Genomic DNA, 72,089 nt, shown 5'->3' on the forward strand with positions numbered 1-72,089 from the left:
TGGCGTGTTTTCGATTTTTAGAAGTTCTCAATCGTTCGAGGATAGATTCTTTTCTTCCTGGGCCCAGGGATCCTGGAGCCATACTGTGTTTAGGTGGGCTCCCCACCGCCAAGGACTAGTGTCCGTTGTGACCACCTTGGAGGCAGTGTGTGTGCCGGGTACTCCCCTCGGAGAGGACGATCTGTAACCACCACCTGAGTGACTGGAGTACAGAGTCCGGAAGGGTGAGTTTTTGCTCTAACCTTCCCTGCAGTTCCCTGTTGTTCTGCAACACACACCTATACAGTTACTTTTTGTGGAACTGGGCCCATTTCACTTTTGGTATGCAGGAGGTGAGGCACCCCAACACTAACATGGTCCTCCACAGAGCTATCTCTGGCTTTTTATCTCCCTTGTCTTCCTCTGGGAGGTGATGCTCATGCTCCACTGAGTTCATTGTTAACCTCAAAAATTTCTAGATCATTGCTGGTTCCAGCTTGGATATTTTTCTTTTTTTTTTTTTTGAGGTCCAGCTGCCATCCTAACATCTATAGTGTTTTGACAGTAAGGGAGATTTCTTCCCTATTATCAAAAAGTTGTCCCGATAGGGTATCATCAGAGCATCCTCCCTTCCAAAAGGAGCACCAAAAAAGGCCTAACATGGCCATTTTGTGGGAAAATTTTCTTTTTTGTTGTCGGATTTTCCTCATACGTTATCTAATGTCTGACCAAAATAGGAAATATTTCTCACACGGTAAAGAGCAGAGTTACATCTTTGCCTGTGTGTCCCCCATCCAGCATTTAAGCCATCCTGCACGGCGTCCTATATTAGCAAAAGTTGCTAATTTTGCTGTATAGCCTTGCTGAATCCTGCTGAAGTCTCAGCTCGGAATACTGCCACTGATCTTATGGCCGGTATTGCCTCTAGGATAGTCTCCCCGGGGACTTTTTACTCTAGCTCTAGGTTATTGATCCATATCTTAAGGGATCTAACCACACCAGTGGCGCGATGGCCGGTCTAAGTGTTTCAGCTGAGGCCTCCCAGGTTGCTTTAAGACAATTATCTGTCTTTCTGTCAGAGGTTCTTTCAGGGAATCTACATCATTTAAGGAGCAGAGAGGACTTTCTGGCGACCTTTGAGATCGCTACGTCAATTTTTGAAGCCTCATCCCAGGATGAGGATGTCTCTTCCTCAAGCGGATATTTCTTTTTCAGGTAATGGATTCTCTGGGACTACCTCTCTGGTTTTTCCCATTCCCTTTTAATGAGTCCTTGCCACTGTTAGTAAATGGGGAAGGCTCTACGTTTTCCTTATAACAAGCTGTCGAACATGACTTCTATGGCTTTCCTATCTACCAGCCCCATGGTCAGCCGGACTGCTTCAATAAGCTTGTCCGTACTGTATCCTCTACTAGGAATGCTACTTTCTCAGTAACAAGATTTAGCTGAGTCCTCCTCTGATCCCTACGGAGTCCTCCCGTAAGACCAAATGAGGGCTGGCCTTTATTTTGCTATCCGTTAGACTGCAAAAGCCCTTTGACTGGACCAGGGATCTCCAGTTCTCAGCAAAGAGGGTGTCTCCTCCGCTACTGTTTTATCAATACAGGCGTGACACCACCTCTTATTCCTAAGGGACTTTTTGTATAAGGAATATTCCTAGCTTTAGATCTACCCCTTTTTTAGGGACCTCCAACGCTCTACCCCACCAATGTCTGTAAAGAGAGGGGAGAGAGGAGACGGGAGAGAGGAGACAAAGAGAGAGAACAGACATTATCGTACTGGACTTTCTCGAAGCTCACTCACCACTCGGATGCTTCACAGGACGGGTACCAGATCTGGAGGCTGTCTGGTCTGTACACGTCTCCCATTGGAACTGTGGACCCCTCCTTTTAAACACCATGACGATCCTCCTGTATGCTGTCCGAGCGGCTTCCACTGTAGTTATGGCGTGTCTGGCTCCTCTCATCTGAGCGAGACCGCCACTCCTGCACCTCCTGGTGTGGCTGTAAGTGCTCTGGCGAAAAAAGCTCTCAATCTTAACACGTTAGCTGCTGCTGCTTCCAGATGAGAACAGTCACATTCAACCTAGAATGGTTGGTGACCCCTGTCAGCACTTCTGCCCCCATGCATGCGCACTGCCATGCTGGTCTATGCGTGCACCCGGCACCATGTCCGGTGCGTGCTGTATTATCTAGTGCTAGTAGTGCCATGCCTCATTCCGCTACGCCACATTAGACACCCCAGAATATTACCCGGCCTGGGGATATTTGCGCGCACCTCCAGCACTGCCAACATACTGTCCTGAGGCTGCTGCGCTTCTCCTCCTGGAGCACCTTCAGTGTGTGCTCCTTATGCCAGCTTGAACATTGTGTCTGTGTGCACCCGGACTGTATCCGGTGCGCGCCCACTGTCATGTGGCTGTACCGCGCTTGTTCCTGCGCGCGCTCTCTGCTCTGCTGCCTCCCAGGTGTCGCACTCTACTTCTGGTGCGCGCTCCCGGCCTCTCCGTTGGTTCCCCGGGAGAACGCGCCACTGCGCCCGGATTTTACTGCTGGATCGCACGCTGCCTGCTGCCGCCTCCGCTGCCCCCATTCAGGTGTCCCCATTAGCTGCGCGTGCCCGGCCTTTCCCCTTCCGGTACGCTCTCAGGTCACCGCAGCGTTCCCATGGACCTGGTCATCTGCGGAAGCCTCCGCCCTGTGCAGGTACTCTTCTTCTGGGCAGCCCTGGTGTCAGAACTGCGCTCGACAGGGAGGGATCCCCAAAGGGTCCACCGAGACTTTCATCTGCCCGGGCACCGATGTGCCTCACGGGCTGCATGGCCACTGGTTGTCAACAGGAAGGGAGCACAAAGTGGCCCCGTGGACATCTATGGGGCATGTCAGTCATCAGGGATGGTACACGTATCGTGGTCTCCGAGGTCCAGACTTCACCCGGGCATCTGCCTCACAGGCTGTGGCCATGCACTCGTTCAGGGGGGACACAGGAATATATGGCCCCCGAGGCAACTACCGGTACCTAGTGACGGGTGTAGACCAGTGCCTGCCAGTAATCACCCGACCCAGGCATCCTCTTCTTTCTTCAAGAGGTCTTCATCTTGAGGGTTCCCCATCGAGAACAGGAAACCAACTGATGCAGAGAGAGGAGCCGCCCCTTTTATCTTGAAGGTTTCCTGTCCTGATTGGGCAGATCCCCTCTCTCGTGGTGCCATCATGTAGAATGGAAAAAAGATATACCACGTGCATAATTAACCCTGGGCAGTTGAACTACTATAAGACCAAAAGGGCAATGAATAAATGAATGTATCATTGTAAACAAGGAGCAGAATGACAGCTTCCAAAAAGTAGTATGATGCATCTCTAGGCCAAATAAGAAAAAGTCATGTGTATTACAACCCAGGGATACAGACAGCTATCCCCATGTCCAAGTCAAAAAACACTGGCAAAGGTTGTGCATGAAACAATGTTACACAAAAGTAAATACAGATAGAAAAAGTCAACAATGACTGGAGGATAGAAGAATGGGCGTTAGCGGTATATGGGCACTGTACCTTTAAGTGGCATTGGCACCCCGACGCGAGTTTCACATTCAACTTTTAGCACTTCCCCCCCCCCCCCCCCCCGGAAAAAGCTTAACGAGCTTCGGGTGCTATCGACACTTAAAGGTATAGTACCCATATACCGCTAACACCCATTCTTCTTTCCGCCAGTCCTGACTTGCTGACTTTCTAGCCATTTACTTTTGTGTAACATTGTTTCATGCACAACCTTTGCCAGCGTTTTTTTACTTGGACATGGAGATAGCCGTCTTGATCCCTGGGATGTAAAACACATGACTTTCTTATTTGGCCTAAAGATGAATCACACTTCTTTTTGGAAGCTGTCATTCTGCTCCTTGTATACAATGATACATTCATTTATTCATTGCTCTTTGTTCTTATAGTAGTTGAACTGCCCAGGGTTTATTATGCATGTGGTACACCTTTTTGGCACTGTGTCCTTTATTGTGGCTATTTTGTGCCTTGTCGTCCCTATTTGACCATAATTATTTTAATTTGCATCAATAAAACTGAATTTTATGGCATATAGCTTCCCAGTTATTCCTTTTTTGATACATGATTAAAAATTGCTTGTCAGTACTGTAGCTGCCTAGTGCACTGCTTTGGGGTAACCAGCCATGTCCCTCCATTTAGATACATCCTGATGGGAACCATTTTCTGATACTGGACATTTATATGCATCCTTATTGTCAGTTAAAGTTGTTTTCTGGGGTATGTTTTCTGTATGTACTGCAGATTAGCAGATCCTTACAGTGTGCAAAACGCACAGTGAAAGTACTACTCAATTGAACAGGCGGTAATGTGATCGCCAGAGTGCGCTCTGCATGCTAGTGGTCACACGACTTAAGATTTTCATCTGCTTCTTTCAAAGTTTTATTGAGTGAATCAGATGAAAATATAGTCTGCACATGACCGCCAGTATGCAAATCGCAAGCCAGCTGTCACATGACCCTTCCACTAAATTGACTGTGTAATGCATGCAGTCAGGATTTACCAATCTATAAAACACTGACTGCAGAAATTTCTCAAGCCTGAAATATCTCTGAGTCAAACGGACACTGAAATATTTTTATACGTTTAACCTTTAAAAGTTGCAAAATAAAACAGATTTTTTTAAAATTAAACTTTATTAAAAAAATAAAACATTAGTAAACAAATATCTTGTACATGTCTGGTGTCAGCATTATAATCCACACAGTAAAAGTAACATTTAAAGGGGTTTAAATAAGAAAAAAAACAAGCAGACCCATGTCTCCACGAGTTATATCTTAAAGTGAATTCGACCTTGTTTTTGGAAGGAAGCACAAGTTTTTCCATCTTGGAAAACCCACTTAAACTTCAACTCGCCCAACCAAAAAACAAGACTTCTTATGAGAAGAAAAATAGCCATCGCGAGACAAGACAACATCATGGAGAGCTGCGGGCATAAGCAGCCACTTTTCTGCCAGGATGTGGTGGTCTAGTGGGATGAGGTCAGGGAAGCCCTTGTCTAAGGAAATGTAGGTCCGAGTTGAGGGTCTTACCAGACATTTACAGCAGTCTGAGGCAGGAATAAACCTTTAAAGTATAAAAGCATACAATTGTATTCCATTTTATAGAAAATTATGTGTTGTCACGTCACTTCATGTTGATTTTTCTAAACGTTGCTTTGCTTTAAGTGTCTTGCATAGACAAGGTGGAAACTATGCATACAGGATCACCCCCCCCCCCCCAGTTAATATATATGCATGCATTAGGACCCAAGGGGTAACGCTGCTCCTTGCAAAGTGACATGCTAAGACTAGCATGCCAAGGTGAGCAGACTTTAATGGATTGTGATGCATATCTATGCAGGAAATTTAAAGCTCAGCATCTGCCAATTGAAGCTATGATTAATATAATCCTAAAATGTCATATTGACGCTATTCCAATAACATACTGATATTGCAGTCACAATAAAAATAGTCACTAGGCATTGATAAAATTGAAAGGGCCCAGATCATGGGCTATGAAAATGGTGAAGAGGTTCTAAAATTGTTTTCTGTGGGAAAACAAAATTCTTACCAGTATCTGGGTACCCGATGCACACTCTTGCTTTTCTTCTGGACGTCCTGAAAAAGGACAGGTCCGTATTTTGCCAGTGGTGATAAAAACTACATTTCCAGAGTCTGCTCTAAACAGTGTAGGTACACCCCATACGCTGCAAAAGATCAATCAAGTGCTCTAGGCAGGGAACAAAATGAGTTTACCGAGATTACATGAGTTACACTTTAGGAAATAACTTTTCCAACTTTAATAGTTTTTACAATAAAACTTTACAAGGCTTATCAAAAATGCAAATAAATTGAAGATTGCCCTAACTTCATGTAGAAACTGTAAATTAAAGAACTATTGAAAAGTTATAACCAGAGAAAAAAGGCAAGTCATTTAATGGTGACATTTGAGGTTTTTATTGGCAAAAGGTGCAGGTGTCAAGAACCCTACCATTGGCTAAAATAAGGTAAAAAGCACTCTGCTAAATGCAGAGAACCATCGTCCTGATCATCTCTCCTTGGAGAGCAGAGAAAGCAGTGTTACAAAAGGGTTAGCGTTAGGATCACCCATGCTTCCTTACTGCTCCCAGTACTCTGACTCCGGTAGCTCCATCAGTCCTACGTACATGAATGGAGTGGTAACCAAGTTCTAGTGGTCACGAGGTCGCATTGGTAGGATACACAGGGATCAGACATTTAGTCCACAAGTTTTGGTTTCAATATTTTTTGCACTGTGGTGTACTTGTCAAATGTCATCCCAAGAGTGATCGCTTCCAACTTGGTGGACTTGGCATACATCACTCGCTAATAAAAAGGTGAAGACTAAAAGTGTCATCTGGAATTTACCAGGAGAGTTTCCCTCTGACCGCTCTGCACTCACTGTATTAATATATTAGGATATTAAGCTGTCATATCAGGACAATCATGCTTAAGACCAAAGAAAAAACACCTTTCCTGAAATTACTAGGAATAAAGCAAGCGCCACTATTTACCCTATAATAAACACAAGACTTAAAAGATCTTGGGAACTCCATTCCATGAGCCAGAGGCACAAAGAATCAGCGGCTATCCTTGTTGGCACCCTGTCTTCCCACAAATCGCATGGACATCCAATACGGCATGCTGTATATCAGTTTTTGGGCAAAATCCTGACTAATTAGACAAGAATTTGTTGGCATCAGTGCTTGAAGTTTATCACAATTCCATATTTGTAAGTCCACCCACTTAATGTGTTGGTTAACTTTTCATCCAGTGCTACGTTCCCACCATGAGCTTTTCTGCACCTATTAAAAATAGGTTCTTTCATTTTTTTTCTGTAATATGCAGCGTCAAAAACTCATTGTGGGGGAGTGCGCTAATTCACAGTTGTCTAAAAACAGTCATGAATAAGAGGAAAAAAAAAAAATCATGAGATCTAAGAATCTTCAAAGAGCAATTTCTCACAAAGATCCAGGATTTTTTTTTTCCTAGGATGATAGGCCACAATGTCAGAAAGCAAAATTGATAAATTGCTTGGTGAACAAAACATTGACAATTTGGGTCCATGGACAAGAAATTATCCATATCTCCATCCCATTGAAAACCTGTGGTCACTTGTGATAAACTCCAAGCACTGGTTATGTAAAAATGGGTTGCCATCACTCAGGATTTGGCACAGAAGCGGATATCCAGCCTGCCAGGGCACAATGAAGAATCCTTGAAAAATAAGTGTTAGACGAACACTGTAAATATTAAGTTTTTGCATAAACTGGTTTCGTTTGTCAGTTATGTGAAAACGTCAAAAATACTTTAAACTTTTGGTCACGACGGTACATGCAGGAGACACTTGACAGCAATATCAGATGGTCATCAGCAGTTTAATAAGTTGGACTAGTGGCAATTTCCTTTTAAGCCTTTTAGAGGACCTGTCAATTCCCATAAATGAGATTTTTTTTTTTTTTTTTTACATGTCCCGAGTGCTTCGGTTCTCTTGAATCTGGTGTAGCTTATCTCTATTCCTGCACCTCTCCATTCCTTATATATAGCACCTTCGTTACATGCTATATGTCTTGGTCATGGCGCTCAAGAAGAATTCCATAGGGTTAGAGACCACTCCCCACTTGCCAACAAGACAAGATCCACATACAGGGTAGAGGGGGTCAACGTTAAGGAACAGAGCAGCACAGCGACAATAGAAGAGCGACGCCAGATTTAGATCAGTAGAATTTACACCAAGGAAAAAAAAAAAAAAAAGCTATATATACCTTGCTATAGCAAGTGACATCTTCCCTTTAAAATGGAATCCGCCAGCAGGTTTTCACTACATAGTCTGACAGCAGCATAATATGGAAACAGGCTCAAATTCCAGCAGTTTATCACTTATTTGGCTGCTTGCTGTAGTTTTGAAAATGAAAGCAGTTTTAAGAGACCACCACTAATAAACCTTTTGCCATGCAGAATTCCATATTCATGACCTCGGTATAACTCCACCCACAGCACTGATTGGCAGCTTTCTGTGAACACTGTGCATAGGCACAAGTGGCTGGGGCGGAGTTATACAGAGCTCAGCATTGAGAACTGGTAGATCTGCAGATAGTTTTTAATCAAAACTGTAGCAACATAAGTGATGCATTCCTGGAATCAGAATCAGGGTCTCAGCCCATAATACTGCTGATGTAGGTTAGCAAGAACCTGATGACCGATTCTATTTTAAAGGATTACAAATTTAGTCCCTTTTAACAGAAAAGCAAGACTTCCCTCTATAGACATCATAAATTGGCAGCATACATGTGGCAATACATGGCAGTTTCACACAATGTTATATTATCCTTCATTCACAGTAACGGTTTAAAATGCAAGTCAATGGCACAGACATGATTCCCTCTGTACATCGTTTATTATTTACATAATACAATATAGCATAAATGCTGAATAGCATGATTATGTGCAATACATAAATATGAACTATCTGTACACATTTGCATATCTAGTAACTCGGAACAAAAATACAAGTTTTAAAAGCAAAAAAGAAAAAAGAAAAAAAAAAATAATATAGAACAAAAAATGATGCCTGGGAGGAGTAAGAAGAGTTGAGGGCAGAACACAATAAAATCAGAAAGTGGGGCATAGTGAACATACATTAACTATTTACAGATGAGAACAGGCTATTAATACTACAATACTATGCTAAAAAATTACTTTCATCTAAAGATCAAAAAACAAAACAGACAAAAAAAAAAGTGGGGGGATAAATCTCATACAAACCTTCCATTATAACACAGAAGTGAAATTACCAGACAAGCATCAGTGAAGTTTACTGTCTTTTCTAAAGTAGTTTTTATACAAAGCTGTAGATAATGCAGCCCATGCAATAAAACCAAGAAAATTACAGTCCTACACCCAAATACAATTGAAAACTATACGGTGAGCAGCCCCCCCTTCATTGTGGTTCCTGACAGCACTCGTGGAAGAACTGAATCATTGACACACACCTCAACCTTATGCGAGAAAAAGAAAAAGACGAAAAAAAAAAAAAAAAAAAATGATCTACAGCAGCCAAGTAAGGTATGGTTTTCATGCAAATCTGTGCAGGTGAGTCACATTGGAAAACCTCCATGAATGGCTAAAAGCCATTAGATTACCTTACCAAATCCAAAAGAAAAAGTGTGCACGGCAAGCTAAAGTTGAAGCAATCTTTAGGATTGACACTACAGGCTTAAATATCTGGAACTGAAGTGGGGATTCTGTGCCGCTCTCTAATAGGACATGCTATTCATAGGAGACGAGAAGCTGGGCAGAGAATAGTCGCTTCTACAACTACCCTGCCCAGGTCGAAAAAAAACAAACGACAACTTCTTTAACCTTTCAATTCAGAATTTCACCTGTCTCAATAATAACCACAAACAGAAAAGGCACTGTAAGGATCAAAATAAATACATTAAAACCCTGCAGGATTACATGAGTGCACCAAGATAGCCGGGACAGAAGGATTAGAGTTTAACCTATAAAAATTTGACAATCTGCAAATTCAAAATACAGGTAAAATTAAAAAAAGAGAAATCGTCAACAATGCCAAGTTGCTGGAAAGTACTAAAGCATAAAATCTAGCACCACACACAAAACACTAAGTAGGGGCTGATCCTTAACTGAATAGTGTCACGTCTAAACAGAGTATTGCTCATCTTAAATGTTAGGCGGTTAAGAAAAATAGTGGAAACAAATCTGTTAAACGGTATTTCAGCATCGTAAGAAAAAGAAGTGCAGCTCCGATGCACACACATTCGAGTCCGCCCGCCTGCCCACCAGGTTTAGTCCACACCTGTATCTTTGATAAAACGTATCCGATGCAGGCATGCAGATTTTAGGCCTACATTTTGGCACAAACATTTCCTCAACCAGATATGCATTCAACTAAAAACAGTAAAGCCAGCACTGATCCATCCAAGTTCTGAGAGCATAGGAACACAAAAAAAAGGGTAAAAAGGGCTGTATCATCTATTCAATTTTGCCTGTAACACTCAAAACATCCCAACTAGAGGAAAAAAAAAAAAAAAAATAAGACACCACAAAAAAAAAGTTAAACATTTCAAAGAAACATGCATCTGCTCTTTAATGTTTCCTTAGGATATATTAAAATCAAAAGAAAAAAGTCAGTCTTCACAAATGTAGATTTATATTCTCTGTATTTTTTCTGCCACAACAACTGGGTTTTCTTTCCTTATTTTTGCTGCAGCCTCTGCCTTATAGTCATAGGGGCAGTTGTGCTTGTCAGAGTAACGATGAAGTCCACAAAACAGATTCCCACAACGGCAGTCAAAACCTAAGGAAGTAAACGGAAGGAAAGTTAAGTACATGATCATAACAGCAAAATTTCACCCATTTTGATTTCTTTAAATTCATCCCATAACATCCAAAGTAAATATAAAACCCAGTCAATTCTTAGCATATTATGTGACATGGAAGAAAGGAGTCAGTGTTCAGTAGTCCGTTTAGGTCAACTGTCTCATGGCCGAAAGTGTTGGCACCCTTGAAATGGTTCTAGTAAATGAAGTATTTCCCCAAAAAATTATTGTAATTACACATGTTTTGTTATATAAATTTCCGTTGTGTGTATTAGACCACCACAAGAAGGGTGGACAACAGAAAAAGGCAAAGTTGACATAATGTCACTGAAAACCTCAAAACTGTTGCCACCTTTGAAACAATTGTTTACCCACAATTTTTTAAGCATGTTATGCTCTTTCAAACTCACTAGTTGCAAGTAACGTGTGGGCAACATAAAAATTGACTCGGGTGTGTGTGTCACACTAAGCATGGCGAATAGAAGGAGAACCGTCTGAGGACTTGAGAACCAAAATTGTTGAACAATATCAACAATCTCAAGGTTACAATTCCATCTACAGAGATCTTGATGTTCATTTGTCCATGGTGCACAATATAAATCAAGAAGTTTACAACCCATGGCACTGTACCTAATCTCCCTGTACGTGGCCAGCAGAGAAAAACCTGAACAAAAGGTTGCAAAGCAGTCTAGTCCAGATGTGGATAAGCAGCCCCAATCAAGTTCCAAAGAAATTCAAGCAGTCCTGCAGGCTCAGGGTGCATCAGTGTCAGTGCAAACTATCCGTCAACATTTGAATGAAACGCTATGGCAGGAGATCAAGGAGAACCCCCACTGCTGACACAAACATAAAAAGCTAGACTGCAGTTTGCCAAAATGTACATGAGTAAAGCCCCCGTCACACATAGCGATCTCGCTAGCGAGATCGCTGCAGAGTCACAATTTTTGTGACGCAACAGCGAGATCGCTATGTGTGCCACTGACCAGCGACCGGCACCCCTGCCGGTTATCGCTGATCGTCCTGCAATAGCCAGGACATTTTTTTTGATCGCTGGCCAGCACGCATCGCTGCGTGTGACAGGCAGGAGACCAGCGATCAGCACGCTGGTAACTAGGGTAAATGTAGGGTTTCTAAGCACCATGCGGTGCTTAGAAATCCGATGTGTACCTTAGTTACCAGCTCCCTACATCAGCGCGCTGATAACTAAAGTACACAGCGACACCAGGCGCTTGGCGTCGCTGATCGCTGGTGAAGCTGTCTGTTTGACATCTCACCAGCGATCCTGACAAGTTGATATCGTTGTCGGGATCGCTGGTGAGTCGCTATGTGTGACGGGGCCCCAAGCCAAAATCCTTCTGGGAAAGTCTTGTTGACAGATAGAGACCAAGATAAAGCTTTTTGATAAAGCACATCATTTTACTGTTTACTGAAAATGGAGTGAGGCCTACGAAGAAAAGAACAGTACCTATAGTCAAACAGGAGGTTCAGAGATGTTTTGGGGAGGTTTTGCTGCCTGTGTGCAAGGCATCATGAAATCTGAAGATTAACAAAAAATTTGGGGTTGAAAAGTAGTGCCCAGTGTCAAAGCTGGGTTTGCTTCCTAGGTCATGAGTCATCAAACTGGATAATTACTCCAAACATACTTCAAGAATCATCCAGAAATGAATGGAAACAAAGCGCTGGAGAGTTCTGAAGTGGCCAGCAATGAGTGTTGGGAAGAAGGCACCCTTTAAATGAGAGACCTGGAGCAGTTTGTAAAAGAAGTTCCAGTTTAGAGGTGTAAGAAACTTGATTGCAGTTATTTATTCCAAAGTGTGTGCAACTAAATATTAAGTTGAGGGAGTGAATAATTTTGCCTGGCCCATTTTTGGGATAGTGTGTGAAATCATGTCCAATTTGCAGTTTTCTTTTTTTGTGTTGTTCCAGGATACACAAAAGGAAACAAACTTTTATATAACTAAACATGTATAATTGCAATAGATTTCTGGGAGAAATTTCAAGGGTGTTAAAACTTTCGTCCATGGCTGTATATCTATTCAGTATTTTTTTTTCCACTTTTTTGTGTGTTTAAACAGCAACAGCTTTTCATCGTTCAAGATCATTTACAATTTCCTACGTTACAGAATTTCAATGTACCCGTAAAAATTGTATGCTATACTATGACTTAATATGGCACCAGAATATTTTAACACTCAAGACTTTAATGAGTGAGTCTCATCCGATTTACGGAAGAAACTGGTGCCGCTGCTAATTTTTTTTCATACAGATTTGGTCAGTTTAAAAAGATGGCCCACTGAATAACATTGGTCCATGGTTGTGCCTCCCCCCCCCCCCCCCCCAAAGGACAACACTCAGATTGAAGATACGGTCATGTGAACAAGCCAATGGTTAAGGTCATTATAGAAGAGGCAGCATGTTTTCAGGTACATTCACAGATTTCTTTAATCATCTTCGTGAGACATCTGGCCTCACAACTGATGCCAGCAGACACTAAAGTAACCTCATCATAAAGTAGTAGGCAAGTTCTGTCATCCATTAGCTATATTTTATGTTTCCAAATCTACAAATGAATGAATGATGGGAAGTACAATACCTGTAAGACCAATCTTCTTCCTGCACATGAAACATCTGTTCTTCTTTGGCTTGGGGAGTTCTGGAGTCTTTTCCTCATTTTGAGATGTACTAGGCTGAGATACTGAAGGACTTGGCTGAGTCACAACTGAAATGAGTACAAATGAATAGATAAGTGTAGGAAATATCAGAGTTGAGAAACACAAACCTTAGTTTCATACTCCCCATCCATTATTCTCATTGACAAGCCAGTGTGGGCTAGAAAGAGAATTACTGCAGACAATCAACAGACTGAAGTATTGAAACAAAATATGGCCTATAACTATTTTGCACTTTTTAGCTTTGTGTTTGCTAATAAAAGATTAAAGGGCCATTATACGTCTATGATCATACGAGTAACAGAGGAATCTAGAGCACTTCATCCAAGTTACCCACAAAGAAACTATATTCTTATAAGACACTGAAAAGAACTAACTAGTCCAAAATTACAGTGGATTGAAGTTTGTAATAACATTTGTACACATGTTCAAATATTTCCTGTACCTACTGGCACATAAAACATACCTGGTTCTGAGGATTCTGTTTTTGGAGAAGTTGAATTATCTTCTCTTGAAATGCTCATCTCTGTCATTTGCTGAGTTACAGGTAAAGCAGCCACATTTCTAAAAGGATTGCAAGAAGGAAAACAAAAAGTGTGAAATTGAGTGGAAAAAGGGGAAAAAAAAAACCCCCAAAACAAATCAGTTTATTTCGGACTTTTACTATGTGTGAAGCCAAGACCCTATATGTTTAAGATCCTTCAAGGAAAAAAAGTTTAGGGAAATGTATTTTCACTCGTTTGTAAGAAAGTTATTCACTGTACAGAGAAACTGAAAGGTTTTAAATTACCTGCAAAGCAGTATACCTATGGATAAACAGGGTTCTTAGGATGCGCACAAGAACGTTTCAAGTCACTGATCTTGAAACTGGCAATTTATACACAAGTTAAACATTGTGAAGTTGCCTTATCGCCATAAAGAAACATTACATTGAGGCCGGGGACACACATGTGAGAAACTATGACCAGACTCGCATGTCAATACTAGGGACACTGCCGCTGGCACTTGGATCGGAGCGTTCAGCTGCATGGATTTCTATGCAGCCGCACGCTCTGCTCCCGTGTGCCGGCAGCAGTGTCGGGTATTGATGTGCGAGACTCGTCAAACTTTATCGCATGTGTGACCCCGGCCTAAGTGTGACAGTCGCCAACACCAACACTAGAATAAGCCACTACGGAACGCTGAAGAGCTGCTTCTATAAAATATGCCTGGGTAGTGGCCTACATACTGTCCACCACTCACTTACCTGGATTTGTCAGTAGGGCTGCCAACATCACTTTCACAGTTGTTTAATACGGTTTCTACTATCTGGATGGCTGCAGAGTCCGCGGTAGGACTATTTGAACCACTGGATGCACCTAGACAAAACAAGAGACATTTTTCAGTCTAATTGCTAGTTCCTATTAAGCCCCCTAACATAAGTGTAAGGTCTAGAACATTAGTCAAATGATTAACATTATCCAGATCATTTACACCAAACCCACAGATAGCCATTAGCAGAAGTCTGAAAATGTACCACTTTGATAGGACCAATTAGCTCAACTTTAGTTATCAATTTACTTCCTCCCTTTTTTTTTTTTTTTTTTATGGTTAACTCATCCATTGAATTTTTAGAGAGACCAACTGACAGTCACCTAACTATTACCAAAACAACATGATAGAAGTCAATGGATTTGACAAAGAAAAAAAATCCCGGGGGTGGGGGGAATGTGTGACCAAAAGAGTGCAATTTGTGTATACATGTTCAAGCGCTAACTAGACATGCGCACTCTCACTTAGGACAAGGAATTGAGCAAAGGTGGCCAGAAGTACACAAAAATCGCATACTTGTGATCACATGACAAACTGCTCCCAGCAAAGGAGAATCCTGATCGCACACTGTCTGGATTCACAAGTTTGCAGTCAGACTTAAAGGGAAACTGTCACCTATTATTTCAACTATAAGCTGCGACCACTGCCATCAGGGGCTTATCTACAGCATTCTGTAATTCTGTAGATAAGCCCCCGATGGAAACTGAAAGCAAAGAAAAACGAGTTATATTATACTCACCCATGGGGCGGTCCGGGTCCGATGGGTGTAAAGGTCTAGCGATGACGTCCTCTTTGCTTCCCTTCGCGGCTCTGGCGCAGGCGTACTTTATCTGCCCTTTTGAGGGCAGAGCAGAATAGTGTAGTGCGCAGGCACCAGACCTCTCTGACCTTTTCCTTCTGCCCTCAACAGGGCAGAGCAGTGTGCCAGCACCATGACGGGAAGCAAAGAAGAGGAGGTCATCACTAGAAGATGGGAGGCGCCGGACCGGACCGCAACACCCATCGGACCCAGACCGCCTCTGGGTGAGTATAATATAACTCGTTTTTCTTTCCGGTTAAGCCGGCGCTTATCTACAGCATTACAGAATGCTGTACATAAAGCCCCTGATGGCGGTAGCTGCATCTTATAGTCGAAAAAATAGGTGACAGATTCCCTTTAAATCCCGACCCAGGACAGCCCTTTTAATCACTCGATCACAAAGATGTGTCACATTAGTTACGTAATCATGCTTCATGACAGTAAACTAGTTAATTGCAAACAAAAAAAAAACCCCACAGGACTTCTAAAAGCCTATAGATATAAATATAGCTGCCATATTTATAAATTTCAGTCAAAAGTATTTTATGATTTTTATCTATACATTTCCAGCCACCAGGTCAGAAGCAAAGATTTTACTAAATTGTGTGTAATGAAAATGAAAAGCACATTACACTGACCCTATATTGGGACACACGCTATGCATCAGTTTTGCAGGAAGTGGGTCAGATAAAGGAATCATACAGCTTGGCATAATGACAGGCAGCCAAATTCGAACATTAGACACAGTAAGGAGAAAAAAAAAAATCACATGAAAAGCAGAATACAGTGATCATTAACACCGCACACCTCAATCTATTCTATTATTTCTAAACACTGTTTTTCGGTGATTACTTTGTATCCCCGTTCATACTGCACCCACACACACGATACACCATTTTGAAAGACAAACTTGCCCCCTTCAGCAAGAAAATAACCAAACCACACATCCACGATTTGATCATAAAATAGTTTAACCCCTTAGCGACAGCCATTTTGCAGCTTAATGACCGGGCCAATTTTTACAATTCTGACCACTGTCTCTTTAGGAGGCTATAACTCTGGAACGCTTTAACGGATCCCGCTGATTCTGAGATTGTTTTTTCGTCACATATTGTACTTCATGTTAGTGGTAAAATTTCTTTGATATGACTTGTGTTTATTTATGAAAAAAACCGAAATATGGCGAAAATTTTTTAAATTTTGCAATTTTCAAACTTTAAATTTTTATGCCCTTAAATCAGATGTGTCAGGCAAATTTCTTAATAAACAACATTTCCCACATGTCTACTTTACATCAGCACAATTTTGGAAACAAATTTTTTTTTTGTTAGGAAGTTATAAGGGTTAAAAGATGGGCAGCGATTTCTCATTTTTACAAAACCATTTTTTTAAGGGACCACATCATATTTAAAGTCATTTTCAGGGGTGTACATGGCAGAAAATACCCAAAAGTGACACCATTCTAAAAACTGGACCCCTCAAGGTGCTCAAAACTACATTCAAGAAGTTTATTAACCCTTTTCGTTCTTCACGGGAACTGAAGCAATGTGGAAGAAAAAAAATTAACATTTAACGTTTTTGCAAAAAAATTAATTTAGATCAATTTTTTTTTATTTTCACACGTGTTAGAAAAGAAAATGAACCGAAAAATTTGTTGTGCAATTTCTTCTGAATACGCCAATACCACATATGTGGGGGTAAACCACTTTTTGTGCGCACGGCAGGGATTGGAATGGAAGGAGCGCCGTTTGACTTTTTCAACGCAGAATTGGCTGGATTTGAGATCTGACGCCATGTTGCGTTTAGAGAGCCTCTGATGTGCCTAAACAGTGGAAACACCCCACAAGTAACCCCATTTTGGAAACTAGACCCCTTAAGGAACTTATCTAGATGTGTGGTGAACACGTTGAACCTCCAAGTGCTTCACAGAAGTTTATAACGTAGAGCAGTGAAAATAAAAAATCATTTTTTCCCACAAAAATGATTTTTCGCCCCCAAATTTTTATTTTTACAAGGATAACAGGAGAAATTAGACCCCCAAAGTTGTTGTGCAATTTGTCCCGAGTACGCCCATACCCCATATGTAGGAGTAAACCACTCTTTGGGCGCACGGAAGAGCTCAGAAGGGAAGGAGCACCGTTTGACTTTTTCAATGCAGAATTGGCTGGAATTAAGATTGGACGCCATGTCGCGTTTGGAGATGCTCTGATGTGCCTGAACATTGGAAACCCCCCACAAGTGACCCCATTTTGGAAATTAGACCCTGTACGGAACTTCTCTAGATGTGTGGTGAGCACTTTGAACCCCCAAGTGCGTCACAGAAGTTTATAACGCAGAGCAGTGAAAATAAAAAATAATTTTCTTTTTCTCAAAAATGATCTCTTAGCCCGCTACTCTATTTTCCTTAGGGTAACAGGAGAAATTGGACCACAAAAGTAGTTGTGCAATTTGTCCTGAGTACGCTGATACCCCATATGTGGGGGGAACCACTGTTTGGGCGCATGGGAGAGCCTGGAAGGGAAGGAGCACAATTTTGGAATGCAGACTTTGATGGAATGTTCTGGGGGTGTCATGTTGCATTTGCAGAGCCCCTGATGTGCCTAAACAGTAGAAACCCCCCACAAGTGACCCCATTTTGGAAACTAGAACCCCCAAGGAGCTTATCTAGATGTGTGGTGAGCACTTTGAACCCCCAAGTGCTTCACAGAAGTTTATAAACGCAGAGCCGTGAAAATAAAAAAATCAATCTAAGGCTAGTTTCACACTAGCGTACGGGCGAGGTGCGGAGGGCTGCAGACTATGCAGCTCCGCCCACAGCCGCACCTCCTCCCGTAAGCTCCGCCTACTTCAGCATGCGTACCTTATCTTTTGCATTAGGAATGCAGGCTGTGCCGATGTATGCGGATGCCTCCGCATGTGTCATTTTGACAGTGCGGCGACCCGCGTCGAACGCAACATGTTGCATTTTGGTGTGGTCGCCGCACTGTCAAAACGACACATGGAATGCAGACTTTGATCTGCAGAGATCTCAAGCTGCGCATGCACTGCTGCTTCCAGCACCCATTTTCCCCAAAGGCCACCCACCCATCATAGCAATGGAAGTGCGGGGACTCCGGGCTTTCACAAAATGTCGACTGAGCCCCCGCACCACCGAAAACTGCTGCACCAACCTGGGAAGGGAGTGTGATCATCGCCCTGCAGTGTCGGACCAGCACAGAATTGCCCGACTCCTGCTATCGCCACACTACTTGTAAGTATATTCCAACTATAAGATGCACCCCCCCATTTTCCCCCAAAGTTGTTTGGGGGGGGAAAAAAAAAAAGAAAAAAATATGTCTTATAGTCCGAAAAATACAGTAATATATGCAATTCACATGAGCCCTGGGAGACCATGCATCAACAGCAGTGAAACTGAGTAGGCCCTAGAGAAGAGCATTACTTATTTTACATGAGAGAGAGTGATCGGGAAGGCTGTTCAAGAAGTGGGCAACCCTTTTAATGAATCAGGAGTATCTGACAAGTGGAGCGCAGAATGGCACCAGAATAAGGAGAGAGTAGGAAAGTGTTATATTTAACATGGGTGAAATATAGATTGAGGAAGGGTTGCCCAAATAACGGTCAACCCCTTTAAGAGAAATGTGCCCCTTAATGAATCAAATTATAATTATAGAAGGATAGGGAAAATGAAGGGAGGTCAGCTCACCAGTCTCGGTTGCGATCCATAATCCTCCTGCGCACGGAGTCACCTTGATCAGGGGTGTTGACTGAAGCAAAATAAAGGATGGAATCTCCAGCGCTGGACTTCAGTTAAAAATACATCATTTATTGTAAATTCTTAAAATCGAACAGAAAAAAGTATGGATAAGGACATACAGGCAGATGGGGTCTCTGGTGGTCTCCAACCAACGCGTTTCGACCTAGAGGGTCTTACTCATGGTTCCAATGAGTAAGACCCTCTAGGTCGAAACGCGTTGGTTGGAGACCACCAGAGACCCCATCTGCCTGTATGTCCTTATCCATACTTTTTTCTGTTCGATTTTAAGAATTTACAATAAATGATGTATTTTTAACTGAAGTCCAGCGCTGGAGATTCCATCCTTAATGAATCAGGAGCATCAGTTACAGCAGAATTCTGGTGCAATTTAGCTTAGTAAATGTGCAAGTTGTTTTGAAAGCTTATCCAACTTTGTTCCCAAATAGGCAATATGTTTGAGCTCTTTCATTCAAAAGTCTGATTATATACTATACTTAAGCCATGTTCAGTATTTGGACAGTATTTTACCTAAGTATTTGTAAGCCAAAACCAGGAGTGGGTGAAAAATTGAGAAGTGGTGACGTGTTTCTGATCCTTTTCCCAACTAATTTTGCGGTGCTGAAAACGAATATGATACTTACATTTTCTGATCGGCTCTAATCTTCAAGATCCAGGAGGTTGTAATTACTTATTACAACCTTCATGCAGGCTTATAGAAAAATTGCGTCTATTATTGAATCATCATTATTGCACTGTTAGCAGTTAGTTTGTTACATCTATTTAGTCTATTGAGCCTTCAGTATTCGATCTCGGGGTGACCGATCAAACACCGCCAACTCAACTCAGACGTAATCCTAATTACAGTTGCAATTTTATACGTTTCTACTTTTCTAAACGCTCTGTGTAAAGGTATACAGTTTTAAGATTTTTAGCATACTGACATTGCTATATGCATTTTTTAGATTAACAAAGCAGGTAGTTTTTGCTACATATGCGGAGTCACTTTTGCATCATAAAGATGAAAGTTTGACTACCATAATAAGGAAAGCCTACAACCCATATTTTGGCAGCAGAATAGGAAATCAAGACAAGAGTTGGGCATCACACATGCTGCAATAGATGTGCATCACATCATACCCAGTAGTTGAATATGAAGACGGAATCTATGTCTTTTGCAGTCCCAATGATTGAGAGCCAACCAATCACACTACCAATGGCTATTTCTGCATGGTGACCCCAATTAGCAAAGGAGTTCAAGGAAGAAGTGAACTTTACAGTATCCAAACATTCCATCTGCAATATGCCCAGTACTACATACATCAGAACTACCAGTTTCAAAAAAAATGAAGAGGGCGCTTTGTGTCATGAAGCATCTTCCTCTCAATACTCCTTACTTTGTCAGCAACGCCTTACAAGCAGGGCTGTGGAGTCGGTAAGCCAAACCTGCGACTCCGACTCCTCAATTTCCCTTACACCGACTCCCACACATATTGCTTATATTTAAGTGAAAAATTTATTGTAGTACAATGTGAACCTCAGACATTTAATCATTTTTATGATCCCATAAACAAGATATTTAGAGAGAACAGAATATATATTGGTGTACTACCCGGTTTTCATTCTTTTTGGTACAGATACGATATGGATAGACAGATATGGATAAATGGATAGATAGAGCAGATTTCTAATCTGCTTTTGCTATTGAAAACATTATCTATGAGCTCAAAAACCTTTCAGGTGATGCGGTTTTTTAAAAAGATGATCAGCTTTTGCAGCTGAAAAACGTATCCTCAAAAAACACAGGAAAAACGCTGTGTGTGAATGTAGCCTTAGATCAGGAATAGAACAGCCATTTATAGGACATTTCATAACTTTCCCAAATTCCTATGAAAAAATATTCAGCACATCCTGCATTGAATTACTGTACCCAATTTATTATATATTTTAGGAGTCGGTCCATTTTATACCGACTCCAACTCCACCAAAATGAGCACCGACTCCGACTCCACGACTCCACAGCCCTGCTTACAAGTCAAAGTGAACTGAACAATCTTATCGAGATTTGATCTGATCTACCCAAGAGTAAAGGCCCCGTCACACACAGCGATCTCGCTAGCGAGATCGCTGCTGAGTCACAAGTTTTGTGACACAACTGCGATCTCACCAGCGAGATCGCTCTGTGCGACAGCGATCAGCGACTGGCCCCCCTGCCGGTATCGCTGATAGCTCTGGGAAACCTCTTGACTTTTTTTTGGTCGCTGGTCTCCCGCTGGCCAGCACGCATCGCTGCGTGACAGGCGGGAGACCAGCGATCTGCTGGTAACTAACGTACACATCGGGTATCCAAGGGATGGGCGTCCCTTAGATACCCGATGTGTATGTTAGTTACCAGCGCGGTGATACAGGGAGCTGGTAACTAACGTACACATCAGGTATCTAAGGGACGCACGTCCCTTGGATACCCGATGTGTACGAAAGTTACCAGCTCCCTGCATCAGCGCGCTGGTAACTAACGAACACAGCGACGCCGCGCGCTCGGCGTCGCTGTGCTGATCGCTGGTGAAGCTGTCTGTGTGACAGCTCACCAGCGATCACATAGCGACTCACCAGCGATCCTGACACGTTGATATCATTGTCGGGATCACTGGTGAGTCGCTATGTGTGACTAAGGCTGAGCATATACAGTAAGTTTCAGGGTACAGCAGTGGAATTACTAGCGGGTGATGTTCGGATTTTGACCAACAAGTCTTCATGGAGGGCGATCTTGTCGCATTCAACATCAACAATTAAATGTAAGCTCTGAGGGCGTCATAATCCAGAGAAAGGGGGACTCGTCATTTGTCCAAAACAAGCCTAAAAGCCGTCTTGCTGCATAATGGCAATGCACTACCTTCAATTTCAGTTAGTTGTGCAGTGCACATGAAAGAAACCTGTGACAACATGAAACAGCTGTTCAGGCACTTTATCTATGAAAAACCTAAAAGTTGCCCTTGTGATAAGATTTATGTTGGGCGTACAAAAAGATCTAGGGAGAGGATAAAAGAGCAATTGCACAACATCACCAGGGTTTTTTTGGGTCATCCCCTCTCACGTCATTACGCTGACAGGCATGGCAAAAAATCCTAGGGGAGGTGATTATATAAAGAATATTTCCAGAATGGAGTCCAAATGGATTTTTATGTTAGATAGCCTGGTCCCAAAGGGGCTCAATCACAAGATTAAATTGTATGCCCTGTAATGAATTTTTTTTTTCTGGGCGGGGGTATGGTGTTGTTAGGGAAGAATGGGTCAGCTTTCCTGCTTTTTTTGGATTTTTGATTGTTCATTTATAATCAAAATAAAATTCAGCATAAAAAATGTGTTTATTTGTTCTATATAAATTATTTATAGATATTCACACTGTTTTTAAAGTATATGTTGTTTTATTGGAGTGACTAAATCGTCATTTTTAAATAGGGGATTTTAAAGTGAGCATCAATATATATTACTAAGGTCAATATATATATATATATATATATATACACACATACACACACACAGTATATACACACTTTAAATATGGTTCACAATATCATGCACTTCATATTAGGAAGTTATTAAGGGATATTTTATACCAATAGGATTTCAAGCATCTGCACTTTTTTTTGCAAGCAAAAGATAGTGGAACGGGGGGGGGGGTTATAAAGAGATAGCAGCAGTGCAGAGACCAGACCTTGAGAAAGGGGGACGATTCCCCCAAAACGCGTCGGTATTGGCCGCTGCACATGTCCATCATTGCGGACCGCTTCACCACGCCCCCCTCCCGGCACTACATGGCGGCTCCATCAGCCGAGGCTGACCGCCGTATTTTGTAGACCACTACACAGGGGTTTTTTATGCAAACGGGAGGACGCTCCCCACATTGGGACACAGCTTCTTATTGCAATCACCATCTGACATCCACGGAAAGACGAATCAGACAGTGCACAGAATACACATCAGTGAGTACCCCGACATTTGGTTCTTTGACAGACTGCATTTGTCCTATGGGGTTCTACGCTGCTAAGTGGTACTAGCACGGCAACTTACTATATCAACTATGAAAAACCATTTGTAACCCCTCTATGTTTACTTAAAGGTGGTAGCCCCCTTTACTTGGGTCTCCAGGGTGGATACACAAAGTACTGCTGCTTTCTGTATGAATGGGATAGTTGTGCAAGAGAATATCACTACATAAATAGCAAGAAACCAAAAAATGATAGGGTTGGCCCAATTAAAAATAGTCTGAGTGAAATGGTGGATGAAGACGAGGAAAAAGCCAATATGCTAAATGACTTTTTCAACAGTACTTACACAAGAAAATCCCATGACGGTAACATGATCAGTGATAACAATTCTCCATCTCCTGGTTGAAGGATAAACATAAAAACATACATCGCACCCAAGTTAACCCCTTCATGACCAAGCCTATTTTGACCTTAATGACCAGGCCATTTTTTGCAATTCTGACCAGTGTCCCTTTATGAGGTAATAAATCAGGAACGCTTCAACGGATCCTAGCGATTCTGAGATTGTTGTTTCGTGACATATTGGGCTTTACGTTAGTGGTAAATTTAGGTCGGTAATTTTTGCGTTTGTGAAAAAAATCAGAAATTTGGCGAAAAATTAGAAAATTTCACAATTTTCAAATTTTGAATTTTTATTCTGTTAAACCAGAGTTATGTGACACAAAATAATTACTAAATAACATTTCCCACATGTCTACTTTACATCAGCACAATTTGAGACAAAAATTTTTTGTTAGGAAGTTATAAGGGTTAAAAGTTGACCAGCGATCTCATTTTTACAATAAAATTTACAAAACCATTTTTTTTTTTAGGGGCCACCTCACATTTGAAGTCACTTTGAGGGGTCTATATGGTAGAAAATACCCAAAAGTGACATCATTCTAAAAACTGCACCCCTCAAGCTACATTCAAGAAGATTATTAACCCTTCAGGTGTTTCGCAGGAACTAAAGCAACGTGGAAAGAAAAAAAAAATGGACATTTTAATTTTTCCAACAAAAATTTTCTTTTAGCATCATTTTTTTTTCATTTTCACATGGGCAACAGGATAAAATGGATCCTATAATTTGTTGGGCAATTTCTCCTGAGTACACAAATACCTCATATGTGGTCATAAACCACTGTTTGGGCACACGGCAGGGCTCAGAAGGGAAGGAGCACCATTTGACTTTTTGAATGGAAAATTAGCTCCAATCGTTATCGGACACCATGTCGCATTTGGAGAGCCCCTGTGCACCTAAACATGGGAGCTCCCCCACAAGTGACCCCATTTTGGAAACTAGACCCCCTAAGGAACTTATCTAGATGTGTAGTGAGCACTTTGAACCCCCAAGTGCTTCACAAAAGTTTATAACAGAGCAGTGAAAATAAAAAATAATTTTTCCTCAAAAATGATTTTTAGCACACTATTTTTAATTTTCACAAGGCTAACAGGAGAATTTTGGACCCCAAAAGTTGTTGACCAGTTTGTCCTGAGTACGCTGGTACCCCATATGTGGGGGGGGAACCACTGTTTGGGCACACATCGGGGCTCGGAAGGGAAGTAGTGACATTTTGAGATGCTGACTTTGATGGAATGGTCTGCGGGCATCATGTTACATTTGCAGAGCCCCTGATGTACCTAAACTGTGGAACCCCCCCACAAGTGACCCCATTTTGCAGACTAGACCCCCCAAGGAACTTATCTAGATGTGTGGTGAGCTCCTTGAACCCCCAAGCACTTCACAGAACTTTATAACGTAGAGCCGTGAAAATAAGTATTTTTTTTCCCCTCAAAAAAAATTTTTAGCCAACAATTTTTTTTTTTCACAAGGGTAGCAGGATAAATTGGACACCAAAAGTTGTTGTACAGTTTGTCCTGAGTACGCTGGTGCCCCATATATGGGGGGGAACCATTGTTTGGGCACATATAAGGGCTCGGAATGGAAGTAGTGATGTTTTGTAATGCAGACTTTGATGGAATGGTCTGCAGTCGTTACGTTTGCAGAGCCCCTGATGTGCCTAAACAATAGAAACCCCAAACAAGTGACCCCATTTTGGAAACTAGACCTCCCAAGGAACTTATCTAGATGCCTGGTGAGCACTTTGAACCCCCAAGTGCTTCACAGAAGTTTGTAACGCAGAGACGTGAAAATAAAAAAAAAAAAATTTCCACAAAAATATTTTTTTTAGCCCCCAATTTTTTATTTTCCCAAGGGTACCAGGAGAAATTATACCGCTAAAGTTGTTGTGCAATTTTTCCTGAGTACGCCGATACCCCATATGTTGGGGTAAACCACTGTTTGGGCACACGTCGGGGCTTGGAAGGGAGGGAGCACCGTTTAACTTTTTGAAAGCATAATTGGCTGGATTCAAAGGTGGCACCATGTCGCGTTTGGAGACACCCTGATGTGCCTAAACACTGGAAACCCCACAATTCTAACTTCAACCCTAACCCTAACACACCCCTAACCACATCCCTAACCCTAACCCCAACACACCCCTAACCCTCTCTCCAACCCTATTGGAAAAAAAAAAAAATAATTTCTTTATTTTATTAGTTGATCTTGCCTATGGGGGGTGATAAACAGGGGGGTTTATTTACTTTTCATTCTATTTTGATCACTGTGAGAGTTTATCAGTGATCAAAATGAATGAATGGAAATTGCAGCCGGCGGTCGCACTGCGCATGCGCCCGCCATTTTCCAATATGGCGGCGCCCATGGTCTGGGACCGCGGGACACAGGGAGCTATAACTGCACTCGGTGCGTACCGGGGGGTGGGAGGAAGGGCGACTGGAAGCCAGGGGGGAGCGGAGAGATTATGACAGCGGTGGCACATCGCCGCTGTCATTCAGTGGCGGGGGCATATCGCCCCCGTTAACGGGGGGGGGTCGGATCGCCGTCACCAGCCATGTCCGTTGCTACAGCAGCTTCGGACATGGCTGGATTGTAATATTTCATCAATTTTCATTGATGAAATATTACTATCGCGCTGATTGGCTGTTAAAAGTGAAACAGCCAATCAGAGCGATCGTAGTCACGTGGGGGCGAAGCCACGCCCCCTATGCTGAAGAACAAAGCCCCCTGTATCTGCGGGTCGGGTGACCTTGTCGGGTGACCTTTAAAGTCATGACGCCACATAGGCGTCACTGGTCAGATAGGCACCAGTTTTCATGACGCCTATGTGGCGTCATTGGTCGTGAAGGGGTTAATATACACAATGTCCATGGCACCTATTCCACTCCCTAAAACTCTCTTTTCATCCCTCAGGAGAGCAATATGTCTGGAAGTTCAAAAAAAAAAAAAAAAAAAATAATCAAGACTTTCCCATAGATTTCTTAGGCTAGTTTCACACTAGCGCTTTTAAACGCAGCGACGGCCTGCGCACGGCCGCCGCTAAGTCCCACCCCCTGACGCGCCTCCGCCGGTAGCTCCGCCTACCAGCACATGAGTCCCCTATCTTTATCACTGGGGGCGCAGGCCGTGCGCAGTATGCGTTTGGCGGCGCATGCGTCCTTTTGACGGTGCGCCGAACGCAACCTGCTGCAGTTTGGTTGCGCTCGGCGCACTGTCAAAAAGGCGCATGCGCCGCCAAACGCATACTGCGCACGGCATGCGCCCCCAGTGACAAAGATAGGGGACGCATGGCAGCGTCATGCGCTGATAGGCAGAGCTACCGGCGGAGGCGGGGCTTAGCGGCGGCCGTGCGCAGGACGCCGCTGCGCTCAAAAGCGCTAGTGTGAAACTAGCCTTACTTTCCCAACTTTGAATGGGGGATTAAATCTTCCAGACTTCCCCTCCTACCACAAAGCCATTCACATCAAAAGAAAGGTGGCTCGGACTCTATCGTGCCTACCAATCCCCAGATCATAACCTGGAGCTGCTCCTCCTTGGGAAAAATACATACCAGTATATCTGGAATGATGTACATCCCCCCGCACATTTAAAAATTGACCCAATTACCCTGACCACTTTAAAAATTAAAGTTGACCTAAGTAATACTTGTACGACATCGGATGGGTTACCCGCACTAACATCCATCAGTATTATATCCTACCTCCTAAATCCCAACTATGACGACATTTTTGATATGTGGTGTCGCCTCCCAAATCAACCCATTTCTCAGCTAGATTTGGGAAAGGTTTATTTAACAGATATTTGGCCTGAAAACGCCAGTATGTTCCCGAGGAACTTCATACAAATGGCCCATGCCTCTGAAATCTTATCAAAATTCAATGCTAAATACACGAAGATCTGAGGCGGGTCCTGGTTGGACGTGCTCTTGAATCTTCCTATGCCTATCCCGGGGTTGCTCTCCAGAGTATACAAAAATATTGTTTCCTCTTCCAATCCATCAAAACCAGTTTGCTTACTTTCATGGGAGAAGGAATTGGGAATTACATTCAGACTCAGAAGTACGAGGGGCGATCCAAAAGTAATGATAATCGGTTATTTCTATTGCACACAGAAATTAAAATAAAATGTTTTCTTCTCTCTTAGGTACCCACTAGTCCAGGAAGGAAAAAAAAAAAAAAAAAAAAAAAAAAAAATCACTTAAATAGGTCACGATTCCCAGGAGCTACATTCATTTGAATATGAACTGCCAAGGAGTGAACATCAAAATGGAAAAAAAACGAGTTCAGAGCGTTCATCAAATACCTCTGCTTGAAAAAAATGTCTACCAAAGACATACACAGCGACTTGGTGGAAACATTGGGGGACACTTCTCCATATTCCACAGTTGCACGATGGGCCAAGGAATTTAAGCTGGGAAGAACATCGACGGAAGATGAACATCGCGAAGGACGCCCATCCACGTCCCTCAATGAAGAAAACGTGAAAAAAGTTGAAGTTGTGTTGGCAGATTGAAGAGTGACTATCAGGCATGTAGCTGAGGTCACAGGGATCTCATATGGCAGTATTAAAAGAATCCTTGCAAAAGAATTGCATATGAGAAAGGTCTCCGCGCGTTGGGTGCCAAAAATGTTAACAGACGAGCAAAAGAAGAAACGAGTTGACATTTCAATAGCAAATCTCGAAAAGTTCCAAGCAGACAAGGAGAATTTTTTGTCACGTTTTTTGACCATGGATGAGACCTGGATCCACCACTTTGATCCCAAAACTAAACAATCGATGACATGGAAACGAGCCGACGCCGAAGAAATTCAAAGTGTCAAGCTCAGCAGGGAAGGTTATGGCGTCCGTTTTTTGGGACGCTGAAGGAATTATGGTGGACTATTTGGAGAAGGGAGCCACTATTTTGGGCTCCTACTACGCAGAACAAATAAGAAGATTGCGGGAGGCTATCAAGGAGAAAAGTCACGGTAAACTGCGGGCTGGAGTGCCGTTTCACCAAGATAACGCACCGCTCACAAAGCTGCAGTTGCCATGGCTACCATTCAGGAAGCGGGCTTTGAACTGGTGGAATACCCCCCCTATTCACCAGATCTAGCCCCCAGTGACTTCTCTTTCCTCGGCTCAAGGAACACCTCCGGGGCAAGAAATTTGACGACAATAGCGACGTGATAACCGCTGTTGGGGAGTTTTTTTCGAAGGGAATTCTAAGTTTAGAAAAGAGATGGACTAAATGTATAGACTTGTTAGGAGACTATGTAGAAAAATATATTTTTTTTTTTTTACTATTTTCATTGTGTTTATTATTGATCATTACTTTTGGATCGCCCCTCGTACATAGGGTTCTGACCAATTCAAAAGGGTTCTCCAGATGCACCTTATTACAGGAAAACTCCTACAAAATCCTCACGGGATGGTATAGGACACCCGAGATTTTGCATCATCTTGGATTAATTGAGTCTAAATTGTGCTGGAGGTGCGGCTCGGGAATAGGCAACATGTCACACATCTTCTGGACCTACCCCCTTCTGAAAAATTTTTGGTCAGGGGTCAACAAAACACTCATGGATCTAAAGTTGATATCCAGAAATCTCTCTCCTAAGAAGTATTACTATTTTGCCCCACTTCAGACTGCAGGCTTACAAAACATGGTCCTTTGGCCCTAATGTTGAGTGCAGCTAAACATCTAATCTCATCCCATTGGTGGAGTACATCTCCACCCCCCCTCTCAGAATGGTTTGAAAAAAATCAAACTAATTTACAGAATGGAGGAACTCTCTAGTTGGGAAACCCAGTCACACCCCCTCTTTTTAAAAGCTTGTATCTCCTGGAGAGAAAAAGTTGTCCCCACCTAGTCTTTCAGACCTCCGGGCCTCCTCTTCCTATTAATGACACCACTACAGCGGATCTCTACCCCTCTTTTTATGGATGCCGCCCACCTTCACATATCATATCTCTTTCCTACAACACTATTATATCACAGGAATCTTTCGGTCCTCAACTAAAATGACAATCATTCTCTTCCCTTTATACCTCTCTACCCCAATGCATGGTATTCACCATTGTTGAATTTGTTGTGTTTTTGTTGTAATTATTGGTTCGACTCTGTTCGAACTTATTTCTCTTGAAATGCACGGCTTACCCTACTGTAAAATGTTATTCTGAAAATGTACTCTTCAGCTGTATTGCCGCTGTTATTTTTCTTTAATAAAGAAATAAATTACAAAAAAAAAAAAAAAAAAAGTGATAATTCTCCGTTAAAAGTCACCTGCTCAACTCAGCAGGAAGTACGGCGGAGTCTTAAAAAAAAAAAAAAAATTTTTACTAGAATTGACAAATCCCCGGGCGGGATACACCCCCAAGTACTGCAGGAATTAAGTACAGTCATTGATGGACACTTTAAAGATTCCATAACAGGATCTGTACCACAGGACTGACGTATAGCAAATGTGGTGCCAATGTTCAAAAAGGGGACAAAAATTAAACTTGGAAATTACAGGCCAGTGAGCTTAACCTCTACTGTGGGAAAAATCCTAGAGGGTTTTCTAAGCCAGGGTTCCCCAACTCCAGTCCTCCAGGCCCACCAACAGATCATGTTTTCAGCATTTCTTTTGTATTGCACAGGTGATGCAATTATCATTTTAGCAATATTAAGGAAATCCTGAAAACATGATCTGTTGGTGGGCCTTGAGGACTGGAGTTGGGGAACCCTGTTCTAAGAGATGCTATACTGGAGTATCTGAAGAATAACCTCATGACCCAATAGCAACATGGGTTTACGAGGGACCGTTCCTGTCAGACTAATCTGATAAGCTTTTATGAAGAGGTAAGTTCCGGACTGGACCAAGGAAATGCAGTGGACGTGGTGTACATGGACTTTTCAAAAGCTTCTGATACAGCGCCACACAAAAGGTTGATACATAAAATGACAATGGGTATAGGGGAAAATATGTGTAAGTGGGTTAAGAGCTGGCTCAGGGATAGGAAACAAAGGGTGGTTATTAATGGAGCACACTCAGACTGGGTCACGGTTAGCAGTGGGGTACCACAGGGGTCAGTATTGGGCCCACTTTTTAACACATCTATTAATGACCTTGTAGGGGGCATAGAGAGTAGAATTTCAATATTTGCAGATGATTACCCTGCAGAATTTAGTGTCAATACAGAGGAGGACAATTTTATATTACAGGAGGATTTATGTCAACTAGAAGTTTGGGCTGAAAAATGGCAAATGAGCTTTAATGGGGATAAATGTAAGGTCATGCACTTGGGTAGAACAAACCAGATGTATAATTATGTGCTTAATTGTAAAACACTGGGCAAAACGGTCACTGAAAAAGACCTGGGTGTATGGGTGGACGACAAACTCACATTTAGTGGCCAGTGTCATGCAGCTGCTGCAAAGGCAAATAAAATAATGGGATGCATTAAAAGAGGCATAGATGCTCATGAGGAGACCATAATTTTACCCTTATACAAGTCACTAGCGCGACCACACTTAGAATACTGTGTACAGTTCTGGTCTCTGGTGTATAAGGCTACGTTCACACGTAGTGGATCTCTCGCGGAAATTACCAAGAGAATTCCGAATTCCATTCCGCGGGGGGGGGGGGGGGGGGGGGGGGGGGGGAGAAAAAAAAAGAAAATCGCATTTTTAGTTTGCAGAATTGCTAGTGTTTTCCAAGCGATCTGTTGCATCGCTTGGAGAACTGATTGACAGGTTGGTCACACTCATCAAACAGTGTTTGACGAGTGTGACCAACTTTTTTAGTACAGAGATCTTTTTTATTAATCCATTGTGTCATAAAAAGTATGAGGAGCTCCAATCAATTAGTAGCATTCCAGCAAGGGACCTTTTTTAGGGAAGTTTTTACAAATCTGGTGAACTTTCACCCTTTTGCTGGATCCCAATTTTCTCATATTTCTATTTGTTGGGGCATACTCCCTGCCTGGATCCGTGCAAAACATAAGGTGAACACCGATTACTGCATCAAGAGGAACTCCTTTATGGTGAGCTGGCTATATGTTTTTCACATTGTTTGTAATATATAAAAAAAAATTTTCTTACCTTCAGGCGTCCCGCGCAGCCTTCCCGCCACTCTCCCGGTCTTCCGGCGTCCCGCGCAGCCTTCCCGCCACTCTCCACGCTCCCGGTCCCAGTAATCCTTTGTGAGAATTACCGCGATGACATCCATTCTCGCGGGATCGCGACGTCTAGCGGTCATTCGCGATGACGTCGCGCGAATGACTGCGAGACTTCGCGATCCCGCGAGAACGGACGTCATCGCTCGCAAAGGATTACTGGGAGCGTGGAGAGAGGCGGGAAGGCTGTGCAGGACGTCGGAAGGTGAGAACAACAATATTTTTTATTTTAAATTCTATTTTTTACAGGGATATGGTACCCAAAGCCCGGAGGACGGTCTCCTCTCCTCCGGACCGTGGGTACCATCCGCAAATGTTCTGCTTACTTTTCGCATGGTGTGCACAGCCACATGCGGAAAGTAAGCCGAACAATGCATTCCTATGGGTGCGATTCCGCTAAATTAATGAGCATGCTGCGTTTTTTTTTTTACCGCTAAGCGATTCCGCCACGGTAAAAACCGCAGCATTAGCACAGCATTGCGGAATCCCATAGGAATGCTTCTTTTTCGCAGCAAAAAACCGCCACGTGTGAACATAGCCTAAGAAAGACAGCTGAATTGGAGCGGGTGCAGAGAAGAGCGACCAAGGTTATTAGAGAACTGGGGGGGTCTGCAATACCAAGACAGGTTATTACACTTGGGGTTATTTAGATTGGAAAAAAGAAGGCTTAGGGGTGATCTTATTACAATGTATAAATATACGAGGGGACAGTACAAAGACCTTTCAGATGATCTTTTCACTCTTAGACCTGCAACGGGGACAAGGGGGCATCCTCTACGTCTGAAGGAAAGAAGGTTTACGCATATTCACAGACGCGGATTCTTTACTGTAAAGGGCCTGTCACACTAAGCGATATCGCTAGCAATATCGCTATAACTTGTGACGTTATAGCGATATTGCTAGCGATATCGCTGTGTGTGATACTTACCAACGATCCGCTCCCCCGCTGATTATCGCTGATCGCGCGAGAACGTCCTGGACCGTTTCTCGTCGTCAGCTTCTTGCAGCGCTTCCTGCTGTGATGACGAGCGACGCGTGGAGCCGGGCGGGAGGACGCAGGATCGCCTGGTGTGACAGGTAAGTAGCGACCCCCGACCCCAGCGATGTCGCTGGTGAGATCTGTCTGTGTGGCAGCTCACTAGAGACCACTTAGCGATGTACCAGCCATCCTGACCGCGTCATACCGCTGGTCGGGATCGCTGGTACATCGCTAAGTGTGACAGGGCCTTAAGAGCAGTGGACTATGGAACGCTCTGCCATATGATGCTGTAATGAGTGATTCCCTACTAAAATTTAAGGAGAGCCTGGATGCTTTTCTTGAAAAGTATATTACAGGTTATATACACTAGTTTCATTAATATTGCGTTGATCCAGGGAGCTAGTCTGAATGCCGTATTTGGAGTTGGGAAGGAGTTTTTTTCCCCAATGTGAAGCTTACTGTTTGCCACATGGGGTTTTTTTGCGTTCCTCTGGAAATGTTAGGGCAGGTTAGGATAGGATAGGATATGAGTTGAACTAGATGGACTTAAAGTCTTCCTTCAACCTAAATAACTATATATAGATAAAAGTGATTGGCCTCTCTGACATTTATTCATTTTAGTCAGGGAGTAAAAAGGTCTTAAATCCAGCACTTGTTCACACACATAAGATGGCTGATCAAGTTGGGCCTCAACGATAAGTTTACAAGGTTGACTGAAGTAAAGATAAAAGTCTTTGTTGCACCTCAGATTTGTAAGGGCCCCGTCACAAATAGCGACTCACCAGCGATCCCGACAATGATATGAACTTGTCAGGATCGCTGGTGTGTCGCTACACGATCGCTGGTGAGCTGCCAAACAGGCAGATCTCAGCAGCGATCAGGACAGCGACACGCGGTTAACAAGCGACGCACGTCGCTTAGTTACTCGCAGTGTACGTTAGATACCAGCGTGCTGGTGCAGGGAGCTGGTAACAAAGGTACACATCGGGTTTCTAAGCGCCGCTTAAAAACCCAATGTGTACCTTGGTTACCAGCTCCCTGCACCAGCGCGCTGGTATCTAACGTACACATCGTGTACTGGCCAGCGGAAGACCAATGATCAAAAAAAATGTCCAGGCCATTCGAGCACGATCAGTGATACCCGGCAGGGGGGCCGGTCGCTGATAAGTGTCTCACACAGCGATCTAGCTGGTGAGATAGCTGTTGCGTCACAAAACTTGTGACTCAGCAGCGATCTCGCTGTGTGTGCTTAAGTCTTAAAGATAGTTTTTCAGTTTCCTGCAGGGCACGGAATAGGCTGCATGGGTAGCATTCGTAATAGTGCTATATTTTTTTTTTTTTTCAAGAAAACTCAACAGCAGATAACTATGAAGAGTTTGTGGAAAATCTCAAAACATAAGAATCTTGGTTGTAACATGACCTTAAAGCGAACCTGTCAGGATTTTGCTCAGTAACCTACAGACACAGTCCGGTTGGTTAAAATGATACCTGGGTTGATGAAATCCATCTTGTGCTTGTTTAATCTCTCTGCCACTATTCACACTAGGTAGGTTTTAACATTAGATTGTAGTTACTGTCCCAATGGGGTATACCTTGTCGCGGTGGGACAGCTTTATGCTTTTTTTTTTTTTTTTTAATCAAAAACAGTGTTTACTAAATACCCTATATTAAATTTAATGCACTTGCTTTTTTACTTATTTTCATTAGGATATATGCATACATTGTCTTTTCTTTGGTTTTGTTTGTTAAATCTGTATTTGTAGTTTTCAGTTAGAGATTCTTGTGCTTCGGGGCAGCCTGTGGGGGCTTTATGTAGTGCTCTTCTTTCATATCCATCCTTATGGGCTTATGGCAGGCACTGAGCCTTCAGTGACCTGCCTACTATTTTACAAAATACCTAAACCGTATATACTTGTGTATGAGCCGACCCGAGTATAACCCGAGGCACTTAATTATGCCACAACAAACTGGGAAAACTTATTGACTTGAGTATAAGCCGGGTATGCATTGTACCCCTCATCCCCCATCCTTGTCTTGAGTTGCCCCCATGAGAAAAGCATTAAAAAAATTAATATAAAAAATATATATATATATATATATATATATATATATATATATATATATATATATATATATATATATATATATATATAAAAACCCCCACCATCCTACTTACCTCCTCTGCATGCCCTCGCAGCATCTTGATCAAGTGCCAGCAGCTCCTCCGGCCAGGCGATCACATGTCCCCGCCCATTAAGGAAATGAATGTTCACCCCTCGCCACGCTTATGGGAGTAGAGAGAGGCGAATATTCATTACCTTAGTGAGCGGGCACCCGTGGCTATAACTGTTGCCAGTGCAGGGAATATTCATTTCCCTTTAGCAACGGGCACAGTTACAGATGCCGGCTCCTGCCTCCTGTGACCCACTGCTCCCCCTCCATCTTCTGTCATGATGACTCGTGAAAAAGAGGAGGGGGGGGTGGGGTTCAGCACAAAAAAAAAAAAAAAGTGTGTAAGCGGAGTTTTCAGCACAAGTGTATACAGCAATATTGTTGACTACTACTACTGCACAAGGGCCTCCATCAGCACCGTTTTGCTGCAGCCAATTTTTTTTTGCCTCCAGCAAAATGATAGCAGCGCATATGATACGCAGTAGCATCTATTGCCAACACTGCCAGCGGCGCCATTTTGACTGCATCAACGCTTATATCAAAGAAACAAAAAAGGCAACTAAAAGTTTTTACGGTTACAGTTGAAGTGAGGAGGTCAAAATAATAAGGGAACCTGTCAGGTCCCCAGTAACCCCAGAAGTTGTGTCTGGATATGTAAATACCATAACATACCCTTTATTAGAATACACACAAAACAGATCTTTAGAAAAAGTATTTCTAAGGCCAGTTTATGAAAAGTAAATGAGAGCTTTGATTAGCTTTCCGGACTGCCGATCACACCCGGCTTCAAGGAATGAATGCAGAGTGTCAAAGAAGCCACGTGTGTGTGTGTGTGTGAGGCAAGCACACATATGATGCCAGCGCTTGTAAGCCATGCCATCATGCCCACAGGGGCGTGATAACATTAAGTGGGCTGACTAGCCTGGAGACACTAACGCCCCATCCACATATCATAAATGAACTTTAGAAATACATAAACAGATCTTTAGAAAAATTAAGCAAATACAGGGACTGTGCAAGGTCTGTTCATATGCAAATAACTCCTGGTGGTTCTGAGGGCACAGGGGTCCTGACAGGTTTCCTTTAAGTAATGGCTATAATTTCATAATTGAACCTGACAACTTCTGAAAATGTATAACAACGTAATTGGTGATACAACAGAAAATCAAATCATTGTCCCTTTGAACAGGTTATCCAATTAGTCCTGATCAATGGAGAGGAGGCTGAGCTTGAAAAGTCATAGTGCATTGATTCCCCCCTCCCCCAAGTCAGTAATTAGTCCCCCAATAAATGTAATGCTAGTTAAATTAATCTATTACTTTCCATCTGAAAATGATTACCTCATAGTGACCTCCTAAGAATTACATGCCTTTATGTTCTCTTAAGGGGAATCTGTCAGAAGGTTTTTGCTATGCAATTTCAGATTAGCATGATCATTGGGGCAGAGACCCTGATTCCAGTTGTGTCCCTTCACAGAACTACTTGCTGTCATTTTAATACAATCACTGGTTTCTCTTCTGCAAGTCTACCAGTTCTCAGAATACTGAGCTCTGTATAACCCCATACCACTGACTGACAGAAAGCTACTAACGAGTGATGGTGGGCGGCAGACTTAAACAGGTTGACTACAAGGCAGTTAAGGCTCCGTCACACATAGCGATCTCGCTAGCGAGATCGCTGCTGAGTCACAAGTTTTGTGACACAACAGCGATCTCACCAGCGAGATCGCTATGTGTGACAGCGATCAGCCCCCCTGCCGGTATCGCTGATCGCTCTTGGAAACCTCTGGACATTTCTTTCGTCGCTGATCTCCCGCTGGCCAGCACGCATCGCTGTGTGTGACAAAAAAAAAAAAAAAAAAAAAAAAAAAAAAAAAATAATATTACTATTCTCACCTTCCGACGTCCTGCGCAGCATTCCTGCCTCTCTCCACGCTCCGGTCCCAGTAATCCTTTGCAAGATTGACCGCGAGACTTCGCGATCCCGCGAGAACGGACGTCATCACGGTAATTCTCGCAAATGATTACTGGGACCGGAGCGTGGAGAGAGGCGGGAATGCTGCGCGGGACGTCGGAAGGTGAGAACAACAATATTTTTTATTTTAATTCTATTTTTGACATGAATCAGCGCTGAACACAGCGATGCCGCACGCGCGGCGTCGCTGTGCTAATCGCTGATGAAGCTGTCTGTTTGACAGCTCACCAGCGATCACATAGCGATTAACCAGCGATCCTGACATGTTGATATCGTTGTCGGGATCGCTGGTAAGTCGCTTAGTGTGTCGTGGCCTTAAGTCTTGTAGCGAGTCTCCCACAGATAAAACACTCAGCTTATTGAAGCAGTACACAGCCTAGTGACATCACTGAAATGAGACTCTCAGCCCACACATCATGCTGCTCTCAGATTCCTTCTAAATGGCCACCAGAACTCCCTGTATAATCAAAAAGGGCCCATTAGAGGTATTGCCAATAATTACACAAGTGACAGTCTACCTTCTGAATGAAGGCGTATTATTATTCGCTTGCTAATGAGAATATAGAGGGAAGGATAATTTCACTGTCAGAAGACAAAAAAAAAAAAAAAGTTCAGCCTCTGGCTGTTCATGTGATGCATCATTGAATTGGTATGAATATAACATGTATAAGCAGCAGAGGTTATACTATCCAGTCAGGAGGTGGTGCAGAAAGATTTTCATGAACATTGCAAGTCTGAAATGAACACTTATCCACGTATTTGTTAATGGGGTCAGGTGACAAGGACAGGATATCAACCGAGCCCCATTTGATGACCCATTCCAGTCACTCGACTGCTACAGCAAATCATTGAAAAATGAGATATCAATGATTTTGGTCAAAATAGAGACCAGTATACATTGGAGAATATGGGGGTGATACATATCTTGCACTGTCTTGGGGAGGGGTAATTGTTAAAGGAAGGAATAATGCCTTCTCTAAATCATTTGTTATAACTTGTCGAAAGATAGGAATGTTAAAGTGTCTCCATTTGGCTATACATTTCCGATCACAACACCACTATACTCATCTTTAGTGTCTCAGCGCTGTTTGGAGCTGTAGAGAACTCCCTACCAGGAAATCATGCTCATTTCTCTGATCTACTATATTGCAATAAAAAAAAAAAAAAAAAAATTAAAAAAAACACACACACACACACACACACCACAACCTGCAGCGATGGCATCGAGAGACAGTATGGCATATAAAAGCAGGTAACTGCAGAACACAAGTGAACAGCACTGATGAGCCAAGACCCTGTATCGCAAATGCTACAACTGCCACGAGCATCTGGGGAGACGTAGGCTTCAGAAATACAGTCTCCAATGAGTAGAGGCAAATCAAGAATGGACAAGATTTTCATACTTTTACAGGAAAGATGTGATACAAGTGGAATTGGTTATTAGTAGTGATGAGCGAGTATACTCGTTGCTCGGGTGTCCTCCGAGTATTTGGATGTGCTCGGAGATTTAGTCTGTCGATGCAGCTGCATGATTTGTGGCTGCTAGACAGCCTGAATACATGTGAGGAATGCCTATTTGGTAGGGAATCCTCACATGTATTCAGCCTGTCCAGCAGCCATAAATCATGCAGCTGCGTTGAGAGAAACTAAATCTCCGAGCACATCTAAATACTCGGGAGCTCACCGGAGCAACGAATATACTTGCCCATCACTAGTTATTAGGCTTTGCATGGTTTGAGAGTGCATAACTCTGACATTGCAGTGTGTGAGAGCTCCAACTAGGCGAATCATCCAGAATCAAACGTGATCTTCACTTTCCAAATAGGCCTTTATCATGGAGCATCTTCAGAAACATCCGAGTCGCCATTTTCCACTTAAGAGCTCACATACAAGTAGTAATCTACCAGATGTAATAATTGAATTACTTTGGATGAACCTATGGACATTGTAACTTACCCATGGGGCTGATTCTGCCACTGTTCTGTCTTTGAAGATGTTCTTTATAGCATACAGAACACATTCCACTTGTCCTAGGGTTGCCATAGAAGCCACATCCTGTGTTGCAAAGCATAGGACCTGGTGTCTGATTTGTCTCCTGAGCCATTTTTTTCTATGCTGTAGAGAAAAAAAAAAATGAAGTGGTATTATGATGGAAGACAAAGAAGTAGTCAGGTGCACGGTATAAAAAAAAAAAAAAAAAAACAAAACAAAAAAAAAAAAAACAGTGGAAGAAACAAAAGTGTATACCCTAGGGGTAAACTGCAAGGTAGTTTTGCTGTGTCTCACTCAATACCAGACATAGCCAAAAGCATGAATGAAGTGTGACTGGGGATTGAACCAATCTTTAACCCCTTCCTTACCGATGACGGAATAGTACGTCATCGGTAAAGTCCCCCGCTTTGGGGTGGGCCCGGCGGTGAGCCCACCTCAAAGCTGCAACGTCAGCTGTTATGAACAGCTGACATGTGCCCGCAATAGGCGCGAGTGGAATCGCCGTCCGCCCGTGCCTATTAACTAGTTAAATCCCGCTGTCCAAGCTGACAGCGGTCATTTACAAAGCATTTGCGGCCGCCGTGCCGGAAAGGAGCTCATCGCTGACCCCCGTCACATGATCGGGGGTCGGCGTCATGTTGCCTGGACAAACAGAGGTCTCAGAGACCTCTATGGATGTTCCAGGCATATGGCTTTCAGCGCCACCTGGTGGTTGGAGCTGAAAGCACAGGAGTAAATTTGCGCTACGGGTCTCAGAAAATTGCACAATTTTTTTTTAATTTTTTTTTTTTTAAGCAAACTTTGGAATTTTTTTTCACCACTTAGATAAAAGAGCATAGACATGTTTGGTGTCTATGAACTCATAATGACCTGGAGAATCATAATGGCAGGTAAGATTTAGCAACTAGTAAACCTAGCAAAAAACAAGTGTGGGATTGCACTTTTTTTTTGCAATTTCACCGCACTTGGAATTTTTTTCCTGTTTTCGAGTACACGACATGGTAAAACCAATGGTGTCGTTTAAAAGTACAACTCGTCCCACAAAAAATAAGCCTTCACACGGCCATATTGACGGAAAAATAAAAGAGTTATGGCTCTGGAAAGAAGAGGAGCAAAAAATGAAAAAAATCGAAAACAGCTCCAGGAGTGAAGGGGTTAATACATCCCTCTGTCACGGTCACGTGTGTCTGGACGCAGCGAGTACCACAAGGCGAACCCATATGACACGTGACCCTGGATACACCGCCTCCAGTGGGGCGAATTTAAATAAAACGTGCAGCTGGATACACCGCCTCCAACTGGCGAATTTAGGTATTACATGTAAATCTGGAAACCCCGCCTCCAGTAAGGCGAATTTAAATAATAAAGGGGAACCTGGGTAACATTAACAATGGTGGGCCCTGCGACAGGGAATAGGGACGTGGAGACCTCCTGTACTCCCCTGAGCCAGTGTCCCTGCACTCCTAACGTTCCCTATGCCGGTTCTGCACAGGATACCTTTTAACCTTAGCTCGCCCTGACCTAAACCCTCACTAGGAAATTGGTCGGTGCGGAAACTAATCCCACCACTGCACTAAACACAAGGAAAGATGACAATACAGGGGAAACACCACTTAGCTTTGCTCTGTTGCGTACGCTCCTAGCAACAGAGCTGTTATGAATGGGAAACCAAGAAGGAAAAACAAAACAAGCTAAGTCTCAGAAAACCAGAGAAGTTGGTAACTATGCAGACCCATGATCTTAACCGCACAACTAGAAGCAGTCGTGGAGCGTTCCTACGTTGGTCCTAGACGCCTCGTCACAATCGGAGAACTACATAAGCCTAAAGCAGGAAAAGAGGAAAACTAACTGCCCCAGAGCAGACCCCAAAGGAAAGACAGCCCCCCACATGTATTGACGGTGAAACAAGATGAAAATACAAACAAAGGCAGGAAAATAGGCTGAGCAAACGATGGGGCCCGGCTAACTAAAAAGGACAGAAAAGGAAAGACACTGTCTGCAATCTGCCAAAAACAACCTACAAAAAAATTTGTCCAACACTTCTGATAGCAAAATTAAGCCTGAAGTCACCAGACTTCTAAACCTATATCAGCACTCTGAAATATTCTGAGACAGAGCAAAAAAGAGGCCAATCTAATAATCGACAAAAAGCAGATTGGCAAATACTGATTAATAGGAGTGGAATTTCAGCATAGCCCCAGCAGGGGCAGGCTGATTACACAACAAACTGCATTGACCAACAAGCGCAAGTGTGAACATTAGCAAAAAACAAACTTAACTTGAGAAGACTGGAAGAGAGCTGAAGTCCAGGACCTGAGAAGCAGACTGAATCACCAGCACCCGGATAGGGCGTCGGCTGTCTTATATCCAGTCTGATACTCCAGAGATCCAATCGTTATCTTCCTCAACAGGTGGCAGATCACTACCACTTAAACCAACCGCACTACCTCCTGTCACCACCAGAGGGAGAACGGAAGGGGAACGCTCAACTGGTGGAGCAGAAAATGAGTTCATGACACAGAGCCCACCACCTGCGTGCATCTTCTCCTCCACCCGGATCCATCACCATAGTGCAGCCTTGGAGCAGAGTCCACAACCAGTTGCAGCTGCCCAGTAAACAGAGTCCCAAAGAGGAGTTCAGCTTCTGACAAAAAGTCCAGCATGCTTGAGTCCAGTCTTCAGCAACCAAGTCCAGCATGCTGAGCGCAACTCTCACCATCGTCGCCACTCCACCAAGCCATGCAAGCTCGTCCTGCTGACACCATAAACTGCGACTCCACCACGCCATGCCAGCCCTCCATGCAGACTCCATAGCTGACTCAACCCCTCTGGCTGGGCTGCCCAGGACTCTCATTCAGCTCCTTCTTGCACCCAGGATCCGTTGAAAATGACTAACTCACAATATCACCAACAGTGATTGAACAACCCTGAGACTAATTTATAGAGCCTTACACCTGATTTATAATTGCGTGCACATTAAACCTAAAACTAAGGAGCGATACCACTCACCACCACCGGGCAACTTAGAATGAAACACCACGTGTAATAATTCTAATGGTCACCGGGGGCAATCACATCACTTTGGCACCTAGCCAAAGGAAAAAAAGTTCAACTTTGTCCATTTAAACTGTCAGATCCAGCCTGGATCATGACACCCTCACACCAGAAGATGCCAGTGTTTGAGCTATCGTCTTTACGTGGGTACAGGATACATACCGACACTTCTAAATGTTAGCTGGCATGTGGAATTCTGGGCAACAAGCATGCCCACACAGACTATGCCCAGCAGGCACATGGAATTCTGGGCAACAAACATGCCCAGCAGGCACATAGAATTCTGGGCTACAAGCATGCCCACACAGACTATGCCCAGCAAGCACATGGAATTCTGGGCTACAAGCATGCCCAGAAGGGACATGGATTTCTGGGCAACAAGTATGCCCACACAGACTATGCCCAGCAGGAAGGTCACCATGATTTACAGGACATCAGAGAGGCAATTTAAGTGCAGTTCCACTGCTAAACGATTGACTACAAACTACACATTTTTCTGTAACAAAGTTTAGCAATAGCAACAATGTCCGTGTAAGGAGCTGGCAGGGCTGTGGAGTCGGAGTCGGAGCTCATTTTGGTGGAGTCGGAGTCGGTATAAAATGGACCGACTCCTAAAATATATAATAAATTGGGTACAGTAGTTCAATGCAGGATGTGCTGAATATTTTTTCATAGGAGTTTGGGAAAGTTATGAAATGTCCTATAAATGGCTGTTATATTCCTGATCTAAGGCTACATTCACACACAGCGTTTTTCCTGTGTTTGAGGATACGTTTTTCAGCTGCAAAAGCTGATCATCTTTTTAAAAAAACTGCATCACCTGAAAGGTTTTTGAGTTCATAGATAATGTTTTCAATAGCAAAAGCAGATTAGAAATCTGCTCTATCCATCCATTTATCCATATTATTATTTATTGTTATTTATATCTGTCTATCCATATCGTATTTGTACCAAAAAGAATGAAAACCGGGTAGTACACCAATATATATTCTGTTCTATCTAGATATCTTGATTATTGGATCATAAAAATGATTAAATGTCTGAGGTTCACATTGTACTACAATAAATTTTTCACTTAAATATAAGCAATATGTGTGGGAGTCGGAGTCGGTGTAAGGGAAATTGAGGAGTCGGAGTCGCAGGTTTGGCTTACCGACTCCACAGCCCTTGGAACTGGGCTGTGGAGTTGGAATAAAATAGACCGACTTCTAAAATATATAGTACATTGGGTGCAGTAGTTTACAGCACATCCTGCATTGAATTTTTCGTAAGAATTTGGGAAAGTTATGAAGTGTCCTATACGTGTCTGTTCCTGATCTAAGGATCTCTGCTTTTAGTTGAGATGAATCTATGCTGCACTTTATGTACATGCTCAGTAGTGAGACAGGGTTGTGGGTCGGGGAAATTGAGGAGTCAGAGGTTTGGCTTACCAACTCCACAGCCCTGCTAAGGAGTAATAGGTGTATTTGCCCTCACCTAAACCAGCTGGAACAGAAACACTGATCATACAAGTAATGCATAGGTGTGCACTAATGTAAAACCACTTGTGCTTATAGCAAACAATGCCCACCATTCATGAATCTTACAAAAATGGTAGTGCCACTTTGAGAATCAGCTATTCTATAGCCAATAACAGTGGAGGTGATGCTCACAGCAAGTATATTACAGACTGATAGAATAGTAAAAAACACGACCCACAACTTAACACTATGGGATCAACTTCTAACATTGTAGTGACAGGATCTCCAGCAATCAGTATAAGAAGTGACTTTAATCCAGGCTGATCACCCCACCAACTATCCAAAACAGCACTGAAAGAAGCCAATATTTACAGTGGCTTGAGGGGAACCATGGAACCCTGCAGGCAAAACTTAGCCTGTTAGCATGCCTGACTGTACAGGCCATAAATCTCCAGGGGTGAAATCGTTTTGAGTCACTGGAGGACAATCATAATGGCCTGCCATGAAGATTACCTTACACAGAAGTTATATTGTAAATATTATGTATAAATAATAATAATAATCTTTATTTATATAGCGCCAACATATTCCGCAGCGCTTTACAGTTTAACAGTTTCAAAACACAAGTCATAAGTAACAACGCTAACAATACAATAATTAAAGCAAAATAAGACGAAATAAGACGACCCTGCTCGTGAGAGCGTACAATCTACAATGAGGTGAGGGAGATACAGAGTACAGGTGTGTATTTACAATGGTGTAATTACAATGAAGGTCCAGCCATCTTGCAACACATTTTATAAAAATATGTGAAGTTTACAACCAGCATGTAGTTACTTTAGTTCACTTTTCCCCTTCCATGGGAGGTAGGACTCAAAAGCCTGCCATGTCATACGATGTGAGCCATATATGAGCGGTTATTAATAGCTTAGTAGGGAGAGAGCACACCACCACCAGGATCTTGTTTACCAGTCTCCCTGTAGTCCTGCAAACACAGCCCCCCCCCCCCCCCCCCTCCATTAGTGCAAAGCAGCTTGCAAAAACACAACATGCTCCTTTTAATATTTCTCAGAAGCTGGGGGTCACGTGGGTGGGAACATTAGCTCCTGCCTGTCACAAGGCTGCAATGTGACAGGCTGGCTGATCTGCAGGCTCAGACACACAAAACCTAGTCAACAGGGGCCTCTGAAATCAGCCGCTATTTATAGATCCGATGCTGCCAACTCCTACACAGCGAGAAGCGGCTACGCTTACTGTACCATGCATTGCCAACAGAGGTCATCAGGGTGGTAATGGTGAGCCCCAACATAACATCCACTACCGAACAACTTGTGCTTTCCACTATTGTACTAAGGATATATGTCCAATCTTCATTAACCATATACAGTGTTATGATTAGGTGTACCTCATTCTGCACAAATCCCCTATATAAAGAAAGTTAGCGACTACAGAAAGCACCTTTGTTTTCCTGGTGATTGACGTCACCCAGCTGTAGGACAGCCTCCATGACCTTAAACAGACATCCCAAGAACTGGCTCAGCGAGTCACGCAAAAAAAAAAAAAGGATGTGTGATGATGGTCCTGTGCCAAGCCTCTGGTGAACTGGATCATACTAGTGGAGATAAAGCCATCAAAGGGTGTTTAGAGTCAAATGACACCAGGCTGAGGTGGCAAGGTTACACAAGTAGCCTTAGGACAGCTCATTCCCAGCAAACACTCTGGGAGACATGTTATATTTAGCATGGGAGGGATCACAGTACACAAGGCATGAGATCAGAAAACCACAGCAACATCAATAGGGGAAACAGTCCTTGACCCGTCCCGCAGCCAGCGCGCCCGTCCCCAGCCAACATCAATAGGAGAACCAGTCCTTGACCTGTCCACAGCCAACAACATCAATAGGAGAAACAGTCCCTGACCCGTCCGCAGCCACCAACATCAATAGGAGAAACAGTCCCTGACCCGTCCGCAGCCACCAACATCAATAGGAGAAACAGTCCCTGACCCGTCCGCAGCCACCAACATCAATAGGAGAAACAGTCCCTGACCCGTCCGCAGCCACCAACATCAATAGGAGAAACAGTCCCTGACCCGTCCGCAGCCACCAACATCAATAGGAGAAACAGTCCCTGACCCGTCCGCAGCCACCAACATCAATAGGAGAAACAGTCCCTGACCCGTCCGCAGCCAGCGTGCCAGTCCCCAGCCACCAACATTAATAGGAGAAACCGTCCCTGACCCGTCCGCAGCCGCCGTCCATAGGAGAAACCGTCCCTGACCCGTCCGCAGCCGCCGTCCATAGGAGAAACCGTCCCTGACCCGTCCGCAGCCGCCGTCCATAGGAGAAACCGTCCCTGACCCGTCCGCAGCCGCCGTCCATAGGAGAAACCGTCCCTGAACCGTCCGCAGCCGCCGTCCATAGGAGAAACCGTCCCTGACCCGTCCGCAGCCGCCGTCCATAGGAGAAACCGTCCCTGACCCGTCCGCAGCCGCCGTCCATAGGAGAAACCGTCCCTGACCCGTCCGCAGCCGCCGTCCATAGGAGAAACCGTCCCTGACCCGTCCGCAGCCGCCGTCCATAGGAGAAACCGTCCCTGACCCGTCCGCAGCCGCCGTCCATAGGAGAAACCGTCCCTGACCCGTCCGCAGCCGCCGTCCATAGGAGAAACCGTCCCTGACCCGTCCGCAGCCGCCGTCCATAGGAGAAACCGTCCCTGACCCGTCCGCAGCCGCCGTCCATAGGAGAAACCGTCCCTGACCCGTCCGCAGCCGCCGTCCATAGGAGAAACCGTCCCTGACCCGTCCGCAGCCGCCATCCATAGGAGAAACCGTCCCTGACCCGTCCGCAGCCGCCATCCATAGGAGAAACCGTCCCTGACCCGTCCGCTGCCGCCATCCATAGGAGAAACCGTCCCTGACCCGTCCGCAGCCGCCATCCATAGGAGAAACCGTCCCTGACCCGTCCGCAGCCGCCATCCATAGGAGAAACCGTCCCTGACCCGTCCGCAGCCGCCATCCATAGGAGAAACCGTCCCTGACCCGTCCGCAGCCGCCATCCATAGGAGAAACCGTCCCTGACCCGTCCGCAGCCGCCATCCATAGGAGAAACCGTCCCTGACCCGTCCGCAGCCGCCATCCATAGGAGAAACCGTCCCTGACCCGTCCGCAGCCGCCATCCATAGGAGAAACCGTCCCTGACCCGTCCGCAGCCGCCATCCATAGGAGAAACCGTCCCTGACCCGTCCGCAGCCGCCATCCATAGGAGAAACCGTCCCTGACCCGTCCGCAGCCGCCATCCATAGGAGAAACCGTCCCTGACCCGTCCGCAGCCGCCATCCATAGGAGAAACCGTCCCTGACCCGTCCGCAGCCGCCATCCATAGGAGAAACCGTCCCTGACCCGTCCGCAGCCGCCATCCATAGGAGAAACCGTCCCTGACCCGTCCGCAGCCGCCATCCATAGGAGAAACCGTCCCTGACCCGTCCGCAGCCGCCATCCATAGGAGAAACCGTCCCTGACCCGTCCGCAGCCGCCATCCATAGGAGAAACCGTCCCTGACCCGTCCGCAGCCGCCATCCATAGGAGAAACCGTCCCTGACCCGTCCGCAGCCGCCATCCATAGGAGAAACCGTCCCTGACCCGTCCGCAGCCAGCGAGCCCGTCCCCTTAGACTGCTTGCCCTGACCAGGTGGCACATCAGAGTCACTGGCATACTACAGATGAGCAATGAGCCACCAGACAGCCACAAAGGGAAAGTGGGGAGCAGGACATGGCAGACACAATGGGGGCAGTGGGGACAGGACCGGCGGCCGGGGGTGGCAGGATCTGGACACAAAGAGAAGGAGGAGCCTGGAGACAAAGGAGGCAGAAGCAGCTCCACCATGGAGACAGGAAGCCCCGGGCAGAGAAAGCAGCAGGGCGCTGGGAGTTGTAGTCCTCCCCACAACGGAGGCCTATGTAAAAGCACTGAGTCATGGAACAGGAAGCCATGGCTGCCGCCTCCGCGCACACGGTGTCACACAGAGCCCCCAGGAGCTGGTGGCCCCCGCCCCCTCTTCCAGGCTGTGTCGCCATATAAGGCGCTCCCCGCGCGCCCTGTAACCCCTCCGCTGCCGGCCGCGCGTCACACAATGACTGGACACACTTACGTCTGAGGCCACAGCCGGGCGGGGGAGGGCGTCTTCTCACGAGCTCTGGTTTGCGCTTTGTTCGCTGGCTAACAATAAGCAGCGGGCTTCTCTTTCTCCCGGCGGGGCCGTGTAATCCCGAGTGCTCCTCGCCGAGGACCGTGTGATAACTCCGCGCTAATAGGTCGCCGTTGTCCCGCCGTTCCTGCGTCCAATGTCCGTTCGCCGTGCCCCCGAACGTGTGTCCTGTGTGTGAGAGAGCGTTGTGTCTATACACCGCCAGGGGGCGGAGCTGAGCCCTGCTGCTGACGGAGACGAAACTCCCTCCCACACCTTGTTCCGCTCGTCACGTGGACTACCCCGGCCAATGGCAGCGCTGCTGACTGTTGTACCCGGGGCGCTGGGCCTAACATTGCACGTTTCGGCTCTTACAACATGGCCGCGTCATAGCTTAGTCATGGTGGACAGCTGGCAGTCTAGCACAGCGCCCGTCCCGTCTGCTTTCGGCTTTGTAATAGCTCTGGGTCAGTCATCCCCTAGTTGTTCCGGACACCGAGCTGTAGCTGAAAGGAATAATGTGGCGGCGCAGTGTAGAGTATACACGTTTAGAGGAGCCGTAGCATGAATGAACATCCTGTGAGGCTGATAACAGAGAACAACGCATTGCAGGCTGTGACACACATTGGAGCCACAGACCTCACGCATGAAAGCGATTAGTCAGAGGCCCTGGAGCAACCAATCAGATGCCAACGTTCATGCCCCAGAATTGTGCTTTAATATGTAAGCAGCGATCTGATTGGCTGCTCCTGTCCATAAGTCTTGTGGTGTTCTTAGATGACTCTGGTGGGGCCCAGATTGGGGGGGGGGGGTGGTCCACTGCTTACCACGACTGGACGCGGCAAAGACGAGTTGGAGACAGAATTCAGTTCTAACAGATCCGGGTTTATTGGCCGTCCTCCTGACGACCTTAGCCATGCACCGCAGTTCCTTTACAGCTCTCCCGTTTCCAGGCCCGGGTACCTTTCACCTTTCCTTTAGTCCTGATGACGTCCCTCGCGGATGTTTTGCTGGGGCTGTCCTAGACCAATCTACCTCCAGCGCTTCACCTGCCCGAGGTAGTCGCCTAGTCGGTACTTCTGGGGCCTCGTCTGTCCTGCAGTACGTTGTGTCAAGGCCACACCCCTGACTGTCTTCTCTTGTCAGGCCCCTGGTCAAGCTCTTCACCGTTCTCCGTCTTCTGTCCTGAGTCCTCGTCTGTTGAGCTCCTCCCAGGACTAGCCTAGCCTGGAACCCCAGCCCGTCCTATTTATCCCCTCTCTCACTGGGAATTCCCCTCCTGGGTTCCTATCCCCCCCCCCATGACTAAGCAGTTTCTATAACGATGTCAAGTCCTCCCTGCCATCTTGTGGTCAAATCTCGGTACTGCACTCCCTTTTCTGTCATTCCCTGCTGTTACGTTTCTGTCATTGCCAATCTCCGTCTGTAGTGCACAAATCGTCCCCTCCTACTTCCAGTCAAGTCTGTCCGTCATGTCACCTTCCCCACAATTCTAAGTAGAGATTTAGCTGCAAACTCCGGAGTATTATCGCCCATAGCAACCATTCATTTCACTCTCAAAGCAGAGTTGGAAATAAAAGCCAAAATCAGAAGCTGATCCAGAAACAAGTGTGTGCAGCCTTGATGGAAAGAATTACTATGCAGATCTATGGGTACCAATGACAAACCCTACTGTTCTATCATGGCTGGACTGTGGTAACGGGGCGGCAAGTGCCACTTAGGGGCCCACCGAACAGCTACATTCAATAATACCCTAAGGCTATGTGCACACGTTGCGTTTTTTTAGCGTTTTCGCAGTGGTTTTCCGCTGCGAAAGCACTAAGAAAACGCATCATACAATCCTATGGGATTCCACATTGCTGCGCTAATGCTGCAGATTTTTCTGCTGCGGAATCGCATAGCGGTAAAATCCGTAGCATGTTCATTCTTTGTGCGGAATCGTGTCGATTCCACCGCCATAGGATTGCATTGAAACACTCACTTTATGCAAGTGACTATGACTACCATGCGTAAAGTGAGCGCTTCATGTGCGGATAGTACCCAGGGCCTGGAGGAGAGGAGACTCCCCTCCATGCCCTGGGTACCATATTCCTGTAAAAATTAGAATTAAAATAAAAAAAATCGGGATATACTCACCTTCTGATGGCCCCCAGACCTTTCCCACCTCTCACCACGCTGCCAGCATCTTCTGGTCCCAGTGATGCTTTGCGCGAATGACCTGAGATGATGTTGCGGTCTCGAGAGTGAGACGTCACAAAGGTCCTTCGCGCAAAGCATCACTGTGACCGGAAGATGCCGGGAGCGCCAATGAGTTGATCGGGGGCCGTCGGAAGGTGAGAATAACCATATTTTTTATTTTTTTTAAATTATTTTTAACATCCTATCTTTTACTACTGACGCTGCATAGGCAGCATCAATAGTAAAAAGTTGGTCACACTTGTCAAGCACTATGCTTGACAAGTGTCACCAACCTGTAAATCACCTTTCCATGTGATGCTTCAAATCGCTTGGAAAGCGCAAGCATTCTGCAAGCTAAATACACTTGCAAAACGCTTGTTTTTAGCGGGAAAACGCATCCGAATTCCGCATGCGTTTTACCCTCGGCGCGAGTATTTCCAAACGTGTGCACATAGCCTGACAGCGCACCAGAGGCGTAGCTAGGGTTTTGGTTCGGGGGGGGGGGCAAAACTTCTGAGTGGGCGTCTAACCAGGTAACTTTGATTACAACTGGGGCACGCACCCTAATAGTGGATGTAGGAGATGAATGTTACTGAAAATAATCTCTAAAGACCAACACTGATATTACCACCATATAGTGGTAGATACCAGTCCTGCAGAACATATAAGAGATCACAGCACAGTTGCAGATATGACTTACAGCTGACGTTCCTTCTGATGGAGTCATTCACATTTCCGGTCTTTTCCATCTGGCCCAGACTGACATAATAACTTCTCCAGCCAGGACTCAGCTGCAGAGATTACAACAGACACATTTGACTTCTCACAGTTCAGGCGCCATCTCCATCTATTCCCAATCTGCACAAATTCCTTTTTCTGCTTATACCCCAATGGTGAGCCGCTGCTGCCGTTTGTGTCCCTATTACTGCACCTACTGTGTGTTGTCTAGGTGGTAAAACAAACCTGTAGTATATATTAATGCCCTGTGCAAGTGCCCTAAAAAACTGCACACATTTTGGCTCATAGAAAGTAATATGCCCTCTGCTTGCCCCTGTGGCAGTCGCAGTAGGCTGAGTTCCCCTATAGCAATAAGTGCCCACTTAACATTTAATATCCACTCCTGTACAGCTCTCCTCTACATAGTACAATGCCCCCACACAGTATAGTGACCCCTTAGTAGCCCACAAAGTGTATGATGCCTCCCATCACTGTACAAAGACCCCGCATTAGCTCCCACACTGATGGCTTTCTCATTGTAATCCAAACACTGTCTAATAGCCTCCATATAGTGATCTACTCTGCCCTCTCTTTCAAGCCAAATATACAAGTCGTTGAGTCATCCTGCCGACGCCAACTCCAAAATATTTACCGGATCCGTATATTCCTTGACCAAGAACCTGCAAAAACGCTAGTGCACGCCCTCATCATCTCCCGCGTCAATGATTGCATCCTCCTACTCTGGCCTTCCCACTACCACTCTTGGACCACTCCAATCCATCCTACACTCTGCTGCCTGACTTATCCACCTGTCTCCCCATTACTCCCCAGCCTCTCCTCTCTGCCAAGCCCTTCACTGGCTTCCTATTGTCCAGAAGCTCCAGTTCAAAACCCTATGACATACAAAGCCATCTACACCCTGTCTCTTCCATACATCTGTGACATGGTCTCCGGGTACTTACCTACACGCAACCTTTGATCCTCTCAAGATCTCCTTCTCTACTCCCCTCTTATCTCTTCTTCCCACAGCCGCATACAAGACTTCTCCGGTGCTTCCCCCATACTCTGGTACTCTCTACCCCAACACATCAGGCTTTCGCCTACCATGGAATCCTTCAAAAGGAACCTGAAGACCCACCTCTTCTGTCAAGCCTACAACTTGCAATGATCCTCAATCTACTGAACCGCCGCACGACCAACTCTACCCTCATGTAGTGTGTTCTCACCCATCCCCTGTAGACTGTGAGCCCTCACGGGCAGGGTCCTCTCTCCTTCTGTACCTGTGTGTGCCTTGTATTGCTCATGTTTATTTTACTTGTCTATATTTGCCCCTTTCACATGTAAAGCGCCATGGAATAAATGGCGCTATAAAAATGTATAGTAATAATAATGCACCCAATAGTCTTCCATATAGTATACTGCACTCCCCATGGGCCTTCAAATAGTATAATGCACTCCCCATAGTCCTCCATATAGTATACTGCACTCAGTGGCGGATTAAGTGGACCATGGGCCCGGGGCTGTTCATAAAGCCTGGGCCCTAATACCCCCCTTCCCAGGAAAACATTTTCTGTCAAAATTTTGTGGCTCTTCTCACAAAAACACTGCATATGCTGATTTTTAGGTATACAAATTGTAACATTTATTAGACCATAAAAACAAAGAAAAATTACTTTTTTCTCACAAGAAATTGTATTGTATGGTCAAGCAATATAAATAATATTAAATATTCCTCAAAATCAACAGTCAAAATATATAATGTGGTATATACTGGCCTGTATTTCTTCATACAAGGTAAACATAAGGCTACATTCACCGTACCACATGTAAGTGCAAATAAGAACATGTAAACATAATATTAAACAATAATTCAACATAATTATTTATCTATACAGATGTATATCTGTGTGGGTGGTAGCCTAACAGGAAAAGTGCAATGAGCACAGGCAACAATTTCTTAATGGACTAGAAACTCGGATTTTTTTTGACACTGAAGATCATAAACTGCTCACAGACTTTTTCGGCGAGATTTTTTGGTGCTAAAGTCGTTGATGATTTCTGAGAGGTCTAGACTCTTCAAAAGCTCTTGTTCAATGCTCATTAAAGAGAGATGATTGAGTCTGTCTTGTCCCATTTGACTCCTCAACTCATTTTTAATTCGTTTAAGTCTTGAAAAGGATCTCTCACCTGTGCAGTTTGAAACCATCATGCATAAATACAGCTAGCTGAGCACTTGGTTTGCTGCCGGTCCGTACGGAAAACCCGCCACCATTCCGCCACGTGTGGACATGGCCAATACGCACAAAATCGCCCAACGTGAACCTGGCCATAGGGGACGTGATGTGAGGACCTGAATGGGTTACATTACATAATGCGTGCAGTGCACTGCTCACTGGTCCGAGGCTGTTCCTAAAGTCTGGGCACCCGGCACCCCTCTTGACCAAGGCCCCCCCCCTGCCCACCCCCCCATGCCGCCCACATCCACATAAAGTAGGTGAGAGAAAGATGTGGTAGGCAACTAAGGGCTAAAACACGTGTGCCGGCGATCAAGGACGGAGGCCCAGATGTTATGCGGTGTACTCTTAGAGGGTAATCATCAATAGGCAGGAAATGTACATTCAGTTTATAATATTTAATGAGCAATCAACATAGGGCTAAAATACATGTATAACAAAGAGTGTTTTTCCCCACATCCACATGAGTCATGACATACCTCCGCCCCACCCTGCTGCGACTTACCCCCAAGTTCGGAGAGGTGAGGAACAGACAGTGCTGCTGCTGCTGCAACACTGTCCACCAGGCACCAGAGAGTTCTTCTTCCTCCTGTGATACACGGCGTCGGCTGGGCTGTCAGTTGCCGGGCCCCGCTGTATCTATGGACACCAACGAAGGGGAGGGAACAGAGGAGCCGCTGCCAGAGTGTGAGTGGCCAGCGTCACTCTGATGCAGCCACGTGATGCCAGTTGCTGGCCGGAGTGAGCGCAGAAGCTGCGGAGAGAGGGGAGGAGGATCAGGTGACTGAGCCAGCCATTCAGCGCAGCCGCCGACAATTGCCGCGACACGCGACTATTGGGGGAAGCCAAAATTGCGCTGCGGCGGCGGCTCCGGATTGGCCCCTGGGCCCCCAAAAAACCTTGGGCCCGGGGCGACCGCCCTATCCACCCCTATTAAGATCCGCCACTGACTGCACTTCCCATAGTCCTCCATATAGTATAATGCACTCGCCAAAGTCCTCCATACAGTATGCTGCACTCCCCATAGTCCTTCATATACAGGTGCTTCTTGCAAAATTAGAATATCATCAAAAAGTGAATTTATTTCAGTTCTTCTATACAAAAAGTGAAATTCATATATAGAGTCAATAGAAATAGAGTGATCTATTTCAAGTGTTTATTTCTGTTAATGTTGATGATTATGGCTTACAGCGAATGAAAACCCAAAAGTCATTATCTCAGTAAATCAGAATACTTTATAACACCAGCTTGAAAAATTATTTTAAAATACGAAATGTTGGCCTACTGAAATGTATGTTCAGTAAATGTACTCAATACTTGGTTGGGGCTACTTTTGCATCAATTACTGTATCAATGTGCCGTGGCATGGAGGCGATCAGCCTGTGGCACTGCTGAGGTGTTATGGAAGCCCAGGTTGCTTTGATAGCAGCCTTCAGCTCATCTACACTGTTGGGTCTGGTGTCTCTTATCTTCCTCTTGACAATAACCCATAGATTCTATATTGAATTAAGGTCAGGCAAGTTTGTTGGCCAATCAAGCACAGTGATACTGTTGTTTGTAAACCAGGTATTGATACTTTTGGCAGTGTGAACAGGTGCCAAGACCGGCTGGAAAATGAAATTTCCATCTCCAAAAAGCTTTTTCTACCACGCTTTTTCCTTCCCTTCAACTCTTCATTAATATGCTTGGATACAGCACTCTGTGAACAGCCAGCTTCTTTAGCAATGAACTTTTGTGGCATGTGTCAATGACTGCCTTCTGGACATCTGCCAAGTCAGCAGTCTTCTTCATGATTGTGGAGCCTACTGCAACAATATAAGGGACCTTTTTAAAAGCTTAGGAAGCCTTTGCAGGTTTTTTTGTTAATTATTCTAATTTACTGAGATAATGGCTTTTGGGTTTTCATTGGCTGTATGCCATAATCCTAAACATGAGACTAAGTACGTACGCACGAGGAACCCTCTGGCACCGGCCAAGAATGTAGCAGCGTTGGAAAGCTCAGGTTTGAGTGCGATGTACGGATGTATGCCTGGATTTGCCAGGGCGGACCTCGGTGGTCCAGCGTGTCATAATCACCGGGGCACAGGTAAGGGTATGGAGGAAACGGTACCAACACACAGGATGAACAGTGGAGTTAGTGATCCTTAAATAAACAAGGTCAAGACCAACCAAAACTGGCCCAAATCTCCTGTTAGTCAAGAGAGTGGGCGTGTCTTCTGCAACGGAGAACAGGGAGGTGGGTGGTCACGTAACAAAGTATGGAGAAGTGCAAAGAGGAGGGATGCTTGCATCCACCGATGGTTATGGTCCCTACTTTTGTTTCTTAGTACAGTGTTGGGCAGGGGTGTCACAGGGTCATGCGGATGCCCTGTCATGCGCCCATGTGGGGTGACAAGTGATCAACCCCAGAGGTTTGAACAGAGGGAGGGGGTATTTGAGTCACTGTGTGTTCCCCCCAGGATGAGCACCGAGGCATATTGAGGCCATGAGAGTGCATTGTAGTCACAGGTGTAGCTGTGATTGCAATACAGAGTAAAAGTAAGTATAGATCTTGTACATGCTAGTTGTCCAAGGCAGATTTAGGGAAAATCCTCTTCTGGGCTTTTGTGTTTTGAAACAAACTACAGAATGGTAGTAGTGCAGTCCGTTTCATTCCCGGCCTGGGTTTTCCATGTGGCCTAAGGCCACAGATGCTAGTTAAAAGCCCTGAAGTAAAGGGTTTGGGTGTGTCAGGTTCAGATTCAGTGTCAGTCTGGTGTTTGCTAGAGTGCAGAGCAGTTGGCTCTGCAAAGTTCCACCTGTGTGAGGCAACACAGGCCAGCGCAGCCAAACAGCCAAGGCAGCTGAATAGCCTTGCACCCACAGCATACACAGCGGTGCAGACGCCCATGGCAACTGGTCTCAGCAGGTGGACTGGCAGTGTTTATTGGCTGTAATCCAGAGGATATGGTTCCCTGTAATTTGGAGGATATTGTGTGCTGTGCATTATTTGTGAGTTAAACATTAAAAACAAATTTGCTTTAAACTTTGCTGGGTCACTGCCTCATCACTGCATATGGTTTTATCACTGCATATAGTTTTACCGCTGCACTTCAGCGCTCAAAATCTAGTAACAGTCACAGATAGACCCAGCAAATGCCTTCTCCGATAATAACCACTAACATCTTCCAGCCATGCAGCATAAGCTACTCTGACAATGAATGCTAGCCAAGTCCTAGATTATATAGGAGATGGGAGTGGCTAACAGGGCATAAATGTATTTGCATTTTGCAGTGAGTAATAAGTATTTGAACCCCTACCAACCATTAAGAGATCTGGCTCCTACAGACCAGTTAGACGTTCCTAATCAATTTGTTACCTGTATTAAAGACAGCTGTCTTACATAGTCACCTTTATAAAAGACTCGTTTCCACAGACTCAATTAATCAGTCAGACTCTAACCTCCACAACAAGGGCAAGACCAAAGAGCTTTCTAAGGATGTCAGGGACAAGATCATAGACCTGCAAAAAGCTGAAATGGGCTTCAAAGCCATACATAAGATGCTGGGTGAGAAGGAGACAACTGTTGGTGCAATAGTAAGAAAATGGAAGAAATACAAAATGACTGTCAATCGACATCTATCTGAGGCTCCATTCAAAATCTCACCTCGTGGATTATCCTTGATCATGAGGAAGTTGAGAGATCAGCCTAAAACTACAAGGGGCAAACTTGTTAATGATCTCAAGGCAGCGGGGATCACAGTCACCAAGAGAATCATTGGTAACACATTACGCCGTAAAGGTTTAAAATCCTGAAGTGCCCGCAAGGTCCCCCTGATCAAGAAGGCACATGTGCAGGCCCTTCTGAAGTTTGCCACTAAACACCTGGATGATTCTGTGAGTGACTGGGAGAAGGTGCTGTGGTCAGATGAGATAAAAATTGAGCTCTTTGGCATAAACTCAACTCGCCATGTTTGGAGGAATAAAATTGCTGCCTATCACCCAAAGAACACCATTCCCACTGTCAAGCATGGAGGTGGAAACATTATGTTTTGGGGATTTTTCTCTGCTAAGGGCACAAGACTACTTCACTGTATCAATGGGAGAAAAGATGGAGCCTGAGTGACAACCTCCTTCCCTCTGCCAGGACATTAAAAATGGGTCATGGATGGGTCTTCCAGCAAGAAAATGACCCAAAACATACAGCCAAGGCAACAAAAGAATGGCTCAAAAAAGCACTTTAAGGGCATAGAGTGGCCTAGCCACTCTCCAGACATTAATCCCAGAGAAAACTTATGGAGAGAGTTGAAGCTCCAAGTTTCCAAGCAACAGCCTTAAAATCTTAATGATTTAGAGATGATCTGCAAAGAGGAGTGGACCAAAATTCCTCCTGACATGTGTGCAAATCTCATCATGAACTACAAAAAAGTCTGACTGCTGTGCTTGACAACAAGGGTTTTACCAAGTATTAAATCATGTTTGCCAGTGGGACCAAATACTTATTTCTTACTGCAAAGTGCAAATAAATTTATATAATTTTGTCACGGATGTGATTTGTGGAACCACTGTGCCATGGACCATGGAGAGCCTGGAGGGGCGTAACTAAGCTAACACCTAAATGTTCACTAGAGCCTCTGATGGTGAGGATAGACTTGGCTTCCGATGAACGCCAGGTGCCACTCCAGGACAGACTAACGGTCGCGCAGCAGTGGGACCCAGAAGGACAGACTGGAGGAGTGGCTGGCAGAGTTTATATTAGAATGCAGCAGACAGAGTTCGCATCAGAGTGTAGCAGACAGAATTCGCATCAGAGTGCAGCAGACAGAGTTTGTATCAGAGTGCACAGGCAGTGTTTGTATCAGAGTGCAGCAGGCAGGATCTGCATCAAAGTGCAGCAGGCAGGGTTTCTATCAGAGTGCAGCAGGTAGGATCTGCATCAGAGTGCAGCAGGCAGGATTTGCACCAGAGTGCAGCAGGCAGGATTTGCACCAGAGTGCCGCAGGGACTGGTACGAACCCTTACACAACTTAGACTGCAAAACAGGAAGGTTGCTTAGGCACCTCCCCAGTGGAAAGGAAGCAATATATACATAATGTCCCACAGCTATTGGTTGGGGAGGAAATAGCAAGTGCACGCACTGACCCTTTAAGAGGGCGGGAGTGCACACGCTGACCATTTAAGAGGGTGTGCGTGCCCTAAGGACATGGCCAGAGGACCAGCTGGAAGCATGCAGAGCATGAAGAAGGGAAGAACTGACCACAGCACGGGTGAGTAAAGAGACAAGCTGGAGACACTGCCTGTCAGAGCAGGGCTCCAGCGTGATGCTAACAAATTTATACAATGTGATTTTCTTGATTTTATTTTTGATATTCTATCTCTCAATGTTAAAAATAATTTACCCTTAAAATTATAGACTGTTCATGTCTTTGTCAGTGGGCAAACTTACAAAATCAGCAAGGGATCTAATACTTATTTCGACCACTGTATATACTGCTTGAGCCCCACACAGCCTCCCTGTATACAACATGAGCCCCACACAGCCTCCCTACATACTGCATGAGCACCACAAAGGCTCCCTATATACTGCATGACCAACACACGGCCTCCCTATATGCTGCATGAGCCCTACACAGCTCCCCTTTATACTGCATGAGCCCCAAACAGCCTCGCTATATACTGCATGAGCCCCACACAGCCTCCCTATATACAGCATGAGCTCCACACAGCCTCCCCATATACACCATGAGCCCCACACAGCTTCCCCATATACACCATGAGCCCCACACAGCCTCCCCATATACATCATGAGCCCCACACAGCCTCCCTATAAACTGCATGAGCCCCACACAGCCTTGCTATATACTTCATGAGCCCCACACAGCCTCTCTATATACTTCTTGAGCCCCACACAGCCTCCCTATATTCTTCACGAGCCCCACACAGCCTCCCTATATACTGCATGAGTCCCCCATAGCCTTCCTATATACAGCATGATCCCCACACAGCCTCCCTATATACTGCATGAGCCGCATTTAGCCTCCCCATGTCCAGCATGAGAGCCTCATAGCCTTCCTATGTCCAGCATGAGGCCCCCATAGTCTTTCCGTGTACAGCATGAGGCCCCCATAGTCTTTCCGTGTACAGCATGAGGCCCCCATAGCCTTCCCATGTCCAGCATGACACCCCCATAGCATCCCCATGTCCAGGATGAGGCACCCATAGCCTCCCCATGTCCAGCCAAACATCCCATACACGTTAAAAAAAAGAACACTACTCACCTCGGTCCCGTTCCCCCGGGCGCTCTGCTTCTTTTCCTAAGTGTCTCCGATGCGCTGACTCTCTGCAGTACACAGCTGACGTGATGAAATGACGTCATCATGTCAGCTGTTTCACACACTGATTAGTGGAGGAAGAGGCCGGGGGCCCCTCATCCACCAATGAAGTCAGCGCAGATGGAGACAGCAGAGACAGTGAGTGGGCGGGCGTGGGAGGGCACGGTGCGGCCAGTGGTCCAGTGTTTTCCAGACCTTCGGCTGTGACGGTCAGTGGGCCACACTTTGTCCAGGTCTGCTTTAAACCTTTCATGACGGAGCCAGGGGTGGCAGCATTATTCATTTGCGATAACCCCCAGTGAGACTGTAGAGTGCTGGGACTCATGGGGAAGGCATTGGTACCAGTGTGAGGACCTTGGCGTTGCATCAGAGTCCTGACGTCAGGCCACATGCCTGCACACTACACCATGGGGATGACTGCTGTAAAAATATAATTATAGTGCTGTTTGGTTTAATGCATGGGTTTGCATATAATGTATACTGTATGTGATGTCAATAACCCAAATTGTTACTATACTTTATAAATTCTGGCTAGAATGCCTTCTTTCAGCCACCATAAAGTCTGGGGAGCGGTGCACCCTTTTACCTTTAATGATATAGATTTATCAAAGCATTTTTTACTTAGGATAATCTACTTTAAAGCAACATTTCCATGTAATGTTCTTTCAAACCACTCAAGCAATGTTTAATGTATACTTGGAATAAGTAATTAGAAACGTAAAGAAATGTGATTTGCTATTATTTCTGAGCATTTTATGTGTTTGGAAATTGAAGGGCTTTGAAGCTGTTGACATATATAAAATAATCAACTATTTTCCATTCAGAAAACACCTTTTTTATATTCATATAATCTCCGTTGTATACAGCAATAATAAAAAAAAATTATAAAGGGTCAAATACATTTTCCTGTATATTCATTGCAATGAATCCATTAAAAGTGGATGCCATTCTGATGGTGACCTTATGGCTTTCGTCTTTTACTCTTGCATTGAGTTTAATGGGTGAGTCTAATCTGAAAAACTAATGAGAATATTGCATGCCATGTACCTTTTACACCCATCAGTCTGCATGTGGAAAGGACCATGTGCATTATCCTAGTCACTTGCATTGACAGTACCTTTATTCATGACTGTTTACAGAGATCTGGGGTCTGCTTCTGCCATGAGACGACATGAGTATCCCACCACAGACGGCAGTCTTGGGTGACTCAGTAGGTGGCATTTTGCGTCTCCTCTTTGGGAGCATCACCCTGCAATGCTTTTAATAGTATAAGTGCCCTCGAGATGTCAATACTGTTAACAGATGAAGTGGAAAAGAGAGCAAGCGGCTCCCTGCTCTGCTACTTACTTCGTCTGAAAGTAGTTTGCGACCTGTTAGAGGACAGTGCCATGCAGGGGACGTTGGGCAGAGCAATTATGTAAGACTGGGTTCACATTGCATTAGGGGGGTGCATTTACCGCATCCGTTACATAGAGGCATTAACGCTATGTAACGGATGCGTTAACCCACCCATAGACTGCTAGAGCGCATCGCCAACGCATGTCATAATCGGCATGCGTTAGCGATGTGCCGTCATTCTGTGACAGACCCTCAGACGCGATCTGCAGCATCCGAGGGTCCGTCACTGCTAGCACAGATGAAGCATCTGCGCAAGCGGGATTGCATAACGCGATCCAAAAAAGGCAGTTGCGCTAGCGCAGTCTGTTTAACCCATATGTTGGACTGCACTAACGCAATCTGAACCTAGCCTTACTGCACAACTTATGCCCACTGCGAAACAAGCTGGAAGAGGAGACAAAGGATGTGGACGAGAACAGAATTAGGTGAGTGTAAGGTTTTGGGTTTTTTTTTAATTATACAGCAAGCTGTGATGACATCTTGTGGGGGTTTGTGCTGTTTGTTAATTATAATGTGAATAGAGGGGCTATAGGAACCTAATGTTGTGTATAGGGAACTGTGGCGAACATCAAAGTGTATATAGGGGAGCTCTGGGGGCCATCATACTTTATATAAGGAACTGTGAGGGCTATCATAATGTATATGATGAGTTGAGAGGCCATAATATTGTATATAGGAGGTTATGGGGTCTTTACACTGTATATAGAAAGAGCCCCATTGATCTTGAGTCCTGTGATCATGCATGCTGTCGCTTCATTCATTTATTCTTTCTTAATGGGACCACCGGAGATAGCTAAGTGCTGTGCTTGGCTAGACTTCAGCACTCATAGCAATTGGGTATAACTTCCAAACTTGTGAATACTCCTTTAACCCCTTTACCCCCGAGGGTGGTTTGCATGTTAATGACCGGGCCAAGTTTTACAATTCTAACCACTGTCCATTTATGAGGTAATGTGATGGTCAACGTGTGACTGGACACACCGCCTCCAGCAGGGCGAATTTCTATGGCACATGTGACCCTGGATACACCGCCTCCAGCAGGGCGAATTTAAATAATATAACGTGCAGCCGGATACACCGCCTCCAGCAGGCGAATTTCAGAATTACATGTATAACTGGATACACCGCCTCCAGCAGGGCGAATTTAAATAATAAAGGGAAACACCAGGGAAACTGATACAATGGAGGGCCCTGCAATAGGGAACAGGGACGTGGAGACCTTCTGCACTCCCCTGAGTCAGTGTCTCTACACTCCTAACAATCCCTAGGCCGGTTCCGTACCAGGCGCCGATCAGGAACCTAAAAACCCTAGCTCGCCCTGCACCTAGCCCTTTCTAGTGAAATGGATGGTGCAGAAACTAATCCCACCACAGCACTGAAACACACAAAAGGAAAGTTACAAAACAGGGGTAACACCACTTAGCTTTGCTCTGTTGCTCTTGCTCCCAGCAACAGAGTCCACCACCAGAATTCAGCTTCCACCTGAAGCTACTACACCAGAGCTCTGCCTGAGCTGCAAGGAACTTCTCTCTGTAGTTCCTTCCTCCACCAGACTTGGTTGGAAATGAGCAATATCACCAACCGTGAGTGAGAGAACAAGACACACCTATATAGGTAAACCAGAGCAATCACACCTGTAGTGATAATCACGTGCACTAAACTAAAGAAACCAGAGTGCAATGACCCTACCGGCCCCCGGGGGCAAAGCTTCAACTGAAATCACCACAGTGCAATGACCCTAATGGCCACCGGGGGCAAAACCACCTTAAAGCCAAAGGCTTGAAGGAAAAAAAAGGTTACTAGTGCATTTATCTGTCATAATCCAACCTGGATCATGACAGGTAATAACTCTGGAACACTTCAAGGGATTGTGGCGATTCTGAGTTTTTTTTTTCATGACATACTGTACTTCACGTTAGTGGTAAAATGTCTTCGATATAGCTTGAGTTTATTTGTGGAAAAATGGGAATTTGGCAAAAATGTGGAAAATTTAGCAATTTTCAAATTTTGAATTTTTATGCCCTTAAATCAGAGAAATATGTCAGACAAAATAGTTAATAAATATCATTTCCCACATGTCTACTTTACAAAAGCACAATTTTGGAAGCAAATTCTTTTTCGTTATTAAGTTATAAGGGTTAAAAGTTGACCAGCGATTTCTCATTTTTACAACAAAATTTACAAAACCATTTTTTTAGGGACCACATCACATTTGAAATCACTTTGAGGGGCCTATATGACAGAAAATATTAAAAGGTGACACTATTCTAAAAACTGTACCCCTCAAGCTGACCAAATCCACTTTCAAGAAGTTTATTAACAATTCATGTGCTTCACAGGAATTGATGGAATGTGAAAAAAAAAATGAACATTTAACTTTTTTCAATAAAATGTAACTTTAGACTATTTTTTTTATTTTCACAAGGGTAACAGGTAAAAATCAACCCCAAAACGTATAATGCAATTTCTCCTGAACATTCCGATACCTAAAATATGGGGAAAAACCACTGTTTAGGCTCACGGCAGAGCTCAGAAGAGAAGGAGCGCCATTTGACTTTTTCAACGCAAAATTGACTGGAATTGAGATCGGACACCATGTCGCATTTGGAGAGCTCCTGAATTACCTAATCAGTGGAAATCCCCCACAAGTGACCACTTTTTGGAAACGAGACCCCCCCCAAGGAGCTTATCTAAATATTAGGTGAGCACTTTAGTGAAACACTTTTGGTTGATCAAAGTTTATAATGTAGAGCCATAAAAATAAAAAATCATATTTTATCCACAAAAATGATCTTTTAGCACCCAATTTTTTCTTTTCACAAGGATATCAGGATAAATTGGTCTCCAAAAGTTGTCCAATTTGTCCTTCCTATTTATCCTTCCTTAGTACGCTGATACCCCATATGTGGGAGAAAACTACTGTTTTGGCACACGTCGGGGATCGGAAGGGAAGCAGTGACGTTTTGGAATGTAGACTTTGATAGAATGGTCTGTGGTCTGCAGGCTTCTTGTCGCGTTTACAGAGCCCCTGATACGCCTAAACAGTAGAAACTCCCAACAAGTGACCTCATTTTGGAAATTAGACTCCCCAAGGAACTTATCTAGATGTGCCTAAACAGTGGCAATGCCCAACAAGTGACCCGTTTTTGGAACTAATCTACGGCATACGTGAGTTGTGTAGTGTTTGTCAGGTTGTCATACGTCAGATGTGTAGTGTTCGTCAGGTTGTCATAAGTTAGTTGGGTAAGTCAGAAATAAATTTAGTAGTTCATGGAGGTGTTGTACAATCTGAAGCATTCTTTCATACACAGGCTAGGTTTCTTGGGGCAGGTGTCACATTGATAAATGGTTTCCTTGCATATTCCTTTTTTGTAACACACTTTTTTTTTCACTTTGAGGGACCTCTCACAGGAAATGTTGACCTGGTATGATATGAGCACCTTCAGGTCCGAAAGTACTGGGGCCCTCTCCTTCCTAATCTTCAAAGATTAAGGCCTTGATAACTACCTCCTGGAACTGAAGGTACAATGTATCGGTCTGGCCTGCACATCGTGACAACAGTAAAGCATTGAGCATTGCCATCTGTACGATGTGCACGGCCAGCTTCATGTACCAGACCTTGGCCTTTCTCAAAGCACTGTACGGCTGGAGTAGTTGATCAAAGAGATCAACGCTCCCATGTTTTTGTTGTACCTCAGTACACAGTATGGTTTGCAGACCTGTTCAGAGGAACCTCGCACAGTGCCAAGGGCGCTGCCATCACCATGTATGGTGATCAAGAAAAAGGCATGCCTTGTGCTTGTACTTGAACACCAGCAGGTGGTCGCTACATTGGGCTCTGCTGTCACCCCTTCTGGAATTTGTGGATGGCCTCAAAACATTTCTGGGCCATGACCATTCGGAACACTGGAGTGTTGTATGAAACATCAACACTCCAATATTGCCGATGTTCTCCATGTGAAGGACCAGTCCCCAAAACTGCATCATTTCAACTGCATCTACAGGAGACCAGTTAGAAAATGATGAATCAGGGTTTTGTGGCAAAAATTAATGAACATACAAATTAGTTTGGCCCACCATAAGGTTAATAAAATCCTCAGAAAAAAAGACTTTGAAAAAGTCTAGTTCTGTGAAGCCGTTGGTGTCAAACTTGATTCCTGATTGTGCCACAACATCAGGAATCAGTAGCTCATAATTTTTGGGGGATGAGGTCCATACGGAGTCAGGAATGGGGGGGAGCTGGTTCACCTTCTGTCCCGAGACGTCTGCATGGCGGTTCATCAGCAACTGAGGAGGAAGATGAGGAGGAGGAAGAGGATGAGGACGAATCTGAAAAATAAAGAAATGTGGAAAACCCCTCGCTATTAGTGTCGGAGGCAAGGAAAGTATATGCCTCCTTCATTGAATAGCGCTGGTAGGATGAATGGGATGAGCGGATGACTTTTTTTATTTATGTATGTGGTGATTGTGTCAGTACTTTAATTGTGTGTGTGTGTGTGTGTGTGTGTAAGATAGTGCTTGGTGTAAACTTTTTTTGTTTGAAAAGAAAAAGCTAAAAGAAAAAATTCAGCAACCAGGGAAAAAAGTCAGTGAAAAGAAAAGTGTAAAACAGCAAACAAGAGCTCTGATAAGTGAACTGCATCACTAATCAAAGCTTGGCTGCTGCTGGATGTGCGCATGCAGGTGGTGAAAAATAAGTGTCTAAAACAGCCAGACACGAGATTCTAATCAAAGAATGGTGGCTGCTGGATGTGTTCACGGGGTGGCGCAAAAGTGGGGGGGGTAAGAAAAATGGAAAACAGTGAGCACGAGTGCTGATCGGTGAACTGTCACCAATCAACATTCGGCGGCTGCTGGATGTGTGCACGGAGGTGGCAAAAAAGAAAAGTGTCTAAAACAGCAGGCAAGAGCTCTGATGATTGAACTGCATTACTAATCAAAGTTTGGTGGCTACTGGATGTGTGCATGGGGGAGTGTAAAAGGGGGGTGAAAAGGAAAAGTGGATAACAGCAGACATGAACTCTGATGAGTGAACCATGTTATCAATCAACGCTCAGCGGCTGCTAAATGTGCGCATGGAGGTGACGAAAAAGAAAAATGTCTAAAACAGCAGACACGAGCTCTGATGAGTGAACTGCATCACTAATCCAAGCTCGGTGGCTGTTGAATGTGCGCATGGAGGTGACACAAGGGGGGGTGAAAAAGAAAAGTGGAAAACAGCGAGCACGAGTGCTGATCGGTGAACTGCATCACCGATCAACGCTCGGCGGTTGCTGGATGTGTGCACGGGGTGGTGCAAAGGGGGGTGGAGTGGGTAAAAAGAAGTAAGGGGGAAGAGGGGGATTGGGGTGAATGAGGAGAGATCGGGCAGGGATCAGGGATCAAAACAGCTATCTTTCCTCTGTCTTGTCTTCTTTCTTCTCTGTTCTTTGTTCTTCTATCATCAGCAGGGATGTGGTGTCACAAGCTTCTGTGGCACCACAAGGCCCAGCACAGAGCAGATCCTGTGGAGCAATCACTCTGCAGAAATCTTCAGCTACTGTGAGGACCTGCAGCGCGATCACAGACAGGTCACAGAGCGGTGACACCGCTGCTGTGCCCTGTCATTGGTTCGGTCGATGATGACATCAATCGCACCAAAGCTGGCCATGGTGACTCTGATGTTGCCAGGCAATGACCAAGGATCGGTGCTTTAACAGCTCCGATCCTATGCAGGTCACAGAGCGGTCACACTGCGGCTGTGCCCTGTAATTGGCGAGATCAATATAATTGTCCATCGTGCCAATCAGTGGGTCCAGGCCATGCCTAGTGTTGCCAGGCACCAACCTAGGATCGGTGCTCTTACAGCTCCGATCCTAGGCAGGACACATTGCGGTCGATGACATCGATTGCACCAATCAGAGCTGGCCCTGGTGAAGCTGGCATTGCCAGGCTCCAGCTGATCCTATGCAGGTCACAGGAAGGGCACAGCACCGTCGCACTGTGGTTGTGCCTTGTGATTGGCGCGATCGATGTAATAGTAGATCGTGCTAATCAACGTCGGTTCAGGTGATGCCTCGTGTTGCCAGGCACCAGCCTAGGATCGGTGCTCTTGGTGCACTGATCGTAGGCTGGGACATCAGTGTTTCAGGCAATCTGGTTGAGAAATGCTGCAATTGGCTGTTCATAATTGATCAGCCAATCACAGCAATCGTGGTATTGGGAGGGTGGCGACACCCCCAGGATGACGGCACCATCTACCCAGAGGTAAGATGGCACCAGAATTTTAATGCGATCACCGCAAAAAAATCACGTAATATTCCGTCCATGGTCAAATAGGCCCAGGTCACAAGGACGGAATATTACGTCCAATGTCAGAAAGGGGTTAATATCACTCAGTTCCTGTACCCTTATACTATGGTGATAAGAAAAAAAAAAGACTAAAACTGATAATGGCCCCAACAGTTGTCAGAAACATATACTGTATACAGTAAGTAAGAAATGACTTGAAGAGAACAGGGAAATTAGCTGCCTTCCAGAAGGAAAGATGTCTTGCTAGTGCTACCTATCGAAGGGGGCTACCCTTTTAGCCTTCCAGGATGACCAGACATACTGAACAAGCCTGACCACAATCTGCAGTCTGGCTAGGCCAATGCTCCTCACCATGTTGCAAGACTTGTTAAAGGGTCCAACATTTAAAGAGTAGGTTCCACTAATGAGAACCTTTGTCTTCTGATAAAGTCTTAGTTTGGATGATCTTTCTCATGAATCATTAACACTTGTACTGTATTATTTGTCACCTGCTTTGGCTACCCCCTTATTACTGAGAATCTAACATGTTATATGGTTCCCTGATAAACCAATATACTGTAACTGCAGGACAAAGATGTTGGAATCTTATTGATGTTGCTCCTATTGTTGCATCTCTCTAACAATTTTCTTCAATCATTTTTTTTATAACTGACAAATATTACAGTACACAGTACTGTGAAAGAGAATGAACAAAAGAGAAATCTGAATTAAATCAATATTTGGTGTGGCCAACCTTTGCCTTAAAAACAGCATCGAAGTGTCAACTCGTATAGATATTTGCACAGAGGTTTTAGTTTTATACTGAAGGATATTAGATCTGTGTGAGGTCACTTTTTTTTACACAGCAAGCACTTGGACTGCAGTGCAAATGTGTTAGGGCCTGTGCACACATTGCAGATTTGTCACGTTTTTTAGTTTTTTTTTCTACATAGATCTGGCACAAAAACCTGAAGGGATTCCTGATGCCAGCAACATGAATGATAATCCTGAAGTCTCATGTCCTTACAGAGAGATTTTATTGAAAAAGATCTTGCTATTAAATATCTTTTGAATCAATATGTGTCATGTGAAATAGTCACATAATGGTTCGGTCTATAGTGTCCGAGATACAGAATTCTGAAAGTCGGTCAATTTTTCTGTGATAAAAAGCTGAAAAAAAAACAGGCAAAAATAAAGAAGCAAATTATTATGTGTCAGAGAAAGTTGAGGAATTGGGTGCAGTTTTCTGAATAAAATCTTGAGAAACAAATTGTGGAAACATTATTACTGGGATAATTCTTAGAGATGTGTATTCTAAGTTATTCTTGCCGGCCAAGGAGTGCACAGTCCAAAAAGATGTTGTTATTGAAAAAGTAGTTTTCCACTACGTCCACAGCAGCACAATATGGGGTTACCATGCCCCTGTGCGCTAACAGGACAAAGTGAAATATTGAATGATTTTAAGTAGTCCCGCCCCCTCATTTCCCCCAGGATAAAGGGGGAAGCATCCCAGAAGCCATCAGTTTTTTACTTTGTTCCAGTGTTAGCGGGATTTTTTTTTTGTTTCACTCCCTCCCTACCTGCTTATCCTGGTTTTTAGTTGCTGAGTGTGCTCTTCCAGGTGAAGTAGCTACTTCCTGCCAGCACTTTCTGTTCACCATTTTCTTGGTGGGATCCACAGTGTCTTCCTGTCTCCTCTATGGGTGCCTCCATATTGTTGGTGGTTTGCTGCTGTGTTTGGCAAACTTCATCACAGGGGGTGGGAGAAGTTCCTCTCTTTCCTTTTTAAGTGTTTTTTTTCAGCCTGCATACTTGTGGCTGTGGCTACTCAGAGCTTTTTACCTGGCTTGTCTTATAGCTTGCTATCCATTATGTTATCTCGGGAGTCTGCCTGCTGTGCCTCTGGTGGCGAAAAAGTGACCTCCAAAAGACATCACCTGGAGTGTGCTTCCTGCGGTTTACCTCTCCCGGATGGTTGGTCTGGGGCCATGTGCAATATCTGCGTTCCCAGTATGGAGGAACCCACGATTAGAGATGTAGTCATCTGAGTAAAAGACCTAATAGGTGGCTCCGCAAGTTCTAATGCATTACTTTCCAGGGCTCAGAAATGTGCCCGAAGTTCCCCCTCTCCTCAAGGAAATGACTCCTAATCTAAGGACCATTGATGAGATCATTGATGAGATCAGATCTTCATCATTGGATTCTGAGGAAGAATTTTCTAAGAAAACCTACTTTCCAGCGGAAAAGTCAGGCAGGTTTATTAAAGCTGTAAGAAGGAACTTCACCCGTCGGAGCTGCCTACAACCTCTAAAGTGCCTAGGGCCTTTACTGTGGATGATAAGGTCCTAGACCTTATGAAGGGTGAATGGCAAAGAGCAGAGAATGCACAGTTTCAATCTAAATGGTTTAAAACGCTCTACCCCCTGTATGAGTCTCAGTCTAAGGACTGGCGGTTCCCCCTAAAGTGGATACAGCAATCGCTAGATTGTCCAGAAAAAACTGTTGTTCCTTCCGAAGATGCTGCAAGTCTTAAAGATCCTATGGACCGGAGAATTGAGGTCGTCTTGAAGAGAGCTTATTCCTCGGCAGTTGCACAGTCCTCCGTTGGGATCTCAGCCCATGAAACATCTAGGGGCCTTAGAAGGTGGCTAGCCAGACTGGAAGAGGATATTGAGTCCGGGGTGTCCAGACAGGATATACTTATGGGGTTTAAGCATATGAATCTAGCTGTGGACTTCCTGTGCGATGCTTCGGAACAGATGATAAAGTCAGTGGCTAGGACCATGGCCCTGTCCACTGTGGGGAAGAGAGTGTTGTGGCTTAAGCCATGGCCAGGTGACGTACCTTCTAAATACCATTTCTGTAATCTGGAATATTCTCCAGGAAGGTTGTTGAGCCAGAAGCTGGATTTAATTATGGAGGACCTAGTCAATAACAAAAACAAGTCACTTCCTCAAAGATGGTCCTTTCGTGGCTTCGGCTAGTCCGGTCGGGATCAACTCTGTCCTTCACCCCTTAGATTTAGAGGAAGATATAAGTATGGTGGAAGAAGAGGGGAAACCGCATCTTCCTATTGGGGAACTTATAGGAGTCCTAGAGCAATCAAAAAAGACTTCTGATGCCAAAAAGTTACTGGTGCGGGGAAGGTTGACACTTTTCTTGCAAAACTGGAAAGATTTAATAAGACACCTGGGTGATTAAAATTATAGAGAATGGTTATATGATTCCTTTAATTTCTTATCCCCAAGAAAGATATTCGGTTTCCAGTACTTTTCCTCCCTCCAGGCAGAAAATTCCAGAGAAATAGATACAGAATTTAATTCTTCTATCAGTCTTGGAACCTGTTCCAACATCCCAGGTTGGAAGAGGTGTATACTCTCCTGTCTTTCTGGTTCCGAAACCATCAGGCAAGTGGCATCTAATAATTGATCTAAGGTACCTAAATCGGTTCATTCAAAAGGAAAGGTTCAGGATGGAAACTATCAGGTCCGTCAGATTAATTCTGGAGAGAGGCAATTTTATGGCATCCATAGATCTGAAAGATGCATATTTTCATAAATCGATATTTCCCTCACACAGAACATACTTAAGAATCGCAGTCACCCTCAATGGAAACTTTCCAAATTCCAGTTCAGGGTTCTCCCCTTTGTGATAACCACCACGCCCTATGTCTTCACCAAGGTGGTATCGGCGATGATGTCTAGACTCCGTATTCAGGGGATACAAATAATTTCATATCTGGATGAATGGCTGATTCTTGCAGCATCCCGCCCTCTCCTTCTGGAGCACCTACAGATTACCCTGGACCTCCTTACATGCCTTGGCTGCATAATAAATACGGAGAAGTCGGATCTGTACCCAGACACCTCCAAATCCTTCCTGGGGTTTGTAATCAACTCTCTAGAGATGAAATTGTATCTCTCTCCCTGGAGGAAGACGCGTATTCTCAACAGAGCACATTTTCTCTCACAGAATCGCAAGATCCTGATAAGGACTCTCATGAGGTTCTTAGGGGTTTTAACTACTAGGCTGTTCCTTGGGCCTTAGCCCACATGAAAACCCTTCAGATAGAAGTCCTAAGGGCATGGGGCAGAAGTCTTTCCAACTTAGATGCCATGCATGTCATTTCCACAGCAACGAGACAAACCTTCTCTTGGTGGCAACAGGCTCTGGATGGCATGAGTCTGGAAGAACCAACCTGGATAATTCTAATGACAGACGCCTCAGGAACAGGTTGGGGAGCCCACTTAGGAAACAGTACCATTGCAGGAGCTTGGTCCAGTACCGAATGCCTCCTGGCTTCCAATGTAAGAGAGCTAAGAGCCATTTACCTTGCTCTTCAAAACTTCAGTTTCCAAGAGGTCAAGCGGTGAGGGTCTGCACCAACAACATGGCCTGTGTGTGCTACATGTGGCACAAGATCTCCCCCTCTCATGGCAGAGGTGGCTTGAATTTTCCAGTGGGCAGAGTCAATGGTAACCAGGTTATCGGCTATTCATATCCGAGGGAAGCAGAATGTCCTCGCCTACAGACTCAGTCGGAATCTATTTGTTCCAGGAGAATAGTCACTGAATCCAGAGGTGTTCAGACTGATTTCACTAAGGTGGGGTCACCCAGACATCTACCTGATGGCGACCAGGGAGAATGCCAAGACTGTGAATTTCTTCTCCCTATATCTAAAGAACAACCCAATGGAAGTAGATGCCATGACAATTCCTTGGAGTTTCAAACTGGCTTATATTTATCCACCAACTTCCATGATTCCAAGGGTATTGATGAAGATCAGGCAGGATCAAGTGTCTGTCATAGCCATCCTAGCGAAAGAGATCGTGGTTCAGTCTCCTCATGACAATGAGCCAGGGCCAGTTCTGGAAGCTTCCCCTACAACAGAACCTAATTTCTCAGGGGCCGGTTCTGTGTCAGACCCTGAGAGCTCTCAATCTGACAGCACTGAGGTTGACCACCCCTTACTGAAAACTAAAGGTTTTTCAAATAGGGTGTTGGATACGCTAGCTCACTCTAGGGGCGATGCAACCAACAGGTCCTACGCATGGATAAAGAAAAACTTTCCTCTTGGTGCTCAATGAGATCCATCAACCCTGGGGAACCTTCCATCCCACAGATCTTGGAATTCTTGCAGGATGGATTTGACAGAGGACTTAAACCTGGTACCATCAGAGTCCAGGTTGCAGCTGTCCCTGCTTGCATTAGAAGACGCCTTACAGAATCTCCAGAGATCAGGGATTATCAGATGGCCATTTCAAGAATAAGACCTCGAATTTCTAAACCAGTTACCCCGTGGGACCTTGGCTTGGTGCTCAAACAGTTAACTAAGGCACCATTTTAACCCGTGATCTCAGTAGAATTGAAATTCCTGACCCTCAAGGCTGTCCTCTTGCTAGCAGTCACCTCCACCAAAAAAGTAAGTGCGCTTCAGTCTATGTCCTCCAGGGAAGCCTACACTGTATTCACACTGGATAGGGTTAATTTGAGACTTCTTCCTTCCTTCAGACCAAAATTTCCGTCATCAGAGAATCTGAACCAGATGATCTCTCTTCCAGTTTATGATCCTGAAGCAACATCATCCCAGGAAGAAGATCTCTCTACTCACAACATCATAAGATATCTAAAACTTTACCTCGAAAGATCTCGGGCGTTCAGAAAGGATGGAAAGAAACCTCCTTGTACTTCATTCAGGAGAGTTCAAGGAGAAGAAGGCGTCAAAACTTTCCCTTTCAAGA

At 44.6% G+C, this 72,089-nt stretch overlaps 1 protein-coding gene across 2 annotated transcripts; it reads right to left on the reverse strand.

Moving 5' to 3' along the window:
* Positions 1 to 8,406: 8,406 nt before the first annotated feature.
* On the reverse strand, positions 8,407 to 48,213 carry ZFAND5 (zinc finger AN1-type containing 5). 2 transcript variants are annotated; one of them, XM_073543737.1, is made up of 6 exons: positions 48,068 to 48,213; positions 38,507 to 38,665; positions 14,286 to 14,397; positions 13,506 to 13,603; positions 12,964 to 13,089; positions 8,407 to 10,348 (listed from the first exon to the last, which is right to left on the reverse strand). In XM_073543737.1, the coding sequence occupies exons 2-6, from the start codon at positions 38,652 to 38,654 to the stop codon at positions 10,200 to 10,202; spliced, it is 633 nt and encodes a 210-aa protein (XP_073399838.1). In that variant the 5' UTR covers positions 38,655 to 38,665; positions 48,068 to 48,213; the 3' UTR covers positions 8,407 to 10,199. The 2 variants fall into 2 exon arrangements, with proteins under 2 accessions (XP_073399838.1, XP_073399836.1); XM_073543735.1 differs by lacking the exon at positions 48,068 to 48,213 and adding an exon at positions 47,205 to 47,551.
* Between the last annotated feature and the right edge of the window lie 23,876 nt (positions 48,214 to 72,089).

Source organism: Dendrobates tinctorius, unplaced genomic scaffold (assembly GCF_039654945.1).
Source record: "Dendrobates tinctorius isolate UK_male_01 unplaced genomic scaffold, ASM3965494v1 ptg000134l, whole genome shotgun sequence".
Lineage (NCBI taxonomy): Eukaryota > Metazoa > Chordata > Amphibia > Anura > Dendrobatidae > Dendrobates > Dendrobates tinctorius.

Coding starts and splice junctions, on each gene's coding strand:
- ZFAND5 (XM_073543737.1), bottom strand. CDS start 38,654: ATGGCTCAGGAGACAAATCAGACACCAGGTCCTATGCTTTGCAACACA. Junction 13,090..13,505: donor AACAGAATCCTCAGAACCAG/GTATGTTTTATG, acceptor TACTCATTTCAG/TTGTGACTCAGCCAAGTCCT. Junction 10,349..12,963: donor GAAGAAGATTGGTCTTACAG/GTATTGTACTTC, acceptor TTACTTCCTTAG/GTTTTGACTGCCGTTGTGGG.